The sequence below is a fragment of the Episyrphus balteatus genome, chromosome 1 (genome assembly GCF_945859705.1).
Source record: "Episyrphus balteatus chromosome 1, idEpiBalt1.1, whole genome shotgun sequence".
NCBI lineage: Eukaryota > Metazoa > Arthropoda > Insecta > Diptera > Syrphidae > Episyrphus > Episyrphus balteatus.
Window position 1 is genome coordinate 116,300,255 of NC_079134.1, and position 72,089 is coordinate 116,372,343.

Consider the following 72,089-nt stretch of genomic DNA (forward strand, 5'->3'; position numbering starts at 1 on the left):
TATTTTTCATGTATGTTTTACAAAGAGATACAAAAATGTATGCTAGCAAAACTATTTTAATACATTTTGTCCTTCCAAACGTGAGTTTTCACGTTTTTAAACAAATTCTAAACAATTTATGAAAAAATTAATTTGGTAGCACAGATTTAAAACTCTTCAAAAAGTTAAGCCCAGAGAAATCTCCGGGCTAAACAACTAAGCCCAAGGGGCTAAGGTGTTGTTGTATTTAACATGTAAATTGCTTAGCCCAGACTGCGTTTTTTTTGTCCAGTTAAGACCGGTTGTAATAAAAAACACACCTACTAATCTCCATATTTAACTGGATAAAGTTCAGAAAAAAATTGCCTTATTTGAAGAACTTTATAACAGTTAATTTTCTGTATACCACTTCAGAAGTTTATAACAGAGGTTCACCTCTATTTCGGATAAAGGCTTAACTACATACACCACTTTTTGAAAAATTACAAAAGTGAAAATATTTTTTTTCTCGCTAGCGCAATTGTTTTGTGAAAAAGAGTATACAAATTGTTTTTTAGACCAAAAAATAAGCTTTCTGCATCATTAGTTTTAATTTTCCAGCCCGAAAAACTACACAAAAATGCATTTGAAAATTTTTACTTTTGTACTTTTTCACTTTTTGAGCCAATGTAGTTATACCTTAATGGATATTAAACAAATTATAACAGTTTTCCTGACTTCCATTGATTTTTTGAGTGCTAGTTGCACAAACCTAACTCGCCGATTTCGGATTTTATCTGCGGGTCAAACTCGGTTCAAGCATGGACTGTTGACTGTTTATTAAAGAAGTACAAGAAAAACCCAACCAATCAAATCAAACCTTTTTGGAGGAAAATAAACGCATACATCCATATATACATAAGCACATGCATGCACAAGCATATACATACATATACGCCACTTCATGAAGATGCATCTGAATAAAAATGTCATTAAATTTTTTTTTTCTGATTTTATTTTTTTTTTTTTTGCCATTGACGTTTGGCTCAAAAGCCCAATTAAGTTATAGTAGAACGTAGTTAACAAAAAACCACTAGGGGTATTCACGATCCGATGCAACTGGTCTAGTATCATTGCAAAAGTGTAAAATCTTGCAACACTACAACAACAAAATATATGGATTGAAATTTTACAATGGTCTTGCACTTTTGCTATACCCTTACCCTATTGCAACATAAAAATACAATGGTGTAAAAGTTTTTTGACAGATGGCAGCACGCCGTCGCGTGTCGCCCATGATGAACAGTTTATCTTTTTTATTCTTATTCTTTTTTATTTTGTTTCTTTTGATGTAATTTGAGAAAATAAATTAACCCGAGCACAACAAAGACTGAAATTATAAAAAAATTGAAAAAAAAGAAGAAGTATCGGTGGAAAGACAACTCCGTAAAAAAAATGAAGCTGATATAAGTCATATCATGGATTCCATTCAATAATAATAATAATAATAATAATAATAATAATAATAATAATAATAATAATAATAATAATAACAATAATAATAATAATAATAATAATAATAATAATAATAATAATAATAATAATAATAATAATAATAATAATAATAATAATAATAATAATAATAATAATAATAATAATAATAATAATAATAATAATAATAATAATAATAATAATAATAATAATAATAATAATAATAATAATAATAATAATAATAATAATAATAATAATAATAATAATAATAATAATAATAATAATAATAATAATAATAATAATAATAATAATAATAATAATAATAATAATAATAATAATAATAATAATAATAATAATAATAATAATAATAATAATAATAATAATAATAATAATAATAATAATAATAATAATAATAATAATAATAATAATAATAATAATAATAATAATAATAATAATAATAATAATAATAATAATAATAATAATAATAATAATAATAATAATAATAATAATAATAATAATAATAATAATAATAATAATAATAATAATAATAATAATAATAATAATAATAATAATAATAATAATAATAATAATAATAATAATAATAATAATAATAATAATAATAATAATAATAATAATAATAATAATAATAATAATAATAATAATAATAATAATAATAATAATAATAATAATAATAATAATAATAATAATAATAATAATAATAATAATAATAATAATAATAATAATAATAATAATAATTTAACTATATGCCTGTAAGACCTAAGGTCTTTTTAAATGCAACTGCACGGCACTAGTTAGAAGGAATAGAAAGATAGGAAAGATTTTTTGTTGGTACAGTGAATTGAGAATAAGATGATTATTAACTCATATAGTCCCACGGGTGGTTTCCAAGCTGGGGGATTAAGATACTATAGATAAGAAGAGGTGCGTTCACGATCTATTGAAAAAAAATAAAATTTTACACTTTTACTAGGCCTGTTGCACCAGATCGTGAATAATCCTATTATAAATTGATTTGTATGAGTTTTTCTAACAAACAGTTCGTTATTCTCATTGAAAGCTTACAGTGTGCGGTTGTGCTTTTTGATTTTTCTTGTAAAATGGCAAATAATAACAAAATTAAAAAGTGCTTTGCTTGCAAAAACTCTATTAATGATGAAGGTGTTAGCTGTGGCTTTATTTGTGGCAACTTGTTTCATAAGCTTTGTGCAAATATTCCTGAAAATATTCAGGTTTCTATTCTTGATGAAAATTCAAACATTGTTTTTCGCTGCACCCAATGCACAAAGTTTAAATTATCATTAAATAATTTGTTTGAGAGGGTCAATAAACTGGTTTCTGTGGTTGATGTGCTTACGGAAAAAGTGAGCGGTGTTGATGCACTTCATGAAGATGTGAAAAAATTGCTTGATGTTGTTGTTGCTCCAAAAGTAAATGCTCTCGTTGCTGAGAAGACTGGTAAGAGGGTTGGGGCTGCGGGAGGAGATGGAATTTGTTCGGCTCATAGTGATAAAGCTGTTGTAGTTGAGGGGACAAAACAAGTGACAACGGAAGGGAAAGAAATTGGTTTACATTCTAATGAGAATAATTCTCAACCAAGGAGAAGATGTTGCTGAAGGTATTGATGTTGTTGTGTCGCACAAGTGGTTTCATGTTTCCAAATTTGAACCGTCTACTTCGGAGTTAAGTTTGTCAACTTATGTTGCCAAGAAATTTGATGTTGATGTATCCAGCGTTAAATGCTTTAAACTTGTGAAAAAAGATGCTACAAACTTAAAATACATAAATTTTAAATTTTGGAATTCCAACCAATTACTACAAATTAGCATTGATTGGATCAAATTGGCCTAAGAATACTATTGTGAGGGAATTTGTGCCAAGAGACAATACAAAAAACGAGGAAGTTGTGAAAGTTCCGCAAGCGAGGGAAACAAATCAGGGACAGGAAGTCAATATATTGATGTAAAAAAAGAAATTTCAATGTATTACCAAAACATGGGCGGGATAAGAGGTAAACTCAACAATTTTTCTGCTCTTGTTGACTCGTCCGAATATGACATTTTTGCGTTTGTGGAAACTTGGCTGTATAATGAAATTAGTAATGAAGAATTATTGAATACGTCCGAATTTTCCTTATTTCGCCGTGATCGTCATGAGGTTGGAAACAAACGAGGTGGAGGTGTACTTATTGCAGTTCGGCAGCCAATGCTTTCATATTTAGTAGATCTTAGTAATTTATCAGTAACAGATGAGAATGTGGAACAAATATGTATTTGTATTGAAGTTAATTATGAGAGTAAATTGTTAATTTTTTTAAGCTACATTCCACCTAATTCTTCTATTTCTATTTATTCATCTCATATTTAAAATATTGAAAATGTTGTATCTAATTTATCTGAAAGTAATTATTCAATTTGCGTGGTTGGTGATTTCAATTTAGGAGATGTACAGTGGATGCAAAATGAAAGTAAGGTTTTGCCCTTGGTTCTTTCATCTGAAAAAGAATTTGAACTTATTGATTCTCTTCTAGCTCTAAATTTAAATCAAATGTGCTTTGTTCACAACTTATTACATAGAATGCTTGATTTAGTCTTTATTAGTGATGAAATTGAATCTAATGTAACCGAGTGCATTCCCTTATTTTCAAGTTCTATTCACCATGTCGCCTTGTCAGTTTTAATCAAAAATATTTGTTTTAAAAACTATAAATCCTTTAACATTATTGATAAATGTATATATAAATTTAATACACTGAACTTAAATAATTTGAATGAAAAATTTCTCAATTTAGATTGGCAAATGAATTCTGATTACAGTTTAAAAAATAATTTTGATATGTTCTTAAATATTTTTAAAAGAGAATTGGTTTCCTCTGTTCCAAGATCATTGTCTAGATTAAACTCTCATCCTCCGTGGTCGAATGCAAGGTTGCGCAAGTTAAAGAATGCTAAAAGCAAAATGTTTAAGAAATTCCAACTTTCTAAAAGTGACACTGATCTCAATTTGTATTCTCGCCTTCGAAAAGAATATGTTTTTCTGTCTAAATTTTGTTATGCGAGCTATGTACAGACAACTGAAATAAATCTTAAACAAAATCCCAAGAACTTTTGGAAATTTATCAACTTAAAAAAAAAATCCATTGGTTTCCCTACATCAATGGTTTATAAAGATATTTCTTCTAGTGATCCTAAAACAATTGTTGATTGGTTTGCAGATAATTTCCAAAATATTTATAATTCTTCCGATCTAGTTGTTGGTAGTAACTATGATGCGAGTGGGTTATTACCAATGACCGACTGCTGTAATTTGTTTCTCGATAGAAACGACGTTGTTTCTGCACTTCGTGAGTTAGACCCATTGACTTCTCCTGATTGTCATGGCGTTTTTCCAAATGTGTTAAGTCATTGTTGTGAAGCTTTGAGTGTTCCTCTTGAATTTATATTTAATCAATCTCTTTCTTGTGGCATTTTTTTAGACGATTGGAAAATATCAACTGTAAACCCGATTTTTAAGTCGGGTGATAAAAGAAAAATATTAAACTATCGTCCTATAAGTAAATTAGCAGTTATTCCTAAGTTACTGGATAAAATTGTAAAAACTAAACTATACAGCGTAATAAAAAATCACATTTCTATCTCCATACATGGATTTTTTAGTGGCCGTTCTACTTCCACAAACTTAGCTTGTTTTTCCAAAAAATGTTTTAATGCATTAGAAAAACATAGCCAAATGGATGTGGTTTACACGGATTTTGTAAAAGCATTTAGTAGAGTCAATCACCAAATTTTAATTAAAAAGTTAAAAGCTTATGGTTTTGATGGAACTTTACTTAAATGGTTTATGTCTTATCTCAGTGGTAGGAAGCAGATAGTGAAAATAGGTGACTTGGTTTCTTATTCTATAATTGTGCACTCAGGTGTTCCAGAAGGCAGTCATCTTGGCCCGCCATTGTTCGATCTTTTTATAAATGATGCCCCATCTGTGTTATCTGTATCCGAAATGTTAATGTTTGCAGACGATATCAAGTTATTTAAAGTCATTGACACTTTGAATGATTGTCTCGAATTTCAGCAAGATTTATATTCGTTTGAGCGTTGGTGTAAACTTAATGATCTAATGCTCAACTTTTCTAAGTGTTCAGTTATGACGTTTTCTCGGAAACTTACAGCCCTATTCTGGGCAACCTCACTGATGCCTCACAAGTCACAATAACCTCATTACTCGAAATGAACTCGATTTTGTGACTTTTTCGTATTCTAACGAAAACCTCACAGTCACAAGAACCTCATAAGCTGAGGTGAGTTTGATTTTGTGAGGTTTTTCGAATTCTGACGTACCCTCACAAATTGTGAACATCATAAAAATTATCAAAATTGTGATCTCCTTGAGAGCAGGTCACAACTCACAAATTACTGGAGTTTTAACATTATGCAGTTGCATTCTTTTAGCTGAATCATTGGAATCATCAGCACAAACTTAGAAATTCCAAAAAGTCTAGCCCAGGGCTGTAAAAAATTCAATTTAAAAAAAATGCATTTGAAATTAAAAAAAGAATATTTATTGCAAATACAAAAAAATTGCATTGAAAAAAAAAATATTTATTGCAAATAAAATTTTTCTTTCTTCTGTAAAATTGGACGTACGCGTTGCTAGGATGCTTTTTAAGAAATCAATGTTCACTTCACTGACGATTTTATTAAAAATCAACAATAGAAAAATCACGTACACGATAAGATAAAACAAACTTTTTTCAATTAAAATTTTTAATTTGTTTCACAAATCAGCTGGCTGTCAAAAAAGAAACTCACCTCTATAGGGGTGAATTTGTTGTGAGGTTTCTTATGAGGTTTTCCGCAGAATACCAAATAGTGACAACCTCATAAGAAACCTCACAAAAATAACCTCACAAAAAATTGTGACTTGTGAGCATCACAACACCAGAATAGCCCTGTTAGTCCCATAATTTTAGATTATAATATTAATGGAAGTTCCTTATGCAGGGTAAATGAATCAAAAGATTTGGGTGTTATTTTCGATGACAAGCTTTTGAATCTCATGTTACTTACATCGTGTCGAAAGCAAACTCTATGCTTGGCTTTCTCAAACGAAATTCGTCGGATTTCAAAGATCCATATACACTTAAAGCTATATATTGTTCTATTGTTCGTCCAATTTTGGAATATAATTGTATTATCTGGAACCCAACTTCAAAAAAATTATCAGATAGGATTGAAAAAATTCAGAAAAACTTTTTGAGATATTCTTTGAGAACATTTCAGTTGTCTGGACAAACTCATTTGAATTATCAAAGTAGATGCTTGTTACTCGGAATGCAAACTCTTGAGTCGCGGCGTAGAATGTATAGTGTTGTTTTCATCCGTGATATACTTTGTAGTGATATAGATTGTGAGGATCTAATTTCATTCATAAATATCTACGCACCATCTAGACCACTAAGGATAAGGCAGTTTATTTTTGAAATACCTCATTCTACTAATTATGGACAGCGGGAACCAATTTCTCACTGTTGTAGATTATTTAATATGTATTATGAAGATCTTGATTTGTTTATGCCTAGATATCAATTTAAAACCATTCTTTTAAATATGATCCTATTTAATTCTATTTATGTTTTGTTTAATTTACCTTATAATACATAATGTACATTATAATTTTATATTAAATCTAAGCAAAATCTGTGGATGAAATATCGTAGATTTGAATAAATAAAATAAATAAAATTGCGGGCATCTTTTTCTTTGTTTGTTTTGTGCTGACAGCTGTGCGAAGTTCCCCTTCAAGCAAGAAAACGGAGTTCAGAAAAGCCACTCCGACCGAGAAAAACGGGGTTGCACTCACACACTTGCAACTTTTTGTGTATGAACACAAAGTCGAAGGAGAAATCGTGGTGAAAAAACCAATACATATAAAATCGGCTCCGCTGGGATTATAATTTCCATACTAATTTGAGGCGCTTTCGGACCCGTTTCTAAGGCGAAGTCGGACTCAGCTCCACCTTAGGCGGAGCGGATTCGGACCGATATCGGACTCGTTTGCTTGAAGGGTCCCCTTGAAATTTCGATTCAGATTCAATTCGATCTTTAAATTGGACTTATAAACGGGATAAATAAATCGTGGAATTTTTATCTACACAAACATATATATTCATTGGAAAAATAATCGAATGTATATTTCGAGGCTGACTGACATATATATACGGAAAACTAAATTAACAACAAATAAAAATTGGCTCCTTAAAATTGTTGATATACTGTTTATTGATATAGACTGTCCTCTTTAGTCTTCAAAAAAGTATTTTAGAAATTACCAAAATAAAATAAAGATGCCATTAACAGCAGAGAGTGCTGCTTTACAAATACAAGTATCTAGTTAATAATTTCCCAGAGTGTCTATTCATACTACAACTTAACTTTTTTTTTGAAGGACCATCTCAAAGCACTTCAGCGGATTATACATGAAATAGAAGATGAAAGAAGACGTTGTGAAACGAATTTAAATGGAATAATAAGAGCTCAGATGTCGAATTTGCCACCACAAAAACTCAAGAGCCTTTATAAAACAGGTCTACAAGATGCAGCTCAGGAAGAATTCGTCATAAGACAAGCTCTATCTAGGATTCAGGACATTAGAAATATCCGAAATGAACGTCGTATTCAAGCTAGAAATGCTGGCAACAAAGAAGCAATTCGTCGTGGAGCACAGTTGAAAATGCTTCAGATATCAGCTCAGACTCTTCCACTTTTTGTGAGCAAACCCGGCGAAAAGGTTCCTCCACTGTGCGGAGCTGTACCTGCAGAAAGTAATTATATTGCAAAAGCTGGCGATATTGTTGCTGCTGTGGTTAAAGGTGATGACGAAGAATGGATCCTCGCTGAAGTGGTGCAATTTTTGAGTGGACAAAACAGATACGAGGTTGATGATATCGATGACGAGCAAAAAGATCGTCATGTTCTTAGTAAACGTAAAATTATTCCCCTACCTTTGATGAGAGCCAATCCGGAGACTGATGGACACGCACTTTTTCCAAAAGATACAATGGGTATGCCATTTTTTGTTTATTAAACATTCTAGATAGCTTAATTGGATGTTTTAAAGCAAGGTAAAAGGTAACCTTGCATCAAAGTTCAGTTCGTTTAAAATATACGGCTACTTAAAGGTTAACATGATTATCTTTGCCGATCTCTGATATTCACCAATTGACGGCATTAGACCAAAAGTTTTGGTAGTAGCGGCTGCTGTAACACTTGCTTAAGAACAAAATTGGTCTTATTTCGCTTTTGTTTCCTAGATTTTGGCTTAGTCATAATAACTTAAAGAGTCATTAGGTCTCAGCTATGTATATCTATCAGTAAAATACATCACTAAAAATAGAAACATCAGGAATCTGAACTGTTTTACTGACCCGTACAAGATATCCAGGTACCACTGCTGGTTTATTATAGTTTTAATCTAATATACAGTGATGGACAAAACAATAAGACCACTTCGCCTTACTTTAAAAACAAATCATAAAACACACATTTTTCATTGTTTTTAAAAGAAAAAAATTATTTATATTAAATTTACAGTATCAGGAACTTAAGGGCGATTTTGTTCACTAGAAGTTAAACATAACTTGGGGATTTTTATCTTCAACTTCTGAATTTGGATTTGTTCACGCAAAGTTGACGTTTTCAACTTTTGATTTTAAACTTGGGAGTTTATAAACTTCTAGTTTTCTCAACTTCCCGAAAAAGTAGAAGTTTGCCGACCAAACTTGTGAGTTTGCTTCAGATTTAATTTTTCTGTCAAAATTTTGTTGGCAGTTTTTGCGTTAACGCATTAATAAGCAAAAAAAAGAGAAAAACAAAAATAATTTACAATTAAATAGAGAGTTGCATTTTATATTTTCATAATATGTATTTTATTAAAACCTTTAAACCCAAACATTATGTTAACGAAAAAATACATTTTTTTCAAGTGAAATGGTTCTTCTTCTTCTTTTGTTTTTTTTTTTTTTTTTTTTGTAAAAAATTTGTGCTGGTACCACTCCCGAATTTGTATCCCGAAACAGATTTTAGTTGGGTTTTAAATTCTTGAAAAACTGTGCACATGAACATACAATCGATTCGTTGCTAATAATAAATAAGAACTGACATTCTGAACACTAATTAAAACACAAGAATTAATAAAATTCTAACAGATGACGTAAAACATTCAAAATATGATGGCAAGCTGTCTATATTTTTGTTTATTGTCACAAATATCCCAGGGATATTTTAAAAACTAAAAGTTAGCCAACTTTTGTTTTGTAAACTCGAGAGTTAAGAAAAAAATAGTGAACAAAACAGATTCTCAACTTTTGTTTTAACTCTCAAGTTAAAGTCAACTCTCAAGTTTGTCAACTTGAGAGTTTGCCTTAAGTTGAGCAATAGTGAACAAAATGGCCCTAAATCAATTCATTATCTAACAAGATTTTTTGTTCAAATAAAAAAAAAATAAATAAATACGAAAATAAATTGATTTCTAAAGCGGTCAAAACAATAGGACCACTACTCAAAAAATGGAAATTATTTCATATTTCAATTCTTTTTGCTGTCAAAACCAATATATTTTTGAAAAGCCCTTATTTGCCATCACCGCACATACTTTTGGAGGCTTTAATTCGACTAATTTGCGAGAAGTGCGTCTCGGTATTGCATACCAAGCCCCTTGAAGTTTTTGTCACAACTCATCCTTATTTCTCGACTTTTTTGCACCCAATGACTTCTTAACGATAGCCCACAAATTTTCAATTGGACTTGGGTCCGGCGATCGGGCAAACCAAGACATAACATTAATTCTATGCTCCTTAAGACATATTTTAACTGGGCCCAATGTATATTTACGGTCATTATAATGCATAAACTGCCATTTTAAGGACATTTTGCACTCCGTATATGGAAGAAAAACTTCTTCTAAGAAATTGGGATACAAATGCTGGTCCATGTTTTCCTTAATCCAAAAAAATTATACCTACTACGTGCCAAGAAAAATACCTCCACACGATGATGTTTCTACCACGGTGTTTAAGCGTTTGTCTTGTGTATTGCGGTTTGAATTCTGCGTTCTCTGGACGCCTTATCCATCTTTTGCCATCTGATCCCACTAATTTGACTCTACTTTCGTCGGGCTACAGAACATTGCGCCATTTTTCTTCATTTTCTGGACCAATCCAATTAAAATGGTTTTTTGCAAAATTGATTCGGTTTTTGCGATGCCTCTTGCTGAGGAGTGAAACTTCCCTGGGGACTCTTTGAAAGAGTTACTTTTCTTATGGTGTTCTTCTGAGTGTTTTCTCACTTATTAGCAAGTTTAGCTCTAATTTCATGTGCGAAGATGACCTGAAAGTGTCTTTTTATGACAATCGCATTATTTCTAAGACGTGTTTTTTTGAAGTTTTTCGCTTTGTTCCTATTTTAAAATGTTCTTTTAAAAGCTCTAGAACGTTGAATAGAAACGTTTTTAATTAACCAATAGTTTCGGCAATTTCCCGTTTTGATTTGCCTTCTCTTGTCAGTTAATGCATCAATTCTTTCACGGTTGAAGAACAATGGATTCGACGACCCATTTTAATGTTTTCTTAAACTTTTTTTTGCTCCACTAATATTAAATGATCTCACAAGAGTATTGTGTTTAAAATATTGTTTAAAATTTGAATCCTAGGTAATCAAAAAATAAATTAATTCACTTGGTCCTATTGTTTTGTCCACACGATTTGAGGGTTCTTTTTAGTTTATAATTTTTTTTTTGCATCAAACTATCTGTGCATGTTCTTTTTCTTTTATTTCACAATAGTTTCGTTATTTAAAGCAGAATATAGTAAAAGGAGCCGTTTTGTTTCATTGGAATAAGAGATAGAGAGCATGTTTTCAAAGTGATAGAGGTGGTCTTATTGTTTTGTCCGTCACTGTAATAGACCAAGTCCGTAGTAGGACAAGTTTCTCCAAACCATTGTAGGGGCATTCCATGAAAAATGGTAACTTTTTATAACTATAAAGAGTAATTGATGGGATTTATGGCAATGAAAAACTTCTTTAGAGGCAGAAAACTCTTTATCAAGAGTTAACAATTGTTTGCGAACTTAGCTCCTAAATCGATATTCACCTAGCCAAACTTTTCATCAAGTTTTAAGTAAAAATAAACGGTTAAACGTGGTGGACTTAATGTCGCATACGTTACGCAACATATGTATCTAATATATGGTAACTATATTTGTTAAATTGCAACTTGTGGACGCTTCATTACATAGAAGGGATAATATAAAATTATTTCTAAGTATTCAAATGGATCTAAAAACTGTTACGGCACTTAAAATCTATTTCAAACACCAAAAAACATGCAAAAATTGTATATACGTTACAATGGAAAGCTCCTGTACTGGATCCTCCGTTTTTAATGGTTTTTTCTGCTATACCTGGGTTATATTTCGTGTTCGGTAGTACTACTGAGACTCTTTGCCACCATACAGAATCAATTTGCTTTCATCAGTCCATAGAATATTCCAGCGTATATTATATTAGATTAAAACTATAATAAACCAGCAGAGGTACCTGGATATCCTACAATACAGTATGCTGCCATACGTCGACTTCAAAATACCGCTTAAATGGGTCTTCCAACAAGATAATAACCCAAAATACTCCAGGAGAGTAGCCAGGCAATGGCTTCAAAACATTAAGATTGAGGTCATGGAGTGGACTGCTTAGTCTTCCGACCTCGATCCTATAAAAGAAGAAGTGTATAAAGCAAAACCGAAACATAACGGCAGTTATGGACCGTTGTTGAGAAGGTTTGGTCAGCTATAACACCTCAAAGATCTCAGGGACTTTTCGACCCCATAAAAGATTGTTGGGAAACTGTTATTAAAAATAAGGGCCAAGGGAGCAAATGCTAGCTTTTGCCAAGTAAAATACCGTTTAATTGAACTTTTTGTGCCTTTGTTTTGTATATAGTCTACAGCGCCTATTTTTATATACTCTGTCTAACAAAAATTGTCAGTACAGGCAAGATAGGACGTTTGTATCTCACTCTGCATCATGTTTAACGCAAAAATCTAACACAACAAAAAGTTCACACAGCGGTGCCGCATTATGCATACAAATGTTTCAAGTTTGATCGAAAAAGTACCAGCGTTACACCTTTGTTGGTAGAATTTCACAATAAAAAATTTTTAAAAGAAATAAAAATAGATTTATCGTTTTCCACACCACCAAGATGTTATCAAGTAACTTTTTGCAATTTACTTATTCAAGAAACATCCCGACGCGACACACTCGCCAAATGATTTTCCCTGAAAGTCCATCGCGGTGCATGTTAAAAAACATTAATTGTTTTCCAAACAAATAAAACTGATAGCCACCAACAACACACTACAACACTATGTCTATTTTTCCTGTTTAAAGCTTAAAAAAGCATCAATCCTGAAACCTCTGTCACAAAAACAATAGAAAGAGGTAGTATTTGAAGAAGGAAGTTTACCAATGGTAATTCTTATGTATTGTGAATATTTTTAAAAAAAGCTTTCCTAAAAGGCCTGTACTGACAATTTTTGTTGGACAGAGTATAGTCAATCGCACCCTAATGTACATAATCTTAATGTACTAACACATAAATTATAAACCGGTTGATAATTTTGACTATAACAAAACATCAATTTAAAAAAACACACCTAAATATACCTTTTTTCCGTACACCACTTTCGGCATGATAAAACAAAAAAAGTTGAAGAGTTTAAACTAACTGTAAAATTTAATATACAGTAGCGAGCAAAAAAAATGCAAACGAAAGAGTTTTAAAGAGTTTTTAACAAGAACTTAGTTACCAAATTTCGTATATTGAAACTGTTTTATTTTCATTAAACAAAGTCAATTTGTGTAATATTTTACTCCAAAACCATTATTTGGTCAAAAGTCTACTTAAATATGAGTTTTTAGACGAGCAAAAAAATGCAAATGTTTTTATTATTTGCATTTTTTTTGCTCGCTACTGTACATACTTTGTACTTCAGTATCCATTTTTAAACCCACAACAATTCGCTTTTAATTAAATAAAAGAATCATCAAAATAAGTCGTAAAATCTCTGAATTCGAAAAGAAGATATTATTACCTCCAATTTGAAAACAAGTCTTTTATCTCTTACACGAAATGTACGAAATAAAAGAGTTATACGAAAACCAAATGAACCAAGAGCTCATTGAAATTTGTGAAAACTTGAGCCGCTATAAAAGCATCACGTTTGGAATTAAACAATCTCTCCATATTATAAACTATGCAGTGTTTTACTCCGTTTTACCAAAACTTACAAAAGAGTACAAATAAAAGTTCTATTTTCAATGTTATTTTTGTGAAATTTTAATCATAAATAAAATAAAAATTCCTGGTTTGAGAAATTGTAGTATTCACTTATGTGTTTCATTCAGGGCTCGGGGGTATGGTCCTACGATATCGTTAAACAAAAGACTTCAGATAGACGAACTGAAACATCTTGAAATGACAATAATATTGGACAACAAATCCATTAGAAACACTAACAAAATAAGTAGTAATGTTTCCCTAATCGTTGCCGCAATCCTAAACTGTCTTATGGACCCTCCTAGAAGACTTTGAACGATTAGGTAAACTCAACAAAAAAAATGTTGGAAGGATGATGTCGGACTTAGAGGTCATACACGATCATCACTTCCAAGTAGTAAAACATAGGATTACCAAGGTTGAGTGGCTATAGACCACACTACGACAGCGTCTGCAGTGGCCTAGATGTGGTGAATGTCCGTCCGATTCATAGATAGTTTTTTTGTTTTTTTTAAACCGGACTTATTTGTGTATGAAAAAGTTTTGCTTTTGAAAAAGTTGCATCGAAGAGTGAATGTATAATAAAATATTTTAATTTTTAAAAAGCTTAAATCGCATTTTAAATATTTTCTTTTATTAGTAATGGCACTGTACCCGCAAACCACCTGCTTTTACAAGGCAATCGTATGCAGACTTCCCCAAACTGCAACAGAAGAGTATGAGCTTCTTTTTGAGGATAGCAACTACCCATCTGGATTTTCACCGCCACTTTCGGTTGCCCAAGGATATGTTATTGCCTACAAGCCCACTAAAAAAAATGCTGGAGGTGTCTCTTCTGTCTGACATCAAATGGTTCCGGAAAATTTATGCGAAAACTTGTAGCCGGAAAATTAAAAACAATCTGTATAATACGAATATTATATTAATTATATAAAAATAAATCTTATGTTTAATTATATTTTATTTCTATTCATCATCCTCCTCATTATCATTCTCGTCGGCTTCCATTTCAACATCATCTTCTTCGCTCTCGCTTTCACTCTTTGTATCGTTCTGATTACTCGAATGCATTTCAAATCCATCCTTCTTATTCCAAGAGCATTTTATCGTCAGACAAAACTTTGCCATAGGTTTATTCAAGAGTTTAAGAATTCTCGCTTGTTCCGGTGTAAGGACGTTTCCTTCATTACACACCGTGTAATCACTGTAAAGTGTTATAACTCCCTTCTCTAGTTTTGTTGGCATGCCGAGCGAACGTAAATGTGGCTCCATTGAATGTGCAAACTCTTCCAATGGACCGGCAGGTAATACTACAGTCTCTGTTGCAACAAATCCACTACGTGCATACTCGTCCGCCGAGTAATTTTTAGCCCATTCTAAAACATCTTCTTTGGACTTTTCTGTAAATAACAGACCACATTGCCCTAATAACTTTCGGGATACCTAAATAATTGAAACATTTAGTAAACGATGATTCCCGCGCTATCATATCAAAATGCATTACCTTGTGCAATTCCTGCTGAACTTCTTCAGCTTTTGTTCGTCCCAATCCTATTTGCATTATACGGTTTTTACCAAATATAAATCTAGAATTTTGTTTCCATTCATTACGGAGCTCTTTTAGAATATTATTCCTCATGTTTTGTACCGAAAACACGAAAATGTTGGGGTATTTCTCAACACATCTTCGTATATCTTCTATGATTTGTTGCTTCCAAGCAAGTCCTTTTTTATCAGTTTTGGTCAATGAAACTAAAAAGAAATTAAACTTTAAATAACTTTTTCGTTTTAGTACATTTTAAACTTACTTTTCTTATCTCTCTTTGATTTAGGCATTTTTATAAAATTGTGTTTTTATCTAAAAGTAAAATATTTTTTAAACGCTGGTTTTATGTAGACGAACAAGCACGTGTATTTTCCGTAGTCAAAATAATAAAATTTATCTGTCATTTAATGACAGTTTTTGTGCCACAGACTATACAGAAATAGAATTGAAACCTTTGATGTCAAAACGGGTGCGTTCGTTAATATTCGTTTTTCTCACTGTCACTGTCATTTTCCAAAATTCAAAAAGTGTCACTCCTAGCTATGATCACTCCTAAAAGGATTGATCTCAAATTCAAAAATAAAAAAGGAGTGAATTTTTGGAATGAATTCTTCACTCATTCAACCATTAGCTGCGTTCCTTTGGAAATATTTATCTACTGCTTAGTACTTAAAAATACTTTGAACTACTTTTGATATACTGAAAAAGTAGTTCAAAGCAGCTTTAAGTACTAAGCAGTAGATAAGTATTTCCAAAGGAACGCAGCTATTGATGCCAAAACGAAGGAGTGAAGGAGTGATTACCAATAGTTCTACATTTTTATTCATGGACTACTTGTCAAATTCTTTTTTTTTTGTAAAGAAAATTATATTTTAGCCTTAAAGCCTAGTACGCTGCTGAAGCGAAAAGAAATTTTCCATACAAAATTTCGCTAGCGAAATCCTTTTCGTTTTGCTTTTCGTTTTTCAGTAGGCAGATCGACCGAAAAATTGTAGAGTTCTCACTAATCTGTCACTTACCCATCAAGCAAGAAAACGGAGCTCATTTTTGACACTCTGACCTCAAAACGCGAAATGAGAGGTTGCACTCATACACTTGCAACTTTTTGTGTATGAACACAAAGTCGAAGGAGAAGCGTGGTGAAAAAGAGTGAAAAAGAAAAACGAACGTAGGAAAGACAAGGGCAAAAAAAAAAAAACTGTCATTTTGTTATTCCATTTGTGATGTGTCTCGTGTCGTGTCTTGTATAGTTAATTGTTTTTAAAATATTAAATAATAGCACAAAAATATGTAAAATTTACTATGAAATATGAAAAATGTAGTGTTTGAGCCTGGCTACACAGTGTTGTGCCCAATCACGTTCCGATTCACATTTTCTAGGAACAAACGTCAAAAAGAGGAGAATCCTCACCCCTCTTGCCTACAACCTGACTGGTTAGGCGATTGAAAAATCACCGTGTAGCCAGGCACTTTGCAAGTGGTCATTTTCAAGGTGCAACCAAGAAGTGGAAGTTCGAAAAATGAAAAACAAATATTTTGGCGTGATATCATTAGCGAAATGGAGAGAATCCTGCACAACACGCAACACCAACAACCAGCAGCAACAAGAAATGAATTAAAAGACTTAATTGTATTTTAAGTTTTATATTGTACCTATTTATTCTGATTAAAATAAAAGTTTGTTTGATAAAGGCTTAACTACATACATCACTTTTTCAAAAAGTACAAAAGTGAAAAGATTTTTTTTTGCTATCGCAATTGTTTAGTGATTAAAAGTATACAAAGTGTTTTTTAGGCCAAAAATTAAGCTTTCTGCATCATTTGTTTTAATTTTTCATCACGAGAAACTATAAAAAAATGCATTTGAAAATTTTCAAGGCTTAAAGCCTTAAGGCTTAACTACATACACCACTTTTTGAAAAAGTACAAAAGTGAAAATATTTTTTTTCTGGCTAGCGCAATTTTTTTGTGAAAAAGAGTATACAAATTGTTTTTTAAACCAAAAAATAAGCTTTCTGCATCATTTGTTTTAATTTTCCAGCCCGAAAAACTATATAAAAATCAGTTTGAAAATTTACACTTTTGTACTTTTTCACTTTTTGAGCCAATGTAGTTAAGCCTTTAACTACATTGGCTCAAAAAGTGAAAAAGTACAAAAGTGAAAATTTTCAAACGCATTTTTGTATAGTTTTTCGGGATGAAAAATTAAAACGAATGATGCAGAAAGCTTATGTCGTTTTCTATTGACTTTTGAGATTTTTGTGTAAAATTCTCAGATTTTCCACTGCAAATAGAATATGAAATCTAGTTTTGTAATTGTGTGCGAAATCTGTGCGAATAAAAAAATAAAACAACAACACATGTTCAGACAAATGTCAAACAGAGGAGTGTGTGTAAAAGTGCGTGTGTTTGTATGCGTGAATCTTGATAAAAATCCAGAATTAGGTTCTTGAATCTCAGATTCATTTTTTTGTCATTTTTTTGAATCTCAGGACGCAAATAGATCATGAAATCTGAGATTTGTCCACTATTTCCCCTCTTCACCCCCCCTTTCAGCTGTCAAATTCACAAATCTCATTCTGAGATTCGTCAATAGAAAACGACATTATTTTTTGGTCTAAAATATAATTTGTATACTCTTTATCACAAAACAATTGCGATAGCCAGAAAAAAAATCTTTTCACTTTTGCACTTTTTCAAAAAGTGGTGTACTACATTCACCACTTTTTGAAAAAGTACAAAAGTGAAAATATTTTTTTTCTCGCTAGCGGGATTTTTTTGTAAAAAAGAGTTTACAAATTGATTTTTGGACGGAAAAATAAGCATTCTGCATCATTTATTTTAATTTTCTAGCCCGAAAAACCAAACAAAAATGCGTTTGAAAATGTTCACTTTTGTACTTTTTCACTTTTTGAGCCAATGTAGTTAAAGCCTGGTACGCAGCTTGAGCTAAATTTTAGCTCCCATACAAATTATCGACAAATGTTAGCCGAGCTAAAGTGGATTCCATACAAATTATCGATAACTTGTATGGGAATTTTATCTTCGCTAAAATTTAGCGCGAACAGCGTACCAGGCTTAAGGCTATAAAATAAAAAAAATTCAACAAAAAAAAAATAAAAATAGTTCGTTTTTTGGTCTTAAATGCGTCATTTCTTTTTTTGTTCCTTTTTCTGGTAGGTTTTCGCTCCTCCGACTCGGATACGACTTCGGCTCCGTTTTCTCGGAGTGGAGATTTTCACCACACCAATACATATGCAATCGGCTTGAGTATAATTTCCATACTAATTTGAACCGCCGTGAGACCCGCTTCGTAGTCGAGGTCGGACTCACTACGGAGCCGATTCGGACCGAGGGGAAACTCGTTTGCTTGAAGAGCTAGAGCAGTGTTGACGGTTTTTTCACTTTTCCCTTCAAGCAAGAAAATCGAGCTCAGAAAAGACACTCCGACCTCAAAGCGCGAAATATGTACAAGGAAAAACGAGGTTGCACTCACACACTTGACAATTTTTGTGTATGAACACAAAAGTCGAAGGAGAAGCGTGGTTAAAAGTGCGAAAAAGAGAATTGACGAAAGAAAGACAAAGGCAAGAAAATGACAAAGCGCCATTTTCGCGTGTCGTGCTCGTGACTCGTCAAAAATATTCATGCCTATTACAGAAGACGCAGTGACTCACTCCCCGGGAATCAACTCGATCCGCAACCGAATCAAATTTCAATCTGTGAATCCACGAAAACAATAAGGGCCAGTTGTACAAATATTTAATCCGTGGTTCAGAAACTTTTATCTTCTGAATTCAGTGGTAAAATTGATTTTTAGCACTGGTTCTAGGTTCATATAGGCTGAAATAGCTTAATCCATCCTTGAACCAACGTTGATTCACTGCTAATCCGCCGAAATCGGCGGGTTAAATTCCTGATCCGAGGCTGAACCACGTTTGTACAACTGGCCCTAAACTGCTTACCGACATTATGTCAATGTTGACACTTACATAGCCAAATGTCATTCTATCACTTCCGCACCGGCGGCTTCGGTAGTACGAAATCTTGTGAAAGTGACTCTCCCTCCCTCCGCAGTGCATCTGCGTCTTTGGTAATAGGTATGATTAATAATAATATTATTATGAAATAAAATAAAGGTATGCATTAGCAATTTTCTAATCAATAATTAATTTTTTTATGTTTTTCGTAGGAAATCATCTTCTCCTGCAGCCTGACGCCACCACCACCTATGAACAACATTCAACAAATAAAATTTATAAGATCAATTATAAATTTGTAAAATCAATTACTCCTACCGCTGGCCTCCCTACTAACAATTTTGCTTCTAAATGCTTTACAGAAGCAACAATAGCATCTGTAAAGCTTTATAGAACCAAAATTGTTTGTCGGGCTGTATGCTGTATCTCCAGAAAATAATTGTAAACATTTGTGTTTGTGAAAATAAACAATTTTAGTGAAAAAAAAAATAAATCCTGTTCTTGTTTTGGTCGCTAATGCGAAACGTCATTCCTTTTTTGTTCTTTTTTCTGGTAGGTTTTCGTTGCTCCGACTGGGGTACGTCTTCGGCTCCGTTTTCTCGGATTGGAGATTTTCACCACACCGACACATATGCAATCGGCTCCGCGGTGATTATAATTTCCATACTAATTTGAGCCGCCCCGTTTCGTAGTCGAGGTCGGACTCACTTCGGAGCCGATTCGGACCGAGGTCGGACTCGTTTGCTTCATTTATTTCTTGATTTAAAAATTATTTTCTGTTGATTTTTCTTGATTTAAAATATTTTTAATTTGTCTTTGACAGAATACTCGATGATATATTTTTGTCAGCATTTTCGTTGTCGACTTTGGAGACTTGAAAATTTTTCGTTTTGCATCAGCAGCATACTTAAGGCTTTATATAAAAAATCAATAAAGTATTGAACAGAATTGGGTTATTATTTTATTTATTATTTAGTATTACAAACACATGCAAAGTAAACATCAAATCATTTCACTTGTCGAATTTGTCTTGAACAAATTCCAAAATTGCTATTTTTTATTCACTCCCATAATTTTGGAAAACGACATTAATAATGGCTATGGTGGTGCACCCATTGATCTCTACACTATAGTGGATTAATACAAAAATTAGGTCTCCTTGAGTTCTGTCTAAAGCCTGGTACGCTGCTCGCACTAAATTTTAGCCGAGATAAAATTCCCATACAAGTTATCGATAATTTGTATGGGATCCATTTTAGCTCAGATAAAATTTTTCGATAATTTGTATGGGAGCTAAAATTTAGCGCGAACTGCGTACCAGGCTTAAAACAGAAATAACGAAGAAAAAATAACAAAAATAATAAAAAATTATTAAAATTATTTTAATTTTAAGTGGAGCGATTGAATATAATTCAATTTTAAAAATCAAGTGACCTCAGCTGCAAATTTATAAAGGGTTTCGCCCAGGTACGACAGTGGGCTCATCAGTTAGATCTGTCGTACCCTTACTAAGACGATTTATTTTGGTCGTACCTGGGCGAAACACTTTATAAATTTGAAGTTAAGGTCACTTGAACTTTAAAACAGAAATATTTCTACTTTTTCAAAATTTTTAACCCAATTCCTGTTTGGGTACTCTGGAATTGTGTAGTTTTGTACATTATTTTTGGCAAAAGTAGAAATCTTTCTGTTTTAAGCCTGGTACACGCTGCTGAAGCGAAACGAAAATTTTTGAAGTCTCCAAAGTCAACAGCGGACATGTTAACAAAAAAATACCATCGGGTATTATAGCATAGTAAAAATAATAAAAATACAAATACAAAAATTCAAAAAAAAAAAAAACATCAGAAAATAAGTTTTAAAGCAAAAACAAAAAAAATTTAATTTCGTTCAAGATTTCGTTAACGAAATTTTGTATGGAAAATTTCGTTTCGCTCCAGCTGCGTACTAGGCTACACTACAATGCGATCGAATGGTAGATCATTCTAATTCTAAAAATTGTTCAAAAATAACATAAAAATGTTTTATTTTTTTTATGAATTAAATGTGATTTTAAGTTTTTTTCTGTTTAGACAAAACAAAGTATAGGTATTTATTTTAACGGCCATTCCACACGGAGCAGACACAAACATTGACTTTGTTTTAAGTCTATCTCGTTGAAGAAGCAACCATTTTTCTTGAAACTTGGTAGGTGTTAAGGGCTCATGATAAAGTTGATGTTCTAGAAGTTTCCCGAAAAACTAATTTAATGTACTCAAATTATTCACAGATAAAGCGATAACGGAGAAGACGCGTACAAATCTTCTCCGTTACCGTCTTTGTCTATTAATTAATTGAAACTTCTAGAACTTCAACTTTATAATGTGCCCTTAAGACCTACCAAGTTTCAAGAAAAAAGATTGCTTTTTCAACGAGATAGACTGGATAATAAGTGTGAAAATGTCCTAAAAATGCGAATGGAATGGCCGAGAATTAAAAGTTCATCTCATGAGTTCTAAAATTTTTTGAAAAATAACATAAAAATATTATTTTTTCTGTGAATTAAATTTTATTTTAAGTTTTTTTCTTTTGTTTAAACAAAAAAAATATATATTTTAAGAATTAAGAGTTAAGTTGTTCTACTTTAAAATAATAAATTAACGTAAACCGTTTAAAAAGAAAAAACCTTATTCTATGTGTTTTTTTTTCGCATCGAACTTGATTTCTATTTTATGTCGTATGTCGTAAACAAGTGTAGGATTAAACTTTGTTTATTTTTTGTCGTATGTGTCATCAATTTGTCGTATGTGTTTGACTAACAAATTTTTTCTGTGAAAACGTTACATACGACAACGGCATATGGGACAAAATTGACTATTATTTGTTTCTGGATTGGAATATTGAAATAATTCTAACGCAATTCAATAGGCAAATGTTTTCTGTATATACCATGATATTTTTAAAAAAATTCACCGTACAGTTTTCGAGAAAAAAAATTCTGAACTTTGATTGCGTTTTCCCAAAAGTAGCCGAATGTAACATACGAAATTATTTTATTGAGGCGACGAATGACTTAACTACAATGACCTAAAAAATCGGCAGTTACATTGGACGATTTTGCATGTGGCGATTTTTTGTTGTTGTAAGATATAAGATTCCACTGGAAAACTCTGTCCTCTTCCTTCCGACATGACTACAACAACAAAAAAAAACTCCGCATTGGAAAAATCTTCAAAATGCATAAGGGGGGTTCACATTGACCAACTTACCGGACAGACCAGCCGCCATTTGGTCTGATCTGATGCTGTTTTGATAATGTGAACACCCATCCGACAGCCTGTCCGGTTTGCCGGATGGTTTTCAAAAAATTTTGATTTTTTGGTGGTCGGACCGACATGTTAGTCAATTAAACGACATGTCTGTCCGGCAGACAGTGATAATCCATTCTCTCTTATTTGAGAGCAGAATAGGGTAAAGATATATTAAAAATAAGCTGAAAAATGGGTTTTGACGAAAATTGTCTGAAGAGTGTGAACGAAAAATATAATTCGGCCATCAGGCCAAATGACAACCGGTCTGTCCGGTAAGTTGGTCAATGTGAACCCCCCTATACCCAAGTATCGTATCTTTTTATCGAGGGTCTTTGAACCTAAAGTTAACCTAACTTTCCAATTTCCCAAGATAATTTAGAAGTTGTGTCAAGTTAAAAGCAAGTTGTTTCTAGGTTTGCAAATCTTAGAAAAAAAAATAGAAACAAAATATAAAATTTTTAATCATTGTTTAGTGTGTTTTTATGAAAATATATTTCGTGGTGAGTTTTATATTTCAGAATTTATTACTTTTTTTATATTAATATACACGTTTTTGTGAATAAAATTGTCAAGAACATGTTTTCCTTCTGGTAAAAAAAACGTCTGGTTATTGTATTATGAGATAAGTCAAATTTTATAAAACTGATTATTTTCACCTACAAAACATGTATATACATTTAAATTAATTTTAAAGAAGAAAAAAATACACTAGCAGAAAAGTTCACTTTTTAATCTACCTCCATTTTTCCCCAACAATTGCGGCCAATAAGCTATGCGCAGTTAACAAAAACTCCAAAGTCGTAGTTGTTTCAATTTTTAGAGACCTGTAGTAACTAGTATGGTATGCAATGACGTAATTATGTTGGTTTTTTTTCATACATGCATATGTCGGATGTCGCTACCAGGACGAGCAAATTTTATTAAATTATTATTGGAGACATCAATTAGGTACCAAAATAACATTTGACTATGGGGATTTTTTTTTTCATTTTGAAATTGAAGTAGATTCAGTATAATATTTTTTTCTGTAAACTTACATGTTGATTTCAATGTCACAAGTAGGTAGTTTGTGATCAAGAGGAGTCGAATTCATTATTTGTATACCAGTAGGTGTGTTTAATGAATAAATTTCAACAGAAAATTACAAGTTTGTGTGTTGCATGAAAAATCCTCTTCCCAAATTGTTCTAAAATCTATGGTTTTTTGTTCCATAAAGTTTTCCAGCGCAGTATAGTTTAAAGTCCCACTCTTACCATACATTCAAAATGGATTAAAAGAGTGAACATCTAAAGAGTTTTGACTAATAATAAATTATATCGTTTTCTATTTGCCAAAATTGGAGTTAGATTTGTGAACCTGACAGCTAAAAGAGGGAATAAAGTAGAAAAAAATCTTATGTCGATTTCCATTTGAAACAGAGATTTTTGTAGCAAATCAAATAAAGGTCAAATAGTCTGGTGTGTGTGAAAGTGAGAAATTTTATCTCAGATCAATAAAAAATTATCTCTTTAGGCAAATAAAATTTGAGATACCAGTATTTCCCAGTATTTTTTGACAGAAGATCAAAAATAATTAAAAATAGTTCATTTTTTTGTGGCAAATGGAAATTCACATTAGATTTCATGATCTATTCAAAAAACTAATCGCGATAGATTGATTAAGATCTGTCAAAAAATGTTTTTTGACTATTATAACCTTCGTTTGGCCAAAAAATTGATTTATTTTTTGATCTTAGATCAATTTTTCAGATCTGGATTTTTCGCTAGATTTACCCCTCTTTTACTTACACCACTATGCATCATTATTCGCATTGGCATCCATCTGTCTGACAAGTTTTTGTATGATAAAACTGGTTTACAAGGGTTTTGTTGTCGAAACAAAAATATACTTTTCTAAAGGTTTTTGGTGTGCTGAACTCGAATCCGAAATCAGAAAAATCAGCTCCCGTTTTTAAAATATTACCGTTAGAAAATGAGATAATTACGCAAATTATCTCATTTCGAATGTCGCATCGACAAGATTGAATTATTCAGGCTTTGGGGAGATGACAAAAATTGTAAATAAATACTAGAAAAGGTGGAACGATGTCCGCCGGGTCAGCTAGGCTATAAAACTGCATACTCACATTTCTGTTATACATCCAAAATTAGCTCTGGTCTCTTAGACTATATTGTTTTTGCCAAAGATACCAAAGATCACTTTCACATTCGCTTTCTCAGTTGACACCAAAGAATTCCAACTAACAAAACTGACCAAATCAACCACCAACCAATTACAAAATTTGTCAAATTAAACCCGAAAGAATACGCGCCTGCTTGAGTATTGAGTCTGCCTGATACGGGCTTTACAAAGTCATGTTGTCTTGAGCCGGGCTATACCCTTCCCCGTTTTCCACTAAATGTTATTTATTTGACATCAGAATGATCAAACATTCATATTTTTCGTCAGAAAAAGCAAAAACAAAAAAACAAATGTCTCACAATAATAAAACACTTTGATTTTCAACAAAAATTGCGATTTTAAAACATTGGTTGGTCTTAGAATGATTAGAATTTAGAATTATATGTATTTTTCAATAGTGAATTATAAAAAAATTAAAAAAAAAAAATGTTTTCTCAGAAATAAAAAAAAATCTGTCGGAGGTATAACCAAAATGTGAGTATGCAGTTTTATAGCCTTATGCGTTTTAACAACGAATTCAAAAGTCTGGCAGCTTTAAATCGCGGCTTTATATGGTTTCCGAGGGGTTAAATATCGCGAGTTTCCAATTAATGTGAGTAGGCAGGTATACAAAATAATATTCTGAGTATAAGGACTGATGCTCTGTCATTTCCTCTAAGCCTGAAGACATCAATAGCTGTGTTTTATTTTCCTCTTGATCCAGATCAGATCATTGTTTTTATTAGCTTTACAACAAAAGTAGGATTTTGTTTTATTATTGTTTCGCAAATAAATTCATGATCTGATCTGGATCACGAGGAAAATAAAACACAGCTAATATTGACGATGCGATGAGTAGAACTCAAGATATTCATGCCTATTACCGAAGACGCAGATGCACTGCGGCGGGAGTGAGAGTCACTTTCACAAGATTTCTCATTACTGAAGCCGCCGGTGCGGAAGTGATAGAATGACATTTGGCTATGTAAGTGTCACCAATGACATATGTCGGTAAGCAGTTTAGTGTGTTTTCGTGGATCGATAATACAGTTCATCCCGGGGAGTTCACAGATTGAAATTTGATTCGGTTGCGGATCGAGTAGATTCCCGGGGACTGAGTCACTGCGTCTTCTGTAATAGGCATGATTAGCTGTTTAAACAGACTTTCCTGTTTAATTTTTTGTTTGTTATTTTGAATTCAGAACTCTCCAAAAATAAAGCTCTTATGGTTAGTTTAAAAAGCTTATAACTTGAGTTCTATAGATCGCATCGTCAAGATTGATGTCTTCAGAGCATCAGTCCTTTTTCGTTATTAAAACGCATAAGGCTATAAAACTACATACTCAAATCTTGGTTATACCTCCACTTCCAACTCTGCTGTGGGCTCTTAGACTATGAAAACGTATTTATGAATCTGAAGAGGTTAAGAGGGGAAAAAGGAAAAAAAATGGATTCGAGATTAAAAAATCTGAATGTCGATTTTATATATATTTCATCTTCTATTTGGCAGGAAAAATCTGAGATTTGTACACAAAAATCTCAAAAGCAAATAGAAAACGACATAAAAAATCTGAATTTGGGCTCTGAAAACGGTTGAAAACCGATAATAGTTAATGAAAAATCACAATTTTGCATTTAGTTTTTTTCGGTTTTTAGAGAAACGACAAAAGGTGGTTTTATCTTGAGATGAGCTATGTAAGTCTTGATTTTGCAATCAATCACAGGTATACCTGTGATATTTAATTAACGGTGATTTTAAACTGTGATTATTAACCGTGATTTCGTAATTTTTTCATACGAAAATCTAAAAATCAATAAAAAAGCAACCTCTTGATTTTAAGGGGAAAATCTGTTATTTAACGAGAACAGTAGTTTTACTGATTTTAAATTAATGCAATTTTGTTTAGATAATTTTATTTAGATAAGGGTTTCCTTAATAAAATTCTTTAAACAAAATTGCATTAATTTAAAATTTAAATTAGATTTCTACTATTATTGTGATTCCAAAAATTGTATGGAAATTTGTTTAAAAATACGGTATCTTGAAAAATGTATAATGTGGCCAGCTATTTTTAATGGAGCAGCAGTGAAGATTGCATCCCATCCACAGTTAATTCAATGGATTTGCCTCTTTCAAAGGAATTTAACAAAAATGTTTGTTAAATGTATATTCGACTAAATAAAGAAGTTTTTCTTTATATTTTAAATTTGATGGAAAGTAAGTTTTCTGAAGGACGTTCTCTATCAGTACCACTTATTAAAAATTATTTAGCATCTTTCTCGAGGAAATGATAAATTTTCTTGAAGAATTTCTTTTCCCATTATGGATCAAGAAGAGACGCCTCTTCTAAATTTTTTTCGAGGCTTTCATTAGATTCCATGAGCCCCAAAGGCCGTTTCACATATTTGAGGTCTGTTATTTTTTCTCTAAAGAAACTAATTGTTACAATTTAAAAAACAAAATAAAAAAACTTACATTTCAGAAGCATTTTTTGGCTCTGTCGTTTGGAATTTTGCAATCGACAAATTTTTTTCGTTTTTACAGACGTTTTTGTTTTCCAAACGACTAACGCAAACATACAAAAAATTAATGTATTACGACAAATGTCACTAATTGAATTCATTCCACACTCCTTGATTGTGCTATTGTGCATACCAATCCCTTTGCATTTAAAAAAAAAACCATTTCAAGCACTCAAATCAATGAAATAGAGTATTTTGTTAAATTGAAAAAAATTTTAAATAAAGACCACAAAGTACCAAAAAACAACTTTTTGTATGCTATTTCTTGGATTTTTTTTTTTAAGTTAGCACAATTTTGTACTTCTTCCCTAAACAAAAAAAAAATTATATATTTTTTTTTCTAAAAATACAACTTTTAAACATTTTTTTCAATATGACCGATCTGGAGCCAGAAAATAGTAACCGATTTTGATTATTTCTTCAACCCTTCTTAGTCCAAGGTTTTGAAAATTGAAATAATAAACAGTTTTTTGACCCACCCTAATGTACAACGAACTAGACCCACCAAGAGTTACCAAATGGACATTATATTTTTCTCTTCATTTGTCTAACTTACTATTTTGAAAATTGAAATAATAAACAGTTTTTTGACCCACCCTAATGTACAACGAACTAGACCCACCAAGAGTTACCAAATGGACATTATATTTTTCTCTTCATTTGTCTAACTTACTATCACTAAACTGGTAAAAGTTATTGATAGAACTTGTTGATTAAACTCTTAAGGTAGTTTCACAAAAATGTAATTGAACACATTCAAGCAAGCTTCTTTTTTTGTTTTCATGGTAAATGTTTTCATGCCGGTTATCATTATTTCCCATACGGGTTCTTAGAAATAATTGTTGCAGAGTAAATTTAACAAAAAAAAAATGTTTTGTATATGTTTTTAAATATTTTGTTCGTCAATTAATTGTTTTGTCAAGTTATGTAATTTTTTTTCACAATTTTTGGGAAATTTTAAGCTAATCAAAAACGCTGAAAAAAAAAACTACTAAAAAAACGTCCTAAAGTTAAGACCAAATCGATATCAACTCATTTCTTCGATCAGGTACTAAGCCGTAGATAGGACTTGGTATTATCTAGTTCCTCAAAATCAGCTATCACCTGGATAGTATACCAATCGTTAGTATTCAAATCGGTATCAAGTGATTTCTTCAAGTCCTAAGCCGTAGTACTGTCAAATTGATACCGAGTTGTACTTTGGATTTCGTAAAAGTTAGAACTTAAAAATCGACAGTCTAGCAACGATGATACTTAATTCGGTTTTATTCTTTGCATTTATTTTTAAATTTTTTTACCAGTTTTGAGCTTTGGTATCATTTTAAACGGTTTTATTTTAGTTTATTGATTTTTATTCTGATTTTGGCATTTTGTTGTCAAATTTGTACATTTGGTTATTTTTAAGTTGTTGGTTTTTAATGCTGTTACTTTGTTATAAATAAATAATAAGTGCGTCTTTATTGACCGTAATGGCTTGTAGATGGTAACTATCATATAAACTTATCGTTCGAAATGTGACAGTTAAATTGCTAAACGCCCAATATCTTAAAAAAAAAAACTCTCAACAACAATTTTCAAATGGTAAAGGCTTAACTATAATAAGCATGACCTCGCATAGGCTTATGTACAAATAGCGAACACACACAAGTCTTATGGGACTAGCCATATGCACTTCAACTTTCGTTAAGTACCTGCCGTGCGCTCTGAACCGCACAGCATGTGTACCTAAATTTCTCAGAGTAAAATGAAAAAAAACATGAATATAAGTGGAATGGCAGACTTAATTTAATTTTCACCTAGTAAAAATATTGATAAAGTGTTTAATCCACTCACAGAAAAACTGTTTTTAATATATTTTTTGTGCTGAATCGCTTGTTTTTTTACGCAAATGATGAAAAACAAAAATGTAAATTGTGACACAAAGCTGTGCGCGCATGTGTTCCTAAGTTGCGTCCACATTAGGGGTTTTTTCTTTTTTAGTACTGAAGAAAGCTGTGAACAGAGTCTGAAAACTCTCTGAACTGAACGTGTTATGAGCGCTTTGAGTTAAAATTGAAACAGATTGGAGAACAAACTGTCACCAAATGACATTTTGTCAATTCATAGTTGTCAAACCCAACCAAAAAAAAAAATATGTTTTAATAATTAAAAATAACATAGTTTGAAGTAATTTATTATTAAAACTTAACAACTGCACCGGAGCCGACAGCTTCAGCAGCCATTTTAATTCTGATTGTGCATATATTTTTTTTTCGTTGACGTAAAGCGTTCAGGTTTTACTCAGAATGTTCGGTCTATTTTTTACGAGCTTGTAGTTTTTTTTGACTCTGTTCAGAATTAAAAAAGAAAAACCCCTATTATGTTGATTTTTGATGATCGACGTTGTTGACATAAAGCGAACGAGCAGGGTGAACAGTAAAAATGCACGATGGTCTCATAGAATTCACTGCTCTTATAAGCAGCACTGCTCTCTGTTCTTTGTTACTTCACTGCTCTTTTTCAGAAAATGTTCTCGGTTCTTTTTTGAGAACATACTGTTCTTCATTCAAATGATTTAATAAAACATGATAAAAGCAAAGATGTAGAAAAAAGTTTCACATGATGACGAAACAGAGAAGTTCTATTTTAATAACTTTTAATTCAGTGCAGACATTCAAGGAGTTACTTCTTATTAAAAAATTCGAAAATGGTAACTTATTTTTTTTTTTGAAGGTTTTGAATGAACAACAACAACTTGTGTGTGTTACCACCAAGTTCATAGGCTGGAGTTATAGCTATTTCACGGGGACCAACCCGATCATCAGACTCCTTTCAGTGGTGCTATGTCGCTTATGTTCAATTGATTTTTAAAATTGCCCGAGCTGGGCTTGAACTCACGACCTAGCGGTTGGGAGGCCGACGCACTACGCTTCGCACCACCGCTGCCACTTGAGAATTCATAACCCCGAACAGGTTTTCCAATTATCAAGTTCACTTGAACCGACTAGCATTTTTATTAACTCAGACAAGTCTGTTATTGTTTATTCGTTTTCTTTCACTTTTTCTCCAACTCTATTCGTATGACAACATTTCGTTGTTCGTATACAAGGAGGGAGATGAGCGGAAAGATTGGTATACTATCCAGGTACTTTTTATTTATTTTTCATTCAGTCAAAAATTTATATTAGAAAGAAGTTTTTAGAGATATTTCCAGCTTAAACTGCTTTCTACAGTGTGATTAAATAGCAGCTTTTTATCTCAGCTGTTTTTATATGCTGCTCACTGCTATCACTGCTCTTTAAAAATCGCATTTAAGCTGAATAAAACACGAGTGATTAATTAATTTTCTTATGAATAATGTTAAATTGATTTTGATTTAAAAAAAAATAACTTAACAGTTTCCAAATTTGCTTTCACAGAGAGAAACAAATGTCAATTTCATCCAAGTACACCATTTGACGTTTGGAGCGGATATATTTTTTATATTTGCTTAAGAATTAAACTAAATTAATCTCCAAACTAAATTAAACTCCAAATTCAATTAATTGAAAGGAAGGATTCATTTTAAGTTTACTTGCTGAAAAATAATTACAAATCATGTTTTTAATTGAAACACTATTCTGATCCCCCTTCAGAAGTGCGTTCTTTCATGCGCCGATGTTTACTATTGTTACCAAACTTAACTTTAACTTCTTTTATGGAAGTTAACATTTTTTAACAAAAACTAACAAAAACAACAAAAACTATTTTTTTCTAACCCAAAAGCCAATGTAACTTTATTTAATAAAAAAAAACCTCCCACTGTTCTGTAATTTAACACTGGTGATAACATTTTTGAATGACTATAAAATCCATTTTATCCATCAAAATAAAAGAAATTTCGTTCGAAACCATATTTTCATAAATCATAGTTATGGAATTTGAAAGAAATTTTGCATTATTAACGCAAGATGGATTTATTGACATTCAAAAATATTTATCGCCAGTGATAAATTTACAGAACAGGGATACAGCTGTCAAAGTCAAAAAATCTAGGAACAGAATGTGTAGTCAAACAATCATTTAAATCTGTGATGAAATAATAATAAAAAAAAAAAACAAACCTAATCGTTTCTCCTAACCAATAGGTACCTACCTAGAAATTTTTCCTAGAAAAATAAATCATCATTTAAATTTCTCTTAAATGAAAACCGAAAATGTAAAATCAAGTTAAACTCTACTCCTTTTCTTAAAACTGAAAACAAAAATTCTGCTACAATTATCCATGAATTCGAAAAATACTTCCAGCTCCCTTACACAAATCTTACCGAACGAGTAAAAGCAGCACAACCATCTATAATCTTTCGACTCTACGTAGTTCTATCATGCAGAGAGATTTTATTTCTCGCTGTCGTCGTTGAACTTAACGAACCATCATCACAGTCTGATGAGTGTGTATTTAATATAGTGTATAGACTTGTGCCATTAGATTATCTGTGCTAAATTCTTTTCGTCCCTTTCGTCACTTAAAAGTAAGTAAATTACATGAAAAAAATTATTTAGTTTGCATTTGTTTTTAAATTAAACTATTCAATTCGAATCGCGAACATTCTCTACCTGCCTACCTTAAATGAAAGCGTCGAAAATTCCTTCGGAAAAAAAAAATCGATTAGAAAATACAACGCAAATTATTCCACTGTCTATGCCTACCATCTATGGATTGAAAAATACATACATTGAATTTAGATGAAAAAATAAAATTATATACAAATAAAACATGGAATTATTTAAATAAAAAGAATATAAGAAAATATTATTAAAAATTGCAGTGAAATTAAAACTTGGCAGTATAATGAAAATTCTTCAGGAAGTCTGGAGTTAAAAACAAAATGTTGCGGTATCTCATCAGCTTCGTATTAAATATCTACATATATGGATAAACTCGTGTGTCTATATAATATCTTAACAAAGATATATTCTGAGTCGGGACAGTACTGCGCAAGTTCATATGTTTGGGTGTAGACAGACTATCGTTTGTGGTTCGTAGAAAATATTGCTCATTAAATATTAGCGAGGTAGTGTGACGCATTGAGGAGTGTTCATCTAAGTCGGCGACGACTCCGTCCGCCATTTTACACATTTATGCTTAAACTAAAAATAAATTATGAAAAGCAAAGACAAGACAATGTCAAAATCAAAAAATACCATCTGTCAAAAAGACATTATCTATAATCCCATGCGTTTTGTTTGTTTTCTTTAAAATACAAATTATAAAATATAAAATGATAGTTGTTCCTTGCCTTTTAAAATGAGTACATAGGTAATATCGAAAAAATTCCGCCAAACAAAGACTAATCCAACCTAACGTTTATTATAATTAAATATTATTATAATAAATTAAATTATTCTAAAAGAAAAAAACGTTTGACATCATTTCCGCCTATCGTGCAGCGTTGATATCGTTCAGTGAATGAAATTATACTTATTTTCACACCTTATTTCTTCCCGTATTCTTTATTTTAGTTATTCTTTTCTTTCTATTGAATATGTACTTGCATTCGATAGGTAAAAGAAACGGTAACAGGAAAATATAAATTATGTCAAACAATGGAAAAACTTAAATACATTAATAATTCTTGTGTGGAATTTGTTCATGTATCTCTGGACACATCTTAGTAGCTCTTTTTCTTTCCACGGCGAATTTTACTTGAGCGACTACATTTTCATCTTTTATTTTATTTTACTTTGTTGGTATTTTTTTTTCTACCTGTACCTACTTTATTTTGACCCTAGTCAGTTTAAGTGTAGGAAAAATTTACAGAAATATGTAGGTATAACTACTTTTATATTCTCGAAGCGAGTAATTGACTTACTTTACGTGTAGCACGTTCTGTACTATTTTTTTTTTTATCTTTGAACTCAGCAGCGGTGAGGAAGCCACGCATACACATCCACATTCCACATCCATTTCGTTGATATTTCACTAGTAGGGAAAGAGAAATGTTCTCGTCCGTTTATTCGACAGACTAAAATACGAACATATAAATTTTATTTTTAACTTCAGCTTTATGAAAGTGTGAAAAGCACAAGAACAGAAGTAAGCGCAAAGATGAGCTAACGCACGCTTCTCATTTCTGTTTTCTTTTGCTTGTGATTAACATAGGCTAAAAATACTAAAGATGTATATGCTTGTTGGGGTAACTTCTACAAAATCGTATATGCTGTTTTGTTTTTATAGGAATGCATTTGAATAAAATGAAATAAATAAGTTTTTATATGGATTTATTTGTTCAACTTCAATAGATACTCATTTGATATTTTTTTTTCACAATCATAAGTATTTCAGAATTTATATACCACATAAGATCATTCAGATCTGAACATTTCAATGAGTAAGTCTTAATAGAGAATGATCCAATAGTTTAATAATGGGGCGAAATGATGTTCCCCTTAATTTCATTTAGTTCAAAGCAAACTTGTAAGTCGGGCTTTCGATAATTTCTGTCAACTAAGAATTTTTGGATTTCAATTCTTTGTAATCAATTATGATTTTGTGTTTAGTTACATCTGTAATAATCTTATTCTTAATTCTTTTTCGTTGTATAAATGTAAATAAAAAAATGATGCAGTTCAAAACTATCATGGCCCGAGTTTTGGCGAAGAATAATACTAAAGAAATGACAATAATAAAATAAATGGATTGAGAATACTTTTTCCAGGATAATTGCCAATAAAAAATTTCTTAAAATGTCAAAATAATAGCCTTGTTTTTAATGCTAACTCAATACTTAGCTCAGTAAAATTTTGCTGTTGTTAAACAACAACAAATGATTACTTAGGATAAACAAAAGCATTTGTTGTGGTTTGCAAAGAATATTTTTTTCTAAACTTATACATTTTAACTCTTCCACATCAAAAATGTTCTTTTATAATAAATAAAAGAAATCTTTTGTTGTTGTTTAAAGTATAAAAAGTTCAACAAGCTAAATACTGAGTTACCAAAAAAAAACACGGTTAATTTAGCCACCTTGCATTGTTCTTGAACTTTATAGAATTATAAAAATTATTTTAATTTAATGTTAAATTTTTCGCAACACTATTGCACCAATGTAGGAAGAACAATCTGGGCAACTGAGACAAATCATTATTGAAAAAAATAAAATTAATGGGAGTATGAAAATCGAACCTTTTCCTATCAATAGAAAATGTACCTGTTTTTTTTTTTTTCTTTTTTCAAAAAACAACGTGGATAATTAAAAGAATGGACTGCGTCTGGATGATTTTTTTTTCTTTCTGAAAATGGCAGAAGAATTTTTTTGATTTTATTGTTTGCTCAAATTACTAGAGATTGATGCCATAAAATAAAAAAAATGTGTCCTCTATCCGTTTTATCCCCTCAAAAGATAACCTACTTTTGGAAAACACTGTAAAATTGACAAATATTAAATAAGTTTATAAATTTTTAACTTTTACCATTTGGATTAATGAATATTTTATATTTAAAGCTCATTTTTTCTTTAAATTCGACAAGAAAGTCAAATGTAAAAAAAAGAGTGTGAAGTTATTCTTCTTAGTCACGGTGAAGTTATTCTTCTCACTCACATAAATTCACTCAGGAGGTTCAATTATGAGCTCTTGTTAATCCCTTTGACATTTCTTTTTAAAAAGTAAATTTTAATACTTCAATCCGGCAAAAAAGTACGGGTCGATTCCTCTGTCCTCTCAGCATATTTGCTGCCTTCCATTAAAATTGACAGAAAATAAACTAAAAACTCCATTTTATTGACTCATTATTGTCGTTTTAGATTATCTCTCCGGAAGCGTCCGGAATCATTCAGAAGCTTTCTGAAAGCGTTTTATTCGCACGAATTTCCTACTCGATTTCAAATCAGAAGCACTAATAAATGAATACTAAAATGTCAACAATGTTTTCATTAAAAAATATATGTTTTTCTGAAATTGAAATTAGAAAGAAAGAAAATCAAAATGTATAGATTAATGGAAAGGAATGATTTCTTACCATTTTCTACTTTATCGTCGTTTTCAAATTTATAATTTTTTAATGCCATTTCGTTCAATAAAAAAAAAATATTTGACATTTAAAATTTCACACAAACACAAAGAAATAGAATTGAGTGGAATCGATTTTTCCTGTTCCATTCGATTTCAGAATGAGTGAATTCTTGAGTGAAACCAATCGAAAACGACATATGAAAATTTAGCTCAAAAATAACAACAAACCACTTTTGCCAGATTGACAGAAAAATTATTTATTAATTATTTTTTAAGTCTTATGCCATATTTGACATTTTATTTTTTTTATTTTTCAAGTCTTATGTTATGTTTGACATTTTAAATTAAAAAAAAAAAAACAGACTCAAAAAAACAGAATTGAGTGGAAGTGATGTGACATGTTCCATTCGATTTCAGAATGAGTGAATCCTTGAGTGAAACCAATCGAAAACAACATTACACCCTGAATACAATGGTGTAGCTGTGGCTGTAGCTTGTAGCGCAAGTTGAAGAATTGTCAACCTTTTGCTCAGCTGCCGCCAACTTTTGTTGCTGTTTCCCTCAGTAAAATTTTGACAGTACTACAAGCTACAGCCACAGCTACACCATTGTATTCAGCCAGTTAGAAAAAACAACGAAACTGTGATGTCGTTTTCGATTGGTAGTCCGGAAGCGTCCGGAATCATTCAGAAGCCTTCTGAAAGTGTTTTATTCGCACGAATAGAATTCACTCAAAATCACTAATATTTAAATAATGAAACGTCAAACCAAATTAATTAGTCGAAAAGCAAACAAATTTTATTTGTTTATTCATCAATACAGATATAAAACTTCAGAATTGAGTGGAAGCAATTCAAAGAGTTTTAGGGATTTCAAAATAAGTGAATCCTTGAGTGAAACCAATCGAAAACGACATGAGTTTGTTATTTTTAATTTTTATGGTGACATTTTCTGCAAAAATATTTTAAATTAACTTTATATGCATAGTAAACATTTATGTTTTCTATAAAACTTCTCACGACATATTTCTTCGTACGAGCTATAGTTTGAAAAATATTGCGTAAATTATATTGTATGTCACGTGAAATTTTAGTAGAATATCGCGAATGAAAATCATACATTAAACGGAATTATTATCAAAAATTGGGTTCGTACCATTGGTATAACCGGAGTTTGGGAGATGTCGTAAATGAAAATTTAGCTGTTCTTTCAAATATTGGAATTAAATGATTCTCAAAAGTTTTTCTGGAAATTAATTTGTATTGGAATTCGAGGAAAGCTCTCATTTCATAGAATTTTTTGTTCCACTTGAAATAAATTTGGAGAGTGATTCACGATCAAAGAACAAATTCTCTAGGAAAAAAATATTTTCTCGGAAACAAAATTCTCTACAAAAATAATTATTCAAATAAGTACAAAATATTAAATAAAAAACACAACAATAGGAAATAGTAAAGAATGTATGAACATATATTTTTTCAGGGTGGTTTATGGGTTTTATCTTATATCCTTTTTATTTATATATTTAAAATATACCTAGACAATTACCATATGCTTAAATTTTTTTTTTTAATAAAATAAAAGGTTTATATTTTCTATTTTTTGATTATATTGAAATAATATGATAATCAATTAAATAAATAAATTGTCCGAAATATGCTCTCATGAAAGTCTACGTCCGTTTCTTTTTTCATCTTTTGGTTTTACCAATGTGATTTACTGAAACAATACAAAGAGATTTTTCTGCTCAACAATGACGCAGGCACAGCAAAGAAAACAATCAATATCTGAAGGGGTTGACAATTTTTTTGATTGGTAACTAAGTCTAGAAATAACTTCCTGTGGAAGTGCTAAACAAAGCTTCTAACATTAATGAATCCGAAAAGGTAATTCTATTTCAAAATTGAGCAAATGTTCAAAATAAATTGAAAACCGAATTGCGCAAAGATGATTTATCGAAAAAATTTGTAAGCAGCAAATTTCGCTGGATAACACCTTCGAGCTTCGACCAGAAGGATGTTACTCTTTTTGTCTTTAATGAGAGAAAAATAAAGAGGACTTCTAGAAATAGGAATGGCAAGGTCATGGTGTTGGTATCGCCTGTAGAAGTATTTTCTTAGACAAATAAAAAGAGAACATAGACTTTTATAGATTAGTTATTGAAATGTATATTATATAAATCAATAATGGAACAAATATTAAGATAAATTGGTTTTTCCTGTCTTAATTTTGAAAAATTAGTACAAATTATTGTTAATTCTTCTTGGTTGAGGTTGTACCTAGAAGTTTTTTTTTTCAATTAATAATTTTGTTCTTTAACTATAGTTATTTCTACAAAGGACACTCCTTATGCGCCAAAATGGCCTTCGTTCGATGACGACAATGCGCATGGCTGCGCAAAATATTGCGTCAATTTATGATCACAGACAAGACCGATTTAAATTAACTTAAAATATTACTCAATGAGTATGAGAGCACGAGATTTTCACAAAAAAAAAGAGACACCGAAATCAGTTTCTATGTGCAGCATACTCTTCACTTCGTCTCTTTTTTCTCTTATGTCTGTACACATTGGCAGTTGGCAATACGTCGAATAATCGCAATCCCAGCAATACAACAACATTGTTGATGATGAATCCAACAACTACAATAATGTCATTAACATCGCATTCCGTTTTTGCCCTTGTTGCGATGTGCACAACTACCTCGGTTCTCAAATGATTTCCGAGTGTTCTTAGTCAAGCACTTACGAAACAAAAAGCAGAAGATGATTAAATTAAATTAAATAAAAAAAAAAAACATAATTAAAATAGCTGTACAAAATCAAATATTTTTTTTACGGATACTAGACGTAGGATAAGTGGGAATTTTGTATGTGTGTTTAACAGTGTATCAAATCTTTCTGTCTCTTAGTATTTTCAAAAGTGATAAAAAATTCTTTTACTGCATCATATAGTCAGAAAATAAATAAAAACATTTTTTTTTTAAGTAAAACTAACAAAAAAAATTTTTTTACATTGTTAGTGTACGCCAGTGAAGATTTGTGTACTCCTTTGTAAATCTTTTTTATATTTTAAGGTAATTACACATTTTATCGATTTTTGTGTACAGTGGGGAAAATTGGTTTTACATTCTTATTAGTTATGAGAATCGTTTGAGAGCATAATTATTGTTTATAGTCAATGGATATTATTTCATCATGTATTGATTTTTCTATTTAAAATTGTGACACAATTTTCCTAGAATAGATAATGTCCTTTTTTACAAGTGAATGCACCATAATATACAGTGACCAATAATTAAAAATTCAAAGCATAGAGATGAATGAACATATTCAATTTAAAAATTCATCAGATTGTGGAAATTTCTTTTTCTTAACTGATGAATTTTACGAGTTACCTTAAATCCATTCGATTTTTTTGTATTCCTTCAATATCATCAGGTTTTGTCTGTTGCTAAGGATTTTCATATATATACTTACACACAATGGTGCTATCGTAAACTCAACGGAAAAAAAATCCTACAAAAAAGATATTAGACTTGCGCACGGCAAAACAAAAATGGAGCTTTCCTTGTATACTTTGAAAAAATTATTTTTCACCTTACAACAATTAACTATTTAACTAAAGATTTTACACTTGGTACTTAAAATCATTGACGGAATCGAGGATTGTTCTTGAATGATATGATATTACCACAAAATTGACTTAAAGTTTTCGAATGTCTATCTATATGTACATAACTACGTATATATATGAATAAGTATGTATTTATAGTTAAAGTTTAAAACTAGGGGGTGATTTTCTTTTAAACTTTGCAGATACTTATTAATTTTCTATAATTTTAAGAAATATCCTCCTACATAAACTGCTTGAACATATTCTCATTCTTAATACTTTTCAGTTCAAATGTGGAATAAATCGAATTCCAAAATTTTATCTATACCACACATGAACATCATGTAATTCAAATTTTGATAAATTTTGATATTTTTCGATATGTTTAAACTGAATTACATACAAAAGTTTACTTATGAAAGGAACAGATTTTTAATAGAAAGAATAACTCAAGCTTTGATGAAATATGTGATTTCTGATTAGTTACAATAATATACATAAGAAACATTTTTTTGTATTGTAAAATAATGTTTTTTTGAATTTTTTCAGCAACTTGATGGCAAAATAATTACAATTAAGGTTAAGATTTTCATAAGGTTTTGCTATTTAAATAATTTTTAATTTTATATAAATGCGTCTACACAATATTTGTTATTTATAGTTAAATTTCTTTTACTTACCGTTAATAAATGCAACAGTAACGTTAGAAATATGAAAATCGAAATATATAATCTTCAAAAATTCAAGATCAATGTTCATCGGTATCTACTAGTCAATCGCCTCCTCTTTTCTTAAATGCTTGAATTGAGCTTTTAAAAAATTTTAAGGGTTTTCACAACCCTTTAATGTGTTTAAGATGCAAAACCAAATAAAGAGAAATTCATATAAGTCAGTGCCTTGTGTTTTCAATAGTTTCTGCAAGTTTTTAAAAACCTAACCAGTACATATTTTTCAACAGTTTTCAATTACCTGATATGCAAAAAAAATTTTTAAAAAATTGGCTGAGAGATGCGATTATTTTAAGTGTTGTATATAAATGTTGTTTTAAAGTCAATTTTAAGCGTGAATTTTCCATAAGCTTCACTCAAATTGAAAAAAGTTTGAGACAAATTACGCGATGGGATGCTAAAGCATTTACTTAAAAGCTTTCCTAATTTCTAATTCTATAAATAAAATTTATGGCACGATATGTCAAAAACCTCATGAAGGAGCAAGACCTGGTGACTAACAACTCTCAACCATTCTTGTATGCTTGTAATTAATTTGCAAGAATGGCAGTGACCTATAATTTAGCACCGAGGCTGAAGGATGCACTTTTTTCGAACTCAGACCTGGCGTCTGGCGTCATAAACTATAATTTAAGCAAACGCTTTAGTTGTCTTCTCGCTCAAATGGGCAAAGATCTGCTCAAACTTATACGTGAGACAAATCGCGATAAAAGTTTTTTTTTTAAGCTGCAAAACAAAAGAATCAATTTTTTAAAAACATGTATAAATCTTTACAGTTTACAAAACTTCCAAAACGCGTTGTCCAGTGAATTTTATTTATGGTAAACATTCAATTACATTGTTTTAAACATCAATGTAGTGGCATATAAAAAAAAATAGTTTTCCTTCAATGCACACTTGTAATGTATTACTTCCTCAATTTTTTTTCATTATTTTCAGTTCTTGGTCATTTAATAAAAAAATCACAAACTTTCTGTCAAAAATTATCCTGTGAAGATACAAATATATTATAAATAATAGTTTACAAAAAATTATTCTAGGCTAAATATTAAAACCTATTTACACGCGGTCTGAGTGACCCTTAGTTTCATCAAAACCTTAAATAGGAATTTGATATTGGTCACGGATGCAATAAAAAACATAATACTGAACAATTGTTTCTAAACATTTATGTACATAGGTACATAATATGTTCAATATTAACATTAAAAAAAATTAATTCTTCGAAAACTCAGTGTCACAAAAACAGGATTCCACTCAATTAAAATCATTATTTAAAAAAAATTAATTCGAATATTGTGTAGAAAACTTATCTGACTAATTTAATAGTAAAATTTCGAAAGGCTTTGAACTTAATGTGATTATGTCTTTTAAATACAAAATCAGTTTAGCGCATTTAATAGCGCGCATCTGTTTAGTTCAAATAAAGTTTTGCTAGCACATGTTTGCACATTAGATTTATTCACCGTAAATGAAATTCATCGTATTGTTTTAGTACCAAAGGAATTAATTTTCTTTTTGTTCGAAAAAGTGCCAAAGCACTTCTATTTGGCTTTGAACTTATGTTATTAGATGCGTCACTTGTGCAGCAGTAGAATGTTTGCTTTAGAGCAACATTGAAGCCAAAAACCTACGGCTTTTATCAGAATCTCGAGTTTAACAACGTTAACTTTTGCCCAGCAAAATTACCTACCAAAACCCCTATTTATAATATACCTTTATGTGTGTTGGAATTTTTTTATTGTTCTAATGAAATAAATATTTATCGTTCCTGTTTTGGATCACATGATCAGCAAGCAGTTTTATTATCATATCTTATCGGAAATAGAAACTTTAATTATTAGTTATCGCCATGGCTACGATTTATCGGTTCTAAAAGAAATATAATACATACATTGAAAAATTGAAATTCGTCCCGAAAAAATAAGCACTGTTTTGTTTACGTATGTGCACGATAATAGAACTTACAACTCTTATTTTCGCTTATCTTTTCATATTTTAAAATCATAAAAAAGGTACGTATACATGTGTATACAGTTTAGTAATGAATTACGCAACATAGCCTATATTGCACTAGTTTTTTTTTATCTGTTGACATCTGTTTTGTTAGTCTTGTTAAAGTAAACAAATTATATCAATAAAGATTTTTGTGATTGATTTAAAATGAAAATATAACATATTTTAAAAGCAATTGCTAAGCTGGTTAATTTTTAAAAAACATAGTCAATTATGGACTTTGTGATAAAACCATGAAATTTGCAATTTTAAAGTTCAAGTGACCCCAACTCCAAAGCCTTTCGCCCAGGTACGACGCTCCGCTTAAAATAAAAATAATTTTAATAATTTTTTATTATTTTTGTTATTTTTTCTTCGTTATTATATCAGCCTGACCACGGGCATACATTTTCTAAGTGTCTGAATTTAAACAAGTTCCCTTAGAATGTTAAAATTCACAGTATATTCATGCTGTGAGTTTTATAGTGTCGGTAAACGTCGACTAAAATAAGGCGTCTTAGTAAAGGTACGACAGATCTAACTGATGTGCCCACTGTGGTACCTGCGCGAAACCCATGAAATTTGTATCATTGGCTCTAGCCAGTAAAATGCTATTTATAGAAAGACCAATTTATGAGATGGTTGAATAATTTTGAGTTTATTTTTGTTAGATCAGGCTTTAAAAATAACATTACGAATAAATACATATGTGTACCTACATCAAATGCAACAAAACAAGTGAAATACAGAAAAACTTTTGTGTCTCCCTTTGAAGACGGATTCCAAATCTCAAAATAACTTGTAAATGGAGTACAACCAACGATTTATGTTTTTACCACAAAGTGCACAATTTTGTTTTGCTCACTTACACATACATACATTTATATGTACATTAAGTGTGGTCCACATTATATGGCGAAAAAATTACCCATAAATGTAAATCATTATACCAACTCATCATCTATGTCTTAGCGCTTTAAAGTTATGGGAAAAATTCGCTTATTAGCTTTGAAATATCAGATTTTGTTGGTCTTAATATCTAATTATATCGTAATAGGACTTGGAGTTGGAATTTTGCTTAAAAATGATAAGCCCGCTAGTTCCCGACAACCCCGTAAATAACTCAAGGCTTGATTTATTTAATGAAAAAAATTCACTTTTGTAGCTATGCAAAAGTAACTACATATGTACATACATACATATGTAGGTAGTAAATTACACTGTTACAAAATAAAAATCATGTCAATTACTTTGAAAATGACTTAGCAGAGGTTGTAGGTATTACTGAGTACATCATATTTCGGCACTTGAAATTTTTCGTAGACCCTCAAAATTTCAAGTTATCGTCAAAAAACCGTTTTTCAATGTTTTCAGATTTCAACGATTTTTTACTCAGCCATTTTTAGGTCAATTTCAGATTTTTTTTACAGGTCTAAATAGAGGAGTACTTGTTCTTTTTGAAAATATTTTTTTATTATGCTCAAGCACCTAATTGGGTGTAGATTTTACTGGCTGAATCTCAAAGTACAAAATTTTTTCACAGTTTTTTAGAGTTCGGAGACCGTGTTTTGAAAATTATTTTTTATAAACAAATTTATTATTCTATTTATGTTTTCAAATCACACAAAATGAAGCTTAAAACGGTATACGAACTCTAAAAAACGGTGAAAAAATGTTGTACTTTGAGATTCAGCCAGTAAACTACACCCAATTTGGTGTTTGAGCATAATAAAAAATATTCAAAAAGAACAAGTTCTTTACTGTAAAACTGTTTAGAACTGTAAAAAAATCTGAAATTGATCGAAAAATGGCTTAGTAAAAAATCGTTGAAATCTGAAAACATTGAAAAACGGTTTTTTGACGATAACTTGAAATTTTGAGGGTCTAAGAAAAATTTCAGGTGCCGAAATATGATGTACTCACTAATACCTAAAACCTCTGCTAGATCATTTTCATAGTAATTGACATGATTTTTATTTTGTAACACAGTGTTATTATTTTTTTTTATAAAAAATTTTAATATATAAGATTTAAGATTTTCAAATAATCTACAATTTAACCAACTCTCTGAGTTTTATGTCAAATGATTTATATGTTTATTTTGTGTAACAAGTTTTAAATAATTCCTTTATCTAATTTGTTGTTTAATTTTCTTTACAGGGGTCATTGCGAGCGGCGCACTTAACTCTGTACAGATAAATATATCTTTCGTTAAAATCTCGGAACTTCCCTTAATTTACATTTATATAGATAATTTTCTCAGTTTAAACTAAAAAAAAAAAAACACATCAAAATGTCAACTGTCGACAAAGAGGAATTGGTCCAAAAGGCTAAATTGGCTGAACAATCCGAAAGGTTAGTTATATTTATATTTTGTAATAAGTCATATCATTTTGCTTTTTCATTTAATTTATTATTGTTAATAACATTTATGTACATTTTTTTTTAATCTAAGGTATGATGACATGGCTCAAGCTATGAAATCTGTCACAGAAACTGGTGTCGAACTGTCTAATGAAGAGAGAAATCTTCTTTCAGTTGCATACAAAAATGTTGTTGGTGCCCGCAGGTAAACAAATATAACTATACGCTATATAATTTAAATTTAATTTAATATTATATCCATATTTTATTAAATTTTAGATCATCTTGGAGAGTAATTTCTTCAATTGAACAAAAAACGGAAGCATCCGCCAGAAAACAACAGCTCGCCCGAGAATACAGAGAGCGCGTGGAGAAGGAGCTCAGAGAAATATGTTACGAGGTTTTGGTAAGTGCAATTTAAACATAAATGTTTATATACATTAGACTGATTAAAAAAAATTTTTTTTTTCTTTTGTTTAACGCATTGTTGAAAATATTGTTGGAAATGACGAAAAAAAAAAATACTGTAAAAGTTTCAGCCCTTAATGTTAACATTTAGTACCGCCGCATCGCAAATTTCTATTTCCCATACGATTTGTATGGGAAAGATTGTGTATTTGTGTTTAGAATTTTTTATCTTTTTAATGGGTCATCAAAAAGGCTAGATTTAATCATTTTCTTGTATAAAATTGAACGCTCTACAAAATTGCATTTATAAAATTTAAAAAAAAACGGACACGAAAAATTAATTAAAATAATTTTTAGTTGAAAAAATGAATAATACGAATTTATTGAAGAAATCTAATATGATAGTATTAGGGGTTTGAGAGTTATATTAAAGGATCTGTGAAACCAAAACACAACATAGAATACAAATATTCGAACATTTTGCCAAATTTTTTGAAAAACCTAATAATTTCGTCAAAAAATCGGGAAAACTTGAGAAAAAATTACTTTTTATATTTTAAAGTTGAATAACTTCGAAACGCGGGGGTGAATCAAAAAAATGAATAAAAGCTTTTTTGTAGAGCGGACAATTTTATAAAAGAAAATGATTTTGTCAAGCCTTTTGGATGAACCATTAAAAAGATAAAAAATTCTAAACACAAATACACAATCTTTCCCATACAAATCGCATGGGAAATAGAAATTTGCGATGCGGCGGTACTAAATGTTAACATTAAGGGCTGAAACTTTTACAGTATTTTTTTTTCCTCATTTCCAACAATATTTTCAACAATGCTTTGAACAAAAAAAAAATTTTTTTTTTTTGAATCAGTCTAATATACATTATGTAGTTAAAAATCAAAAAATATTAAATTAGTATTTCACCTAAAAGCAAATAATTTACACTTATTTAATGTACAGTTAATGACAAATACATTCAATCAAAATTCAAATATAATTCACCTTTAAGTAGTATATACAAATCGGTTAAATCAAAAAGTAAATTTATTTTACGCATCACCTCCATCCTCATGATTTCTACATTATGTCTCATTTTAATCGATGTTGATTTTTTGGGCATCTTTCTTTGCCTTTTGTTTTATTTAAATTTCTTTAAGTTTAAATTGTTTGTTTTAGTTTAAATGACATGTTTTCATCTAAATATAGTCTTAAGGGTAAAATTTATTTGCCCTTATGTTTAATTCATTTGTCATAAGTAGTAACTAATTTTCTTTTGGGTTACATAAATTAATGTCCAAATACTATAGTACACGCACTTCGCGCTACTTGAAAAGATATAAAAGTGATTTTTGGTTTTCGATTTTTGAAGAAAAATGCATCACAAACAATATTGTAACAGCAAAAACCTCGAAACAATTACAGTTTGGCAACTATTTGCGTTTTTTCACATTGCTTAAAAAAAACGCCATTTAAATAGAAACAAAATTATGAAAAATCACTATAAGAATTTATTTTAGTATAGAAAAGTTAAATTTTGGAATTTTCTGTGCATTTAAGCTAAAGAAGTGGTGAGATTATAAAAATTGACGATATTATCCACTATGAACAAGGGCAAACCAAAGTGAGAAGAGTTTAAATGTTGGTTAATTCTTAAAAATTGAGAACTTAACACTTTTAATAGCAATTAGATCCAATGAGTACCTACGGTAGCCAGGCCCTTGAATGTTCATTTTGCTTTGATTCCAAGCGTTATCAATACTCGAATGTATTTGATCATGCTAAAAGAAATGCACACTCTACTATTAAAAATGCAAGTGACCTTTGGCGAGCGTGTAGAAATCAACCTTCTTTCCTAAATCGAGGAAATAGAAATATAATACACATCAACGTTGATTTGTTTTCCATGTAGAAAAGATTTCATCCCAATTCTTTTTGCTTCATCTGCATTCGTAGCAAATATAGCTACCTATAGCCAAAACTTTAAATGATTCAATCGGCGAGATTTTAGTAGTGCACTTAATATTCAAATTTTTACCATACTGTTAATCTCAGTAATTTACTTCAAAATAAATGGTTCGTGTTTTTTACTTATCGATAACATTAAACAATTTTTCCCACAATCTTATGACATAATTATTTTAACTGTTCCAGATTTCTTTCGAGAGAGATACTCCTTAGATTTTCAATCACTATACGCAAACATGTGGAATTTATTTAATGCAAATTATTTTTATTTTTTATTGTTAGTTTCATTTTTAAAGTGCATCAAATTAATAACTACGTATGATGTTTTATTTTATTACAGGGTCTTTTAGATAAATATCTCATCCCCAAAGCCAGTAATCCAGAAAGTAAGGTGTTTTACCTAAAAATGAAGGGAGATTATTACAGGTATTTAGCTGAAGTGGCTACAGGAGATGCGCGCAATAGTAAGTACATTATATATATCAATATTTTTTATAAATTTAAGCAAACATATCCCTAAACACATTTAAAAAATTGTTTGAAAAGAGAATTTCTGAAGAATTAACAAATTTCCTAAAATATTAAAACAGCCGTGGTAGATGACTCCCAAACTGCTTACCAGGATGCATTTGAAATTAGCAAGGGTAAAATGCAACCAACACATCCAATCAGATTGGGTCTTGCACTCAATTTCTCAGTCTTCTATTATGAGATTCTTAATTCTCCAGACAAAGCTTGCCAATTGGCCAAACAGGTTATTATCAAAAAAATTTAATTAAAAAAAAAAAAACACGATATAGGAGTAATCTTAAGAATTCCGATTGATTGGAAGAGTCGGATATCCAAAAAAAGAAAAAGCTACCTTAAAATCCTTGTTACATTTCACAAAAACTAACATCTTTTTAAACATTTATACTTTTCATTTATTTATTTATTGTTTCCTTTAATTTATTCTTATTTTCTTGTTTTCAATCTTTGAACATAAAAAAAAACAATCGTATTAAACCATAAATATATTGGCACTGAAATAAACAATAACCAGCTGTGGTCGAAGATTCTCAAAAGGCATATCAGGAGGCATTTGATATCGCTAAATCGAAAATGCAACCAACGCATCCAATCAGATTAGGCCTCGCACTCAACTTCTCGGTCTTCTATTATGAAATTATTAATTCACCAGCGAGGGCTTGTCACTTAGCAAAACAGGTCAATTATCTCTTTCAAATTTATTAAAATTGCATCTACAAGAATTTGTATGTTCTGTGGCCATTTTGCTTAATATTATAGAAGGTCTCTCAACAGTAATGTTTTTGAGACATTTTTTGTATGAAAGGTCCAGGGGAAAAGAATTAAAAAATAAATAAAAAAAACATTCGCGAAATATATGTATGTACATATAAGGAAAATTATTAACTTTGAAGAAAAATTATATTTACCGTTTTTTCCCTTTGGCCTTTCATATATTATTAGTTTTTTTTTTAATTCCATTTGGATAAGTTATTTTTTTCAAAATTAACAAACGTTTGATGCAGCAAGTATACGTTTTTCCTTTTAACATTACTGAACATTCCTTAATATTATAACTTAACCAATTTCATGACAAAATATATATTTTTTTTAACACTTGTCATTAAACTAAGTTGTTGAATTGTTTTAACCCACTAAAGCTTGGAAATATATCGCGATGATAATTAAAAATTAAATCCACTAGTTTATATTCTATTTCCGATAAGTTTATATCTAGGCTGAGAGACCACTCACAATACTTTCATTCAATGCCGCCTTGAGGTTGTAATGTGTGCAATTTGTTTCTAGGTCCGGTCAGTGTTAATATTTGATTTTAATTTTTTTTTTTTTGAAATTTTATATTTCCCGGAACTATATATTTACCAGCACTAGACACAAACCCAGTAACATTATTTTTGAAATTACATACTAATTGACTACTCTAAAAATATTAACAAGGAACTATAATATTTGAACTTTGAAATTGTAAAGTAGTTCAGTGCATATATGCATAATTACATAAAACTCAATAGAAATAACAGTTTAATGATATCAACATAAATATTTTTGAATTACGAAATTTTTATAAAAAAAGGTTTTAAATAATGCGAATAAAGTCATTTTTGAATTATGAAATTTCTATAGAAATTTTAGTTCTAAATGCTCATTGTGAACTATGTACACTTTTAATCTTAAAAGAAATCACATTTTATTACTTCTAAGTTTGAAGAAAAAACTTTCAGAAAAAACACTTAATTTGTTTAATATCAAATTAGAATGTGTTGATTTCTTAGCTAGCTCGTTTTAATTTTTCTTTTTCACAAATCCATAAAAGTTTCAGTTGAAAGTCAGCGATTTGAATTTGGATTAGACACAAATTTGTTTCTACGATAAGTTAAATAATTTTGTATATTTTTATATACGTTCACTATGATTTTTCATAATGATTTTTAATTTAGTTCTACTTTAAACAGTTTTCTTCGATAGAACAAATGAAAGTTGTTTTATATGTTGCAAAAGTCCAAATTCTGCAAGGTATCTGTTCTTAATTGTAATTTATATGAGATTTTCCACTACGGTGTATTCGCTGATTCTTCATAATGGAATCTTTAATAAGTGTGAATGTAAATCATTAAATCATTATTAAAAAAAAAAAAACAAATAAACTTAACGTTAAAACAAACGAAATAATTTAAAACTTGCTTTTTTACTAATATTAATGAAGATATATTTATTATAATATTCCGTATTGAATACAAAAAATTGTATTATTCAAGACTAACGAGATCTAGCATTGAAAATTTTAATATTTGTCGGAATACCCATATAATTAAAGCATAATAATCTTATACTAAAGTTCCCGCTTTAAAACTTAGTACATTTGGCACTTGTTAGACATGATAACTACCCTATTTTACTTAAAATTGTTCAACTGAATTTCATCACTTTTCCCGAAACTAAAAATAAAAGCAAAGGAAAAACCAAACGAGCTTTACATAAGCAAAACCCCGAAAGCTTTTTGACAAATTAGACTAAAAGTTGTAAGTTTGTAGTATTATTTCATATTCATATTTCTGCTCTTGGCTGAGGATTTTAGATGAGTGGTTTCGTCTTAATTTCAGTGACAGTAAAGTGCCCCGATACCACTTTGGGTCCAGGCATCTATGCTTTGAAAACGCTCTGCTTAAGTTTAATTGAAAATTAATTTTTTTGTCGCTTGTACTATTCTCTTCCTTATATCCAAAAGATGGTCTGTACCCTCAATGACCTTAATTAAGCACACATTTAATTTTCAAAATTTGTCTCTTGTCAAATAAGTATTATCAGAACATACATTTATAAGAGAGAATGCTTTGTAGCAAAAAATTTTACTCCTTGTATCGTGTTTTATTTTTTTTTTTTACTAATGTTAATTTTTTTTACTTAAGTTCTTGTACATCGGTGTTATAACAAATGTTTTAAAATTTATACAGGCGTTCGATGACGCGATAGCTGAGCTAGACACTCTTAATGAAGATTCATACAAAGACTCAACACTTATCATGCAATTGTTGAGAGACAACCTCACTTTATGGACATCGGACACGCAGGGGGATGCTGATGAACCACAGGAAGGTGGTGACAACTAACCAAACTAAATGTTCCCTTTTGACTATGCAAATATAATATAAAAAAAAAAACAAACAATTAAAATACAAAATAAAAACAAACAAAATCATAAAAAAAAAACATAAAAATGAAACAAAATTCAGAAAAGATAAAATCTTTGAAGGAAATATAGCAAAATGACACTAACAGCAAATTAATAATTAACAGAGAAGAGACAGAAAAAAAACGGATTCTTTCTCTATTCTGTTAGTTCTCTTTGCAGGAAAATTTAACGTCAGTGAAACAAATAAAAGCTACCTTTTATTGTCAAAAAAAAACTTTTATTTGTTGAAAGAGCGCTTTATTTATTATTTTTTTAATAAATATTTTGTTTGTTTTTTACTATAAATTTTGTTTTTCTTTTTTATTATGAATAATTTTGTACGAATTTTACTCATCTAGATGTGGATGTTCAAAAAAAAAAATAGTTTTATATAATTTGTTTACCTACTTGTCAAAAAAATATTAACAAAAAATGTCTGTTATTTCTTTTGTAAAGAATTCGTAAAAAAAATTGTGATGGTGAATACAATATGACGATAGTATAATAATATTTTTTTTATTATATATTTTTTTGTTTGTGTTCCTTTTCATGGTTAGCAATATACCATTGAACAAATATTTTTACAAAACATATATCGAGTCCCTTAAGTAACAAAACAGGAAACAAAAACTGAATGTTATTTTAACAGAGAGAAAGTAATACTGTAAGTACATTCTCTGTTTTGCTATCAGGACTGCTATTTAACCGTGCAATGACATTGAAAATCATTTATATAGTTTGTTATTTTTCCCCACTGGTTTCAACCTTTCCTTTTGTTCCTGCTTTAAATTTCCTTGCAAGCATGAATCAAATTGTAACAAAACTTTAAAACTTCAGTCGCAACAAAAAATTATTCAAATTTGTCACTTAAAAATATAACTTTAATATTACTTCACTCAGTTTTAAAATTTTTATGTAACAAGAAAAAGTCAGTATACATAAAAGCCCAAAATATTTAAAAAAAAATTTGCGAGAATAGAAACAAATTGTAATTAAAGTTCTAGTTTCGAATGATTTTTAGCCATGTTTTTATGTTAATTGCTAAAATATTTTTCTCGATTTTCTAGAAAACTATTGTATAATAGGTTTTTTAATCACCAAGAAATTTGGTTTGTGTGCTAAACCTATTTTTCGGTTGTATCACATGCCTGTAATAACAAAGGTTTTATTTAATTCAAAACATGGTATTGTCCGAAAGAATAGAAAAAAAGAAAAATATATTTTGCGGCACAGTGGATTAAGCTTCTAGCTAAACGACAGATGCCTTTAGGTAGGATTTGAATCCACATTTCAAAGTAAGTCATCAATAACAATAAGTTATTATCAACGCAATTAATATATTCATACAATTATCACGATCAGATGGTTCTTTTCAATGAATACCCTGATAAAACTTTAAATGCATTCACCTTCAGAGTTTGAATACTTAAATATTTCCTGTTTTTGTGGCCTTTCATTTATTTAATAAATGGTGTCCTATAATCTGGCTGTAGATTAATTCATCCAAATCGCTGGTCAAAAAAAACTTTTTCTAACACAATAATGTTAGGTATATGGGTACTATAAAGGAAAAACACTTTCAATTACATTTTTTCAATTAGATATTGAAATTGCATTAGATTTTTTTTAAAACCTATTAAGTAGCAAATGTTTAACATTAAGCATATTTTATAAAAGGCTTATATAATCAAATATTGCTTGAACATCCACGAATGATTTAAAAGATATTTTAATAAGATTTTATGTTAAACCTTCTAAAAGAGATAAAAGCTAAATTGAAAGGACTCACAAAATCGGATTGTTAACAACCTGTATCAGGTGAAAAGGATTTTCGAAAGACTAAATAAATTTGCTTAGCTCAATTCTCTAAAAGTAGGTAAAAAAAATGTTATACTGATTTGATTACATTTCAATTTATACTTTGATTAGGTTTGAAACTCTAAATGGATATGGTATAACTTTAAAATAATGTCAAAATTTTGTATTCAGAAATCCATTCATCTCATTTGAAAAGGACACAAGGGTGTAATGTAAACCATAATATAATTTTCTTTCTAAGTTGAAAGTTTAATTCTTGCGCAAAAAAAAAAAAAAAATTACCAAACTTTTTTATGCATTGCTGCAGACATAAGTGTATTTTCGTAAAGCCAGACAAAATATGTTGCAAATATTTGAGACATTATTTATATAAATACAAACAAAAAGAAAATCACTTCAAAAGGGACTGAAACTATTTTATTTTATTTCGAATAATGGAATTCGTTTGAGCTAAAAAAAAAGTATAACGACAACTTAAATTAAAAACAAGCTTAAGACATAATAATATAAAAAAAAACAATAAGTGATGCGGATTAATTTTTAAAATAAAAAAAAAAAACTAAACAACTTTTGTCCAGCTAAAAATAATTGTACATGAAAAAAGGAAAACGTTATGTTTAATTAAGAGGGGAAAAGATTATTTATGTTTATTGAAATTACAGTTTCTTAATAAAATATGTGTTTTATTTTTCTGACCCTTGGATGAATAATTTTCAGGTTACTCGAAAAAAAAGGAATTTGCATGGTGGTACAATCGTTGTCATCTCACCTAACTTTCGACTTTACTATAAGTTAATTCTACGATCACGTACAAACAAAAATGCCTGTCACGTATGGACAAATCTGCCTGGTTATTGTTACGATCAATCACCTATCGGATAGGCTTTTTGGGATACCCGTATCTGGGGTCTATTACGTGATAAAATAAGAAACGAGCGGCAACTGAACTATAATGAAGTAAGGGATAGTCACGACAAAGAGCGATTATGTAAAACGAGAAAGTCGATTGGCCAAACTAAACCAAAAAAAATATTTTTTTGAGGCTCGCAAAAACCCAAAAAGCAAACGCAATAATATTATGACAGCTAAACGAAAACGAAAGTTCAACAATAGGTAAATGGAAGTCGTAAAGATTAACGAGTATCGTTGAAGTTAAACGATCATCGTAATACGTAGTCGCATTTCAACGAAAACGAAGGAGTTTCAACGATAATCGTTTCACAAAATAGGGTATAGGGCCCCAAAATAGGGCTGTAATTTAGCACTCGTTCTTATGGGGTTTTCGTTGGGTACAAAAATCAATTTATTTTTTGATTTAGATCTGTCCAAAAAGCTGATTTTTCCAATTTTTGCCTTCGTTTGGCCAAAAAAATTGATTTATTTTTTGATCTTAGATCAGTTTTCCAGATCTGGATTTTTTTACAAACAAATATATTTAGAGTGGAGTGATTTTATTTTTGTTTTTTATTTTCGAATTGGCATAGTAATAAAAAAGTTGCGCTATTTATAAACGGACAAAACTGTACATATACTTAAAATTATTAAATTATTTCATTTTGAGGTGTCTTAAGCCCTCTGAATGCTTAAAAAGGGGACTTTTTAACCTTTAAATTAAATGGAGAAATGTAAAGTTACATAATTATAGATTTTCTTTTAAATTCATATTTAACTGAGTTTGAACCATCTAAAAAATATACTTTTAATTGATATCAATCAAAAATCTTAACAAAGGTGCGGTTAGTTGAAAATCTAGAATTCTTAAATTTCGATGTTCATACTTTTCGTAAGTCTTTTTTCTAAAAAAATATATTAAAAAGTCAAGTAACTTATTTTTTTTAATGTTTCACACTCAGTGAAAGTGAAATATGAATTAAAAAATAATATATGTTGAACTTTATTTTTTCCCATTTAATTAAAAGGCTAAAAAGTCCCCTTTTTAAGCATTCAGATGGCTTGGGGCACCTCAAAATGAAATTATTTAAAAATTCTAAGTGTACAGTTTTGTTCGTTTATAAAAAGCGCAACTTTTTATTACGATGCCAATTCGAAAATAAAAAACAAAAATAAAATCGTTCCACCCTAAAATATATATATTTTTTTTTAATCACTTCGGTAATTATTTTGTTTATAATTTCTTTCAATTTTTTTACGTACTTGCTCTTAGTTGTACTAAAATTTTTAAGACTTTTTATGCAAATTTGGTAAATGTATTTGAAAGTAAAAAAAAAACGGTATTCGGCCTAATCGGCTAATTTTTTGGATAGTCGGTAATATTGTTAACTATTCGGCCGAATACCGAATAACAAAAAGACAAATAAAAAGACATCAATTTATCCCAAAAAAAAAATGTTTTTTATACAAAACTTGTTACTTTAGCATTTCAAATTTACGGCCGATGAGTGTGGCAAATCGTTTGAGAGAAAATCTCTAAAAAGAACCTCCTTAAATGGATTTGAGCTCCAGAAAAGTATGCAGTTCAATTTCTTATAAAGATGCGTTTTTAGAAAAAAAAAATTAAAAATCGTTAGAGCGGTTTTTTTTAAACTAATTTTTTATAAAAAATATTTTGAAAAAAGATTTAGAATAAAGTTGGTTTGCCATTTTGTAGCAAGTATGTATTAATCAACACCTAAAACCGACAATTCGATTTTTCAAAAAAAATTTCAATTTTTTGAATCCAGAAATTATTTTTTTTTGTTTCAAAATTTTATAATGTAAAAACAATATAAATGCTTTTGTCTGAAAAAAATCGTTGAAATCGTTGGAGAAAATCAGTATTTAAAAAAAGTGGTTGTGGAAGGTACCCTTAACGATTTTTGCAAAAAAAAACTTTTTCATTAAAAACTTGACCTTGTCTTTTTTATTACTTGAATTTTTAGTCAAAATCGAAGGCGTCGTTTTTGAGTAAATTTAACTTTTTCAAAATTGGAATATGACCGTTATTTTTGGTCCAAAAACCCCTTTGTACATGATCCAAAAACTGCTACAAGTCAAAATAGACATTCAACCCAAAAATAATTTGCATAGAGCTGTAAATCGATACAGAGCATTTCAATGTCGATTAAATTAAAATTTCAAAAGTCCCATGTGTGCATAAAAAGTTATTCAACCTAAAATGTCGAAAATGTAGGTTTTTCATATATAACTTTCAAAGGGGAGAAGCTATAAAAAAGTATATGTTCGACTTTCAGGTGTTGTAATTGCCTAAAAAAATGTTATAACACATTTTTTCCTACAAGCAAGCGTTTAGAAGATATCGCGGTTCTAAAATGTGTCAAATGTCGAAAAAAAACGTTTTTTTGCATATTACTCTTACTCTTGAAAATCTGTCAAATCGCATACGAGTTTAAAAATTTTTCATTTTAAATGGCGACTTTAAATTTAATGGAGAGTAAATAAATTGGGGATAAAACGGTGATGGCGTTTTTAATTGGCAATCCGGAATTGTTCTTCGATTTGGAATCCCAATTGAACAGTTTTTTTTTTATTCCGAAGAATCTGAAGTTTGGTGTGAATGTATTGGTTGAGTTTAACATGTGTCACATATATGTATATTCACGCCAAATTTCATTTGTTTTTGTCCTGCAAACATTTTGAACTGCCGACATTTAAATCTATGAATGTATGTGTGATTCTGCTTCTGCTTCTGATTCTGTTTTTAAAACCAGAAGAGAAATTCTCTCTTTTCAGAATCAGAACTGTCAGTTTTGTCCAATTGAACGCATTCAGATTGCTTTTTTTTTGCTTCCAGATTACCAATTAAAAACGCCATGAGTCATATCAAAAAGCTGTCTTTAAAAAACTGTTAGATAATGTGCTTTTCTATATAAAAACGTTTTAGCCTTTTTATTTAAAGCAGTCGTTAAAAAAAATTATTTGTCCGAAACTCATAAATTACGAATTTTTATAATTAGCTTCTAAAAAAAATACGAAAAAGCACATCTGAAGCTTTTTTATGAGAAACACCATTCCATTAAAATGTTGGTTAAAATTTGACGTTTGGTTAAATTTTGACACTAGCGTGGTGAATAAAATGGGTTAAAATTTATCCAGCTGTGAAGCAGGTTAAAACTTGATACTATTGGTTAAAATGCGACGTTTCTCAAGATATTTTTTAAATTATTTTTGTTATGATGCGTTGATATTTTAAGAAATGTAAAAAGTATTGGCGCCAAATTTTAAACGATTTAGTAAAATGCTAATGTCATTTTAGTTAAGTTACCAAATCAAAAAGCAGACTGATTTTTAACTTATGGTGTTTTCGTTTGGTAAAAAAATCAATTTATTTTTTTTATTTAAATCTGTCAAAAAAAAACAATTTTTGATCTGTTCAACTACATTTAATTTTGGTGGGGGCAGCACCCCCATTTATTCGGCTTAATTCAAGCTACAAAAAACTTAATCTAACTTAAAAACTAACTTATAGCTAACTTAGAGGGTGATCGGGACAGTTAAGAAGGCGGTGTTTAAGAAGAGACGTGCTGATGTTGAAATCAAAATAGTCAAGGTTAGTGTTTATACTCCGCAACATTCGAGTGAGGGGTTCGTTGGATCCATAGGATGTACGGTGGGAGGACAAATAAAAAAGGCGAGGATTTCTCAGATTTCGGGGGTTAGTATTAAAAGAGATGGAATTATAGAGAGTTTGACAGTCAACAGATCCGGTGAGAAGTCGGTGAATAAATAGAATATCGTTTATTTTTCTTCGTTCTTCTAAAGTTTTCAGGTTGATTAGTTGGAGACGATTTTGATAGGGAGGGAGGATAAAGGGATCGTCCCACGGTAGGTGACGAAGAGCGAAGCGAAGAAAGCGACGTTGAATGCTTTCGATTCTGGCTGTGTGGACATGGTGATATGGTGACCAGACTTGAGAGGCGTATTCAAGGATGGGTCTAACGTAAGTTATATAAAGGGAGCGAGTCACATAAGGGTTAGAGAATTCTTTGGACCATCGTTTAACAAAACCGAGGGCTGAGTTGGCTTTGTGTATCATGTTATCGATGTGCATTAGAAAATTGAGTTCTCGGTCACATATGAGACCAAGATCTCGAATCGTTTCAACAATGGGAATGTGTTCATTGTGGAGTAGGTAGTAACGGGGAGGAGATTTTATGCGCTTACGTGTGAAGGTCATTGATTGGCATTTGGTTACATTTAATTCGAGACAATTTTTAAGACACCAAACTGAGAAGCTGTCAAGGTCTGATTGAATAAGTTTTGAATCATTTACCGATGATATTGTTTTAAAAAACTTAGTATCGTCAGCATACAACGAGATATGGGAGTGCTTTATGATCATATCGATGTCATTAATGGCAAGAATAAAGAGGAGAGGGCCTAAATGACTTCCTTGGGGGACCCCCGAAGTAGCGAGAAAGGGGGTAGAGTAAGCATTTCTGAAACGCACTCTATAAGAACGGTTTTGGAGGTAGGAAGATATCCATTTCAAAAATATAGGTTCGAAACCAAGTGCAGTAAGTTTGAAAAGTATTAGGCTGTGGGAAATTTTGTCAAAGGCTTTGCTGAAATCGGTGGAGACAACATCGACCTCTAACCCAGCCTCAAGTGCTGAAAGGGTAAAAGATACGAATTCGATGAGGTTAGTGGTAGTGGACTTACCCTTGAGAAACCCATGTTGTCTAGGGGATATAAGTGACTTACAGCGGAAGCTTATGAGTTCGTTTAGGATGCATTCAAAAATTTTGGGTATATGGGAAAGTTTAGCAATGGGGCGGTAGTTCTTAACGTCATTTTTTGCACATTTTTTGTGAATTGGAGTTATAAAAGATGATTTCCAAACCTGGGGGAATTCTCCTTGAGATAAAGATAACTTAAATATTTGATAAATCGGGAAAGAGAGAGTATGAGAACATTTTTTAAGAAGAATGGCAGGGAGTTTATCTGGTCCTTCAGAGTATTCATCATCAAGTTGATTTAATTTATCTTCGATGAGATTTATTTCGATGAAATCTGGGAGAAATGGCCCGAATGAAAAATTTTGCAAATATTTAAAATAAGCTTCATCTGGTTTAAAAGAATCGTCTGTGAAAGATTGTTTGAAAAATGTGGCAAACAAGTTTGAGATGTGTTGCGCATCGCTTGAAGTTTCGTTGTCAAGGGAAAGAGATGTTGGATATCCATCAGACTTTTTCTTGTAGTTGACGAACTGATAGAATGTCTTAGGGTCATTAATGAGGTTGGCTTGGGTTTCAATAAGGTACCGTGTGTAAAGGGAGTTGTAGAGTTCAGTAAAAGCGAGATAAGTTCCGAGATAGTTAGAATAATCCGCACTTAATCGAGTACGAAGAAAAATGTCCCACAACTTATTTCTCTTATTTCGCAGAGAACGTAATCTCTGATTATACCAAGGAGGAGAAGAAAATGAGTTTTTACGTTGTGTAATTGGGACAAAGAGAGAAATTGCATTATAAATTTCCTCGTACAATGTAGCAGTGGCATCGTTTACAGATTGGTTTGCAAAGTTAAAAGGGATTCTACTAAGATATTCGTTTATTTCTCGGAATTTTGCTTTATGAAAGTCGAACGAACGAGTTGAAATGTTTAAGTTCTGGATAGGACACTCTTGAAACATAGAGAGAAAGAGAGGTGGGTGGTAGTTGTCAATTAATGGGATTTTCGTTTGGTAAATTTATATTTCGATCTATAAATTGATTTTTTTCGTAACGAAACGAGTACGTTTTCAGATTGATTTTTATTTGCAATAGTATTGGTGTGTATTTGTATCTGTGAACCAGGTAGCGATCGCAGTTGTCAAATTTTGTTTTAATAGTTGATTTTTTTTGTGTCCGAAGTTAAGCTGGACAAATAAATTACTTAAAATTACTTCCATTTGAATTCAAAACTATTTTAATTCATTCTTGAAACCGAAACAAACTATTATCAAACAAAAACATGTCGAACCGATGGATGTCAATAATAATGCATAGTGGTGTTAGTAAAAGAGGGGTAAATCTACCGAAAAATCCAGGTCTGGAAAATTGATCTCAGATCAAAAAATAAAACAATTTTTTTTGTCCAAACGAAGGCAAAAATTGTCAAAATCATTTTTTTGACAGATCTAAATGAAAAAATAAATTGATTTTTGTACCAAACGAAAACCTCATAAGTAGTCGCAACAACAGTTCTTTGACAGATTAAGATAAAAAAATGAATTGATTTTTTACCAAACGAAAACACCATTAGTAACTTACTAAATGGCCCGAGTAATTTATTAAATCGTTTAAGATTTTGCGCTATTGCTTTATAGTTTTTTTTTAATAACCAACAAAGATCAAAAATAGAAAACCTAGCGACTGATATGAGGAGAAAGCGATCTAAAAGATTTTCCCATTTGAAAACCGACCTATACTGTTGTCATTGGTTTTGTCTTCCAATGTTAACAGCATGAAGACAAACCGAATGACAACAAAGTGGCGGTCGGTGGAAGTCCATTTGTGTCACATTTAATGCCTCTCCTGGGGTTGTGGTAAGTTAATTTTATTTCTATGTAATGCTAATAACTCTCATTTTGTATTCTCTAAGCAGCAAAGAACAGAAAAGAAATTTTCAGAACGAACTGTTAACATTAACATTAATCAAATTCCGGGAATCCGTCTTGGCGACTGGCGGCGGCGGCGGCCACCTTGCACCTTACAAGTCACCCAAAATATCATTTGAGCTAACTGAATGGTAAACAAAAGTATGCTGCATCGCTGCAAATTAAATTGGCTGGCCTTCAGCCACATGACAGCGACAAGATACAATCATCATATAAAGACGTTCTCCAAGCTCACGATAATGCGCCCGTGGAGCGTGGAGGAGTATGAGCCAGCAGTGAATATTGCGGCAGGAGTCGCTGCAAACTACGCCGGCATAAGTCCACCGAATTTCGCAAACCCATCAAATCCCCCAAACTTATCAGACCCACCAAATTCACCAAAACTATCATACCCACAAAGCCTACCAAACTCACCAAGCCTACCAAACCCACCAAAGTCTTATAACCCCACTAAATCCAGCAAACCAACCAAGAGTTTCAACATTGCCGTCCCCACTAAACACACCTCAAATGTTCGCGGCAAAGACGCAGCGTCGTTGTTCGGAAACGAACAAATTCCTCTTGCCAAGTCAGTTGCTCAAACAGCAGCGCATCATACTTTGAAGAAAAAACAAAACTTCAAGCTGATGAAAACAAACGCCGGAACAAAGTGCATCAGCAAAGAAAGGAAGAAAGTGTGCACCGCAACGAGTGGCTGAAATGCTGCTAGTGACAAAGCAGTATCTATAAGAAAAATCCGGTAATTTATCTTCATTACCTTACTTTGTTTCGTTATTTTTATAGATTTTGTTTCCTTCATTTTCATAGGGGAATATATCGGAAATAATATGTATGGCTAATATAGCAAATATTATTGAATCCACCAACCGCATCCGCTTATGGGGCACCTCAACAATCGTCCTATAGATCTCCGACGCAAACAGTTGAAGAAGATCCAAATGTAAAATCTGAGGTTGGTCTTGGAGAAATTGTGGAAGTTTTCATAGACTATGAATATGTCTCCATTCCCCGTCATCGACTGTAATCAGTGAGGATATTGTTTTGGATTGATTTGGATGCTCAAAAATTTGTTGTTTTCGTATTTTCTTTGTTTAAATTTATATTTTGACTAGCTGACCCGGCGGACTTCGTTCCGCCTTTTCTAGTATTTATTTTCAAATTTTAGCCCTGTAATGTTGTAATGTGTAAAACTTTTCCAATACAAAAAAAATCGGTTCACTCGGTTCGGTTGATATGTGGAGCAACTACTCAAGTTCGATACATTTTGGCTATTTAGGAAATTCAATTATAGACCGAGAGCCGGCAGCATATTTTGGCAGTTTTGATATAACCGAAATTCGAGTGTGCACATATCTAGATATGTGTAATGTTTAATGTATTTGGCATTACTTTACATTATCAGCCCTATGATGGTAGCCGATCGGAAAAATATCCGATCGGAGAAAAGTTCCGATCGGAAGATTTTTGTATTCACGGTACCCGAATTTGAGGAGAAAAATTGACGTCAAACAACGCACTCACTTGACATCTATCAGTTTGCAAAAATATTTTTTTTATCGTGAAAATAACATTTAACAAAACACTAGAAACACAAAAACATACAAAAATAGAAATTACTTGCTCATTACTGTTTTGTGCACTCATTTGTGTGTTTTTGAACAATTTATTTGTTTATTATTCCAATTTTTTTGGTTTTTATATTTTTCGGATAGTATTTCACTTTTGATTTTCTATCGGAAGGAATCGGAAAGAAAAAAAAGCACAAAGCACTACTCGTCTCAAATATTTTGACAGTTCACTGCATAGCATCGCATGTATTTTGAATTTTCAACGCACCTAAGATTTTTTTCGTAAATCTGTCCGATTTTACAGTCGGAAGGGTTAAAATCATATAAAAACTGAAAAAATCGTACAAATCGGATACAAATCTCTTCCGATCGGCTACCATCATAGGGCTGTATACCAATTGAGCAAAGACTAAACATTCTGATTGGTATACATCTTTGGTATACCAAGCGGAGTTGAATTAAATAATTATTACTGAACAGACGTGTTTTATTTGAGCGGCAATTTCGGCATCCTCTTTAACTAACAAAAGTAATCAACAACAACGCTACATTTGGCGACGAGTATAAAAGGTACAATTTATAAGAAATAAATTGAGTTTTATCAAAGTGAAAAACAAACAAACAAAAAAACATGGAGGGTGGAAGAATTCCATTTTTCAACCTGAACGACGATCCAACCAACGCTGGTGATCGTTGGAAGAAATGGATTGCTCGCTTTGAAAATTTTTTAATAGCGAGCGATATCAACAATGTCGAAAGACAGAAGGCATTATTGTTACATTATGCCGGTGAAGACGTTTTTGAGATCTTTCACAATTTGCCAAAGCTGACTACAACAACAAAGGAACGCGTCGACGAAAAAGGCGCGAGAACAAGAGTCGAGATGGACTGCTTCGAAATAGCGAAACAAAAGCTATCGAATTATTTCTCGCCCAAAACAAACATCGAATTCGAAATATTTTCCTTTCGGCAGGCAAAACAGATTCCCAATGAAACAGTTGGACAGTTCTATGCACGGCTTTTGAAATTTAGTTCCAATTGCGAATTTTCAGACAGAGACAAAGAAATCAAGTCTCAAATCATATGCACAACAACATCGCATAGATTGAGAGATTTTGCCTTCCAAACAAAGCCAACACTTCAAAAGTTGTTAGAAGAAGCAAAAACGATTGAGATGTCTGAGGAACACGCAATCAAAATAGAAGCGCAACAGCAACATACAACAGAACAATGCAATCATGTTGCGAGAGCGAAACAACACTATAATACAAAGCGCACCAACACCAACACAAACCCAAACAAAAAAAGCGCGCAAACACAAAAACACTCCAACAACAATCCAAACTGTAAGAACTGTGGAAACAATTGGCATTCTGGTGGGCTTCAACAATGTCCAGCAAGAAATATTCTCTGCAATTTTTGCAAGAAGAAAGGACACTTTGCTAAAGTCCTCCAACAATTTCAAAATAAACAATTTACAACAAACAGAAAATGATGAAACACTAGACTCCGTATTTACAATAAATGATGCTACTAACAACAATTTGCCAACTATAACAGTTTCCATCAACAAAACACCAACGAACTTCACAATTGACACAGGGTCAACCGCAACAATCATAAGCAACAGTACATTCAACAAACTAACGAACAGACCAACATTAACAAAACACACAGGAAAAATAATTCCATATAATTCCACAACTTCATTGCCGATAATTGGAAAATTCACAGCCAGTCTTACTTTTAAACAACATTCCATAGCCGAGACAATCTACGTAATAGATAGCCAAGCAATATCCATTCTCAGTTACAACGCATCAAAACAACTCAACATAATCCACATAGTCCAACAATTATCAAACAACATCAGTCTCGACATCAAACAGAAGTACCCTGAAGTCTTCAGAGGAATCGGGAAACACAATAAACACAAAGTACATCTTTTCATCGACAAAGAAGTACCACCAGTCGCACAACGTTTCCGTCGAATTCCATTCCATCTAAGATCATCAGTTGAAGACGAAATCAACCGCCTACTCAAAGCAGACATCATTGAAAAAGCAACAGGTCCAACACCGTGGGTATCACCAGTGGTGATTGTACCAAAACCCCACAACCCAACAGCTATTCGGATGTGCATTGATATGCGAGCAGCCAACAAAGCCATTCAACGTGTCAGAAAAATAACACCAACTCTGCAAGACATAATAACATCTTTAAATGGCACAACAGTCTACAGCAAAATCGACCTCAACGAAGGCTATCATCAAATCGAATTGGATGAAGAATCGCGTTTCATCACGACTTTCAGCACACACTGTGGAGTCTACAGGTACAAAAGACTCAACTTCGGTGTCAACACAGCAGCCGAAGAGTTCCAAGACATCATCCGACAGACGCTCAACAACATCAAAAACGTCCTGAATGTGAGTGATGACATATTCATTTTTGGGAAAACGCAAACTGAACATGATCAAGCACTTGAAGAGGTATTTCAACGACTTCGTGCAAACAACCTAACAGTCAACGAGAAAAAGTGTGTATTCAGCCAACCCCAGCTGAAGTTTTTCGGTTTTGTTTTCTCAAAGGACGGCATCCAACCAGACCCCGAGAAAGTAGCAGTTTTTGAACAACTCAAAACACCCAACAACGTCTCAGAAGTCCGCAGCATCCTTGGTATGTTAAATTTTGCTTTACCTTTTCTTCCAGAACTAGCAACACACACCCAACCATTGCGAGAACTCATTCAAAAAAACACCGAGTTCGTTTGGAAGAAGAAGCACGAGGAAGCATTAATTTTCCTAAAGAAGCTAATGGGAGATGCATCAAAACTTGCCTACTATGACATGAACAAGCCAACACATCTACATGTCGATGCCGGTCCTGAAGGTCTTTCTGGTATCTTGTCGCAACACCACAACAAAAGATATGAGATCGTGGCATATGCAAGCCATGCACTTACTGCGGTCGAGAAAAGATACAGCCAAATAGAGAAAGAAATGTTAGCAGCAACATGGGCAATGGAACATTTCAAGATCTATTTGTATGGGACTAAGTTCACGCTCCATACAGATCACATGCCGTTAATAAGTATTTTTAAGAATCCTTTGTCCAAGCCAACAAGCAGAATTGAGCGACTATTGCTCAAGACACAAGAGTTTAGTTTCAACATTCAACATCAACAAGGTAATTCAAATCCTGCAGACTATTTCTCCCGACATCCAAACAACAGTTACAACAAAAACAACATAATAGAACAGTACGTAAACTTCATCATCAATAATTCACTACCGAAAGCGATCTCCCTGCAAACAATACAAGAAGAAACACAACAAGATCCAATTCTACAACTTCTCATCAAAGCAATTACATCCAACAGCAACACCCAATGGAACAGCAACCAAATATCGAGGTATAAAGGTGTACGGCAAGAACTATCCATAGCAGAAGGATGTGTACTTAAAGGTTCACAAATACTTTTGCCCCACAAGCTAGTTCAACGTGCCATCGCTTTAGCACATAAATCCCACATGGGAATAGTTAAAACAAAACAATTGCTCAGAACCAAAATTTGGTTTCCTGATCTCGACAAGAAAGTAGAAGAAACCGTGTCACAGTGTCACATTTGCCAAGTGGTTAATAATCAAAACCATCGTGAACCACTTTCAATTGTCGAACTAGCGTCAACACCATTTGAGAAAGTGTCGATGGATTTTGCTGGTCCGCTTCCGAACGGGAAGTACTTACTCATTTTGGTCGATGAGTATTCGAAGTATCCATTCGTCGAACAGATACACTCAACAAAATTCATTGATGTGAAGAAAGTATTAACGAAAATATTTTCTGCATTCGGTACTCCATTGAATTTGAAATCCGACAATGGACCACCATTCAGCAGCCACGAGTTTAAAGAATTCATGGATTCCCAGAACATTAAACATCACAAAACAACCCCGTATTGGCCAGAAGCAAATGGAGCAGCGGAACGCATGGTGAAGACAATCAAAAAGTCTCTCATTTCATCCGAGCTAGAACACCATAATTGTTTATCACAACTGGACATGTTTTTGATGGACTATCGCTCAACTCCGCAAGCAACAACTGAAGTATCTCCGTTCGAATTGATGTTCAACAGGAAGATGAATAACTTTCTGCCAACACTGAAAGAGAAGACAACAAAACTGGTCAACAAAGAACAAAACAACAAACTCAAAAATAAACAATACGCAGATAAACGAAGACACACCAAACCAGCAGCATTCAAAGTCGGCGACCAGGTAATTTGCAAGCAAAGAAAAATTAATAAACTTACTCCACCGTATGATCCTGAGCCGATGAAAATAACCAAAATCATTGGTTCGCAAATTTGGGCCAGAAGAGAAGGAGAGACCAATACAATTGTAAGAAACTCTTCGTTCTTCAAGAATTTCGTCAAGCCCAACATCCAACAAATAACAACAAGAAGACCTGCACGCAAAAATTACATCAACTATAAAGAGCAAAATCAAATTGATTCAAATTCAAATGAAAATTCTGAAAATTATCAACAGTTTCCAACACCAGCTGATTTTGACATTGCTATAGATGAAAACAACAGAGATGTAACTGAGGAAGTTGAAGTTTTCACCACTCCACCAAATTCACCACAATTAAGATACGAACACAAGCGCAGTACTAGATCGAAGAGACCACTGCGTTTTGATGACTACATATTAGAATAATTTTTAAGAAAACAAATTCATGTTAACATTCATTTTATTTTCAATATTAAGCAAGAGAGAAATGTAATGTTTAATGTATTTGGCATTACTTTACATTATACCAATTGAGCAAAGACTAAACATTAGGTGTGTTTTTTATTACCACCGGTCTTAACTGGACAAAAAAAACGCCACGGGGCTTAACCTGAAATCTTGGCAGCACTGTATATTGAATGTTCCGAAAACAGCAGACACAACAAAAATTTAGAGTTGTCATATTTTTCGCTTTCGTCATTTTCTTTTATTTTTCATGTATGTTCTACAAAGACATACAAAAATGTATGCTAGCAAAACTATTTTAATACATTTTGTCCTTCCAAACGTGAGTTTTCACGTTTTTAAACAAATTCTAAACAATTTATGAAAAAATTAGTTTGGTAGCACAGATTTAAAACTCTTCAAAAAGTTAAGCCCAGAGAAATCTCCGGGCTAAACAACTAAGCCCACGGGGCTAAAGTGTTGTTGTATTTAACATGTAAATTGCTTAGCCCCGACTGCGTTTTTTTTATCCAGTTAAGACCGGTGGTAATAAAAAACACACCTATTCTGATTGGTATACATCTTTGGTATACCAAGCGGAGTTGAATTAAATAATTATTACTGAACAGACGTGTTTTATTTGAGCGGCAATTTCGGCATCCTCTTTAACTAACAAAAGTAATCAACAACAACGCTACAATATGCACCACAGTATGTCAACGGAAAAAGTCTGGCAGTGATCTTTTTCAGCTTTCCCTTGCCAGACACATCCAAAGTGCAGCAAAAAATCAACTTTTGGCGTTTTGGTATAACCGAATAAATGATACACCAAAAAATCATAAAAAATCCCCTGATTTCGAAACTGTGGGTACCGCAAGTTTCTTTTTCAGCTTTCCCCCCGCCAGACCGCTTTAAAGCATTTTTAAGTGCATTTTTCTAATAAAAAACCTAATTACTTATTTTCTGTTAGGTATAACCGTATGATGGTAACAAATTAATATTCTATGTCTATTCCAGGTCTAGAAAATATAATTTTTAGCCAGCTATTTTTCAGCCTTCCCTCTGCCAGACGCATCCAAAGTGCAGTCAAAAATCAACTTTTGGCGTTTTGCTAGGTATTAACCGAATAAATGATACACCAAAAATCATAAAAAATTCCCTGATTTCAAAAATGTGGGTACCAGAAGTTTTTTTTCAGCTTTCGGCCCGCCAGACCGCTTTGAAACATTTTGAAATGCATTTTTGTAATAAAAAACCTAATAGCTTATTTTCTGTTGGGTATAACCGTATGATGGTAACAAATTAAAATTCTATGTCTATTCCTGGTTTAGAAAATATAAGTTTAAGCCAGATTTTTTTCAGCCTTCCCTCTGGCAGACGCCCTTAAAGGTTTCCCAAACAGGTTTTTCCATACAAAAAACACCTAGTTTCTGTTTTTTTTCTTATAAAATTGAAATAATATTTTTTTGTTTAGAGTAACCATATGATGGCGAAACATTAACTTTCTCTGCCTTTTCCTGATTTAGAAAATGTAAGTTTAAGCCATTTTTTTTCAGCCTTCCTTCTGCCAGACGCCCTAAAAGGTATTAGTAGTATTTTTTTTTTTTGGAAATTTATGTGTGTCCAAGTGACAGATCAAACAAAATATTTTTTACTATTTTGAAATGATTTCATGTTTTTAATTTCTATATTTTTATCCAATAAAGGCTCTAGTTTATTAAATTTTGTTTTGTCTCAAATTATAGTTTCTTTTGACGTTTTGCAATTGTATATTTTAGTGTGTGTGAAAATGTATGTGAATCCGTCTCAAAAAGAGATTTGAAAAGATCGAATCTTCCGGAAAAGTAGCAAATTTTTTTCAGTGCTTATTGATTCGACTGCAGATAGAATTTTTGGTTGTTTGGAATTCGAAATAAGTTTTCAGTAGTATTTTAGTTAATAAAATCAGTTTACTTTTAAACTTTCACTTTAGAACTTATGTCAGTAAGATTGTAAAATGCTCACTTCTGTAGTGCACCACAAAAAGTAGCACAATTAGTTTTCAATTCCTTCAAACTTTTTTCCATAAATATTTCAAAATGGAATTTTAAAAATTCGGCACTTCAAAAATTGGGCTTTTAGAAAATATGGCAATTTGCCAATACACTTGTGGCGACATATCAAATTTCATCGATGAATTTTCAATTTATTTGACATTACTTTAAGTCGCTCATTCTTTTAAATTTCATGCATTTCTTTTATTTCCTTTTTCTATCAAAATGTAAAATGTAGGTATAAAATAGAAGGCCTGACCCAAAATTTTTCTTCTTTATAATCATCTACGCCTCGTGGCTACAATCGAAATTTTTATACTTTTATAATTTTGAATTGAAATGAAAGTTCGAATCTTTTTATTTAATTAACCGACTCCATAAACTTAAAAAATACGACTCTTTAATAACGTGTACCTATGTTAAATTTTAAATAAAGCCGATGAATTGGGCAGTCAACTATACAGGATAGTTGACAACTTCCTCAGGGTCGACAACAGTGTCCATCGATTTAAATGAGTATTCAACGCCCGGCAATGATTCTTGTATTTTAGAATTAAGTGCGTCAACATCAACATTCTTTGCCCCTAAAATAGCTCGCTCGCGTAACCAGGCATGATTGCTGTAATTGGATGCTAGGTTTGGATATATATTTTTTATTAAAAGTTCTTTGGTATCCACCATATTGCAAAAATTGTTTGGGATTTGGATGCACTGTGTTGTTTCATGCAATAGAATTTTTCCGTTTCCAATAGGTGTGTTTTTTATTACAACTGGTCTTAACTGGACAAAAAAAACGCAGTCGAGGCTAAGCAATTTATATGTTAAATACAACAACACTTTAGCCCCGTGGGCTTAGTTGTTTAGCCCGGAGATTTCTCTGGGCTTAACTTTTTGAACAGTTTTAAATCTGTGCTACCAAACTAATTTTTCCAGAAATTGTTTAAAATTTGTTTACAAACGTGAAAACTCACGTTTGGAATGATAAAATGTATTTAACTAGGTTTACTAGCATACATTATTGTATTTTTTTTGTAAAACAATCATGAAAATAAAGGAAAAACTCGAAAGCGAAAAATATGACAACTCTAAATATTTGTTGTGTCTTGTGTTTTCGGAACATTCAATATACAGTGCTGCCAAGATTTCAGGTTAAGCCCCGATGCGTTTTTTTTGTCCAGTTAAGCCCGGTGGTAATAAAAAACACACCTAATATTCAGCAAATGTTGGGAAAATTCCAATGCCTGTGGGGATCATTTTGGAGTTGAACCCGCATATTTATAGAGAGGCAAAGTTTTCTCACTTTTCGCCAGAGGTACGATTCCTTCAAACATGCGTTAACCTCGTCCGCATATGTAGCACGTGGTATGACCGGAAATGTCTGTCTGAAATCACCGGACAGCAGAAGTAGAGACCCACCGAATAGTCGAGTACTATTATTAATATCTTGAAGTGTTCTGTCGAGAAATTCAAGCGAATTCTTGCGGGCCATAGTGCATTCATCCTAGATAATAATTTTACAATTTTTCAATACATTAGCCATACCTGAATGCTTTTACTTGCGATATAGGTACTATATATCAAGTTATGCATTCGTACAAAAAAAAAAAGTTGAGATAACATTTTTCCATGACATTACGATGGTAGACAATGCCAAAAAAGTGGGTCCCGGAAGTCCGTCTGTCTGTCTGTCTGTCTGTATAAGGAGCTACAGCCTAAACGGATGGACCGATTGATGTCAAACGTGGTATGCAGCGTTATTTGGCGACTCTCCAGAGGGGGTTTTGGAATTAATTTTTTTGGACCAAAAATAACGATACTTGTCATATACCGATTTTAGTAAAATTGAAATATCTCGAAAACGGCTCCAACGATTTTGTTTAAAAAATTCAAATGTTAGTTTAAAGTTAAGGTCTATTCTTCTAATGAAAAAATTTTTTTTTGAAAATCATTATTAACGGTACCTGCCATAGAACGGTTTTTTTCAAATCCGATTATCTCCAATACTGCTTATTCGATTTCAACGAAACTTTTTGTGAAGAAGCATTTATATAATTTAAATATAAGCCAAAAATAAAATTTTGAAAAAAATAATTTTTGGATTTTTAAAAAAATTTTGAAAATTTTTTTTTGAAAAATCTAATTTTCGAAAACGGGACATTGAATTTTTTTGAAATTTCGTTTTTAGATGTTGATTAGTGATTTCTACAAAATGGCATACCAATTTTATTTTTAAACTTTTTTTCCAAAAAATTATTTATAAAAAATTAGTTTTTAAAAAAACGGCTCTAACGATTTTGAAAATTTTTTTTCTAAAAACGCATGTTAATATATCAATCAAAACTGCATACTTGTTTTGGAGGGCAATTTAATTTCAGATTTTATTTTATTTTTTTTTAAAACGAATTTTATTTTTTTTTTCCAAATTTCTATATAAAAAGTCTTAAAAATTTAAGCAACTTTAACTCTAAGAGCAAGTTCGTGCGACCCCAGTCGTGCATTTTATTTTATATTACACACTGCTTCTGGATTAGTGTGAACATTCAATGGCAACTTGAGTGCCGAGTCCCCCCACCGTCAAGTAAAGTTGCTGCAACTCCTGAGAACGCAATATGTTTTTGTGATCGAATGCGGGCAAGTATCATTGAAATTAAAAAAGTTTTGCCGGTGCCACCAGGTGCGTCCAAAAAAAAGAATCCGCCTTGTTGTGCTACAATCGACAAATTAATATACATTTTTTTGTTCAGCTGCAAGTAGGTGCTCATTATTACACTGAAAATAATAACTTTCGTAAAAATACGAAAATTGTTTCATACACTACAATTTCGTTGGCCCAACGAAAATATGTAATTTTTCGTAATATGAAAACCTTCATCACTTAACGAAAACCTTTCATACAGTTCAGTACAGTTCTCCCTCTTTAGAACCCAAAAATCTATTCTAATGAAAAGATTCATCACTTAACGAAAAATTTTATACTCATTTCAACAAAAAAATAAGTTATTTTTTCGTTACTTGATCAAAATTTTAATAAAGTAACGAAAAAATTCATCAACTTATGAAATTTAACATTAACTAACGAAAATCTTCATCAGTTTATGAAATTTTTTCATAGACTAATGAAAATCTACATCAGCTTATGAAAAAATACGTGAGTTAACGAAAATAAATCGTTGCCTTATGCAAAAAATCTTATATGTAAGCACCTACTAAAAAAAGCAAACAGAGCACTTTGTATTTTCGTTTCTGGTAGTCGAAGTCAGAGTTTATATTAATCCCAACTCCGAAAGTACGAAAACATATTAAGCGGAATAAAAAAAAAATATTTTTTTCTGATTAAGTTTAAAGTAATTAAATTGATTAAAAAACAAAAGAAATTATCAAAGTGTTTAAAAACAATAACAAGAGTAAGAAGTGTCTTAAAACAATAATAGAAAACAATAAGAAAAATAAGTTTTATATAGCAAGCGCTCTAAGCAAGTGGAGTTAAACAAAATTTTTTTTACCTACAACTTGGGTCATTTATTCGAGGATTACTCGTATATAGGTAAGATTTATTGTAACCCACAATAATTTTGATAATGTTTCATCTCATAAAGATGAAACATTATTTAATAAAAAGAAAATATTTTTGTCTCTTAAAATATTCTTACTTTTTTTTGTTTTTCTATTTCTATTTTCTTTCAGAATCTAAAGCTTTCATCGTAACATACCTTATGCATGAGTACTTAATTCTTACCCAAAAACTTTTCTTAAGGACAATAACGGAAACATGTCTTCGATAAAGTACGTCATCAAAGACTCCCGTGAAGCTGGAACACCTCAAAAGCTGATCACCCAGCCAAAAGCTATGTACCTATTTAATTAATTTCTTTTATTACATGTATTTAATTCAGAATATCCCCTCCCATGAATAAAAATTCAAATTCAAAATAAGAAATGTTTTTGTTTTTAATGGGAAAATATTTTCGCTCCGCTCGACTTTTTTGAATTTCAGGTTTTTTATTCCAAAATTAGGAAAAAAATGGACGAAACATTTCGTAAATTTACTAAAAAATTAATTATTACAACGAAAAGTTTCTTTAGCTAAAGAATATTTTTTCGTAACTTGATTAAAATATTCATAAAATTTACGAAAAAATTCGTTAGCTAACGAAAGTTCTTTTCATAAATTAATCAAAAAATACATTGACTAACGAAAAATATCATCGTGTTTATTAAATTTTACAATTATATGTTTTTAAACTGGACTTTAGGACAATGAAAACAAATATATTTTTTACTTTGTTAAGTGGAGACTTGCTTTATGCAGCTCATTTGTAATTTTTG

General features: G+C 31.2%; 4 protein-coding genes and 1 long non-coding RNA gene across 9 annotated transcripts; 4 read left to right on the top strand and 1 right to left on the bottom strand.

Annotated features, from left to right (window-relative positions):
- The first annotated feature begins 7,597 nt into the window (after positions 1 to 7,597).
- Positions 7,598 to 14,758, top strand: LOC129913592 (SAGA-associated factor 29). Its single transcript, XM_055992354.1, has 3 exons — positions 7,598 to 7,849; positions 7,912 to 8,527; positions 14,441 to 14,758. The coding sequence occupies exons 1-3, from the start codon at positions 7,811 to 7,813 to the stop codon at positions 14,641 to 14,643; spliced, it is 858 nt and encodes a 285-aa protein (XP_055848329.1). The 5' UTR covers positions 7,598 to 7,810; the 3' UTR covers positions 14,644 to 14,758.
- LOC129913610 (mRNA turnover protein 4 homolog) lies at positions 14,705 to 15,742 on the bottom strand. Its single transcript, XM_055992377.1, has 3 exons — positions 15,609 to 15,742; positions 15,305 to 15,552; positions 14,705 to 15,243 (listed from the first exon to the last, which is right to left on the bottom strand). The coding sequence occupies exons 1-3, from the start codon at positions 15,634 to 15,636 to the stop codon at positions 14,767 to 14,769; spliced, it is 753 nt and encodes a 250-aa protein (XP_055848352.1). The 5' UTR covers positions 15,637 to 15,742; the 3' UTR covers positions 14,705 to 14,766.
- Positions 15,743 to 22,976: 7,234 nt separating this feature from the next.
- Positions 22,977 to 50,090, top strand: LOC129913618 (14-3-3 protein zeta). Of its 5 annotated transcripts, none has more exons than XM_055992406.1 (8): positions 22,977 to 23,116; positions 43,771 to 43,799; positions 43,861 to 43,965; positions 44,066 to 44,179; positions 44,254 to 44,380; positions 46,688 to 46,811; positions 46,938 to 47,101; positions 49,827 to 50,090. In XM_055992406.1, the coding sequence occupies exons 3-8, from the start codon at positions 43,904 to 43,906 to the stop codon at positions 49,980 to 49,982; spliced, it is 747 nt and encodes a 248-aa protein (XP_055848381.1). In that variant the 5' UTR covers positions 22,977 to 23,116; positions 43,771 to 43,799; positions 43,861 to 43,903; the 3' UTR covers positions 49,983 to 50,090. The 5 variants fall into 5 exon arrangements, with proteins under 5 accessions (XP_055848381.1, XP_055848368.1, XP_055848374.1 ...); XM_055992414.1 differs by lacking the exon at positions 22,977 to 23,116 and adding an exon at positions 31,650 to 31,789; XM_055992393.1 differs by having other exon boundaries at positions 43,771 to 43,965.
- An 11,529-nt stretch (positions 50,091 to 61,619) lies between these two features.
- On the top strand, positions 61,620 to 65,712 carry LOC129910235 (uncharacterized protein K02A2.6-like). The gene is made up of 2 exons (XM_055987529.1): positions 61,620 to 62,364; positions 62,477 to 65,712. Exons 1-2 carry the CDS (start codon positions 61,620 to 61,622, stop codon positions 65,710 to 65,712), a joined length of 3,981 nt encoding a protein of 1,326 aa, XP_055843504.1.
- A 5,314-nt stretch (positions 65,713 to 71,026) lies between these two features.
- LOC129913699 (uncharacterized) lies at positions 71,027 to 71,700 on the top strand. Its single transcript, XR_008772087.1, has 2 exons — positions 71,027 to 71,307; positions 71,448 to 71,700. It is a non-coding gene; the product is annotated as an uncharacterized LOC129913699 (long non-coding RNA).
- The last annotated feature ends 389 nt before the right edge of the window (positions 71,701 to 72,089 follow it).

Bases quoted from the DNA above. Each gene is read 5' to 3' on its own strand.
- LOC129913592 (XM_055992354.1), top strand. From the start codon at position 7,811: ATGCCATTAACAGCAGAGAGTGCTGCTTTACAAATACAA. The intron at 7,850-7,911 runs GTATCTAGTTAA...TTTTTTTTGAAG, and splicing joins GTGCTGCTTTACAAATACAA to GACCATCTCAAAGCACTTCA. The intron at 8,528-14,440 runs GTATGCCATTTT...TTCTTTTATTAG, and splicing joins TTTTCCAAAAGATACAATGG to TAATGGCACTGTACCCGCAA.
- LOC129910235 (XM_055987529.1), top strand. From the start codon at position 61,620: ATGGAGGGTGGAAGAATTCCATTTTTCAACCTGAACGACGATCCAACC. The intron at 62,365-62,476 runs GTGGGCTTCAAC...TACAACAAACAG, and splicing joins TGGAAACAATTGGCATTCTG to AAAATGATGAAACACTAGAC.
- LOC129913618 (XM_055992393.1), top strand. From the start codon at position 43,904: ATGTCAACTGTCGACAAAGAGGAATTGGTCCAAAAGGCTAAATTGGCT. The intron at 43,966-44,065 runs GTTAGTTATATT...TTTTAATCTAAG, and splicing joins TTGGCTGAACAATCCGAAAG to GTATGATGACATGGCTCAAG. The intron at 47,102-49,826 runs GTTATTATCAAA...AAATTTATACAG, and splicing joins CTTGCCAATTGGCCAAACAG to GCGTTCGATGACGCGATAGC.
- LOC129913610 (XM_055992377.1), bottom strand. From the start codon at position 15,636: ATGCCTAAATCAAAGAGAGATAAGAAAA. The intron at 15,553-15,608 runs GTAAGTTTAAAA...ATTTCTTTTTAG, and splicing joins ATCAAAGAGAGATAAGAAAA to TTTCATTGACCAAAACTGAT. The intron at 15,244-15,304 runs GTAATGCATTTT...TCAATTATTTAG, and splicing joins TTCAGCAGGAATTGCACAAG to GTATCCCGAAAGTTATTAGG.